Source organism: Phocoena sinus, chromosome X (genome assembly GCF_008692025.1).
Source record: "Phocoena sinus isolate mPhoSin1 chromosome X, mPhoSin1.pri, whole genome shotgun sequence".
Classification (NCBI taxonomy): domain Eukaryota; kingdom Metazoa; phylum Chordata; class Mammalia; order Artiodactyla; family Phocoenidae; genus Phocoena; species Phocoena sinus.
Window position 1 is genome coordinate 102,394,840 of NC_045784.1, and position 72,089 is coordinate 102,466,928.

Sequence of the window (72,089 nt, forward strand, 5' to 3'; positions counted from 1 at the left end):
GTCACAGTGTACCCAGATATTTGGTCAAACACTATTTCAGGTGTTGCCTCTGAGGGTGTTTTTGGATGAGATTAATATTTAAATTGGTAGACTGAGTAAAGCAGATTGCCCTTCCTAATGTGGGTGGGCCTCATCCAATCATAGGCTTGAATAGAACAAAAAGGCTGACCCTCCCATGAGTGAGTGGGAATTTCCTCCTGCCTGACTGCTGTGGTGAGACATCAGTCTTTTTCTGCCTTTGAACTCCAACTGAAACAGCTCTTGTTTCTCCAGTCTGTTGGTTTTTTGGACTGGAACTATACCATTGGCTCTACTGACTGCAGATCATGGGACTTCTCAATGTTCATTACTGTGTGAGCCAGTTCCTTATGATAAACCTCTCCCTCTCTCCACACACAGACACACACACACTCACTACTTGTTCTATGTCTCTGGAGAACCTTAATAGATTGGGTTAAATAAAATATATTAAAATTATTTTCACTTATTTTTGACTTTTTAAAAATGGCTACTAGAAAATTTAAAATTACACGTGGCTCACATTATATTTCTATTGGCCACTGATGATCTAACATATATAAGGAACTTCTGTAAAAAAAGAAACAAATTTATATCCCCCAAGTGCTTTAGATATTGGAATTACCTGATACAGGATACAAAGTTACTAGTGTAAGAAAAATATTTAATTAAAAGAAAGAACCACAAAAATGAGCAAGCAACAGCAGATTATCAAAATGACTAGGCAAATTTATATAAGAAGCAAATAAGACTTTTAGAAATAAAAATATAAACTGTTGAAGTTAAAAGTCTGGTGAATGAATTAAAGAGAAGATTGGACTCTGAAGACAATTAGTTTATTAGAAAACAGTTCTAAAGAAATTACCAAGAATGCAGCCTTAGGGATGGAAAATATGACAGAGATAGAGGATAAAATAAGAAACTCTACATGTCTGACTTAGTTCCAAGAGGAGAAAAGAGACAGAATGGAGGAGAGGCAATATTTGAAAAACAAAATAATGGTTGAGGGCTTCCCTGGTGGCGCAGTGGTTAAGAATCTGCCTGCCAATGCAGGGGACACGGGTTTGATCCTTGGTCTGGGAAGATTCCACATGCTGTGGAGCAACTAAGCCCACGTGCCACAACTACTGAGCCTGTGCTCTAGAGCCCGCAAGCCACAACTACTGAGCCCATGTGCCACAACTACTGAAGCCCAAGCACCTAGAGCCCATGCTGCACAACAAGAGAAGCCACCACAGTGAGAAGCCTGCACACTGCAACGAAGAGTAGCCCCGGCTACCCGCAACTAGAGGAAGCCCACGCACAGCAACGAAGACCCAACACAGCCAAAACTAAAATAAATAATAAAAATAAATACATTAAAAAAAAAAGATGTTATGGAACCAGCTTTTAACTTGGAGGAAGGGACAAGAAAACAAAAAAAGAAAAAGAAAATAAAGTGGAGGGAGGGGACATGAGCCAAGGAAATGTAGCTCTAGAGGGAGTGTGGCCCTGCGAACACCTTGACTTCAGCCCAGTAAAGCTGATTTCTGACTTCTGGCCTCTAGAAATGTGAGAGAATTAATTTCTGTTGTTTTAAGCCACTACATTTGTGGTAATTTGTTACAGCAGCCACAGGAACCTAATGCACCTACTATGGCTAGAAACTTCCCTAAGTGTTTGAGATACATCAATGAACAAAACAAAGGTCTCTGCCCTAATGGAGCTTAAACTCTACACTAGCGGAGTAAACAGACAATATGCCGTAAGTATTGTTAACAAGTAAATTGTATAGTATGTAAAAGGTAACAAATGATATGTAAAAAAGGAAAAAGAGCAGGGTGAGTGTGGAATCGGTAGTGTGTGGTGGCGTTGGTGGGCAAGTTGAAATTTTAAATAGAATGGCTATGGTAAGCTTCACTGAGAAGGTGGTGTTTGAGCAGAGACTAATGTTTTAATTTGTGGTGTTCATTTTTAAAAGAGGACAAAACTAAAACACTGGACAACAACACTGTGTTAAGTTGGGGGAGAGGTGATCAGTATTAAAGTGTTTTAACATCTTTATATTAATTGGGAGGAAAATTTAGATATTTTTGACTTTGTTAAGCATATATGCTAACATATCAAGGGTAATCAGTAAAAGAAAAGAAATAGAATATATAACTTCCAAATAAGTAGTGGGGAAAATGGAATAAAAAAATAAACAAAACTCAATATATATTTTTTAAAGCTGAGAAAGGAGAAAAAGCAAAGAAAATTAGAAGAGATAAAGAGCAACCAGTAAGATGTTAGAAACAAATGCAAATGGATATAATCTTCCAGTTAAAGGACAGAAATTGTCTTCAACTACACCTCAATAAAAAAATAAATGTATATTATGAAAAAAATGACAGAAACTGTCAGATTAGGGGAAAGATGAGAAAATCCATCTAATATGGAAGAGACACACCTAAAATATAAGAAAAGGCTGTTAAGCAACGAAGAGATATACCAAGCAAATAGTAGACAAAAGTCAGGGTAGTTATGTTAAGACAAAATACTAAAACTGACTCAAGAAATAGAAAATCTGAAAAAAACTATTAAGAGATTGAATCAATAATCAAAAAACTCCCCATAAAAGCAAGCCCAGGACCAGATAGCTTCATGAATTCTAGTAAGTATTTAAAGAATTAACACCAATCCTTCTCAACTTAAATCTAGACTAGTTTCATACTGACTTTATGAAACTACTTGACTCTGAGGATTTGGATGAAACAATGTTTCTACTTGTGCTTGATTTTTCTAAAATAGAACATTTAAGAATAAATACTCACCTTGAGGATTCCTGGGAATCATCCGTTACCAGTTACCATACCTTCCCCTCCACATTCCTACAGCATTACTATCAAACCACCACAAAAATTAAAAGGAAACTTAAAAAATAACAAAACTGACAACTGTGAATTCATTAAAGAAATCATTAGGAAGAAGATGTTAAGTTCTGTGGTTTTATAATATTCTTACAATATTTGAATTTTAAAGATCTTCTCCAGAAACTTTTTTTAAATAAAAGTTTTATTGGAGAAAAATAGAACCACCACGTACACAGGGAAAAGAGCACAAAAATTCAACTGATACAGAACTGAAAGTCACAATTATCCAATGTTGTTTGCGATTACTTTTCAATTTCTTAAACAGCTCCCCTCAATTTGTTTAATAGTCTCACCAATTTTTTCAGCTGAAAGAGCATCAAGTTTTCAAAAAATTAAGAGCCTCAGGGAAGGGACCAGCTTTCAAGATAACAAAGGTAACACCAAGAGTCTCCTAATGGTACCAATTCTACCTAAAAATTCCTTAAGAGTAATTATTGAGTCTGGTGGAACAGTCTACGTATCTCACAGACCATCAGGGATGAGTTAGAACACTGACTTAGATGGTCCAGTATGGAGAGAGGGCAAAAAAATAGCTGCATTTCCTTGTCAGATAAGCTCAGTTAAGGAAACCAGGGAGGCTCTAAGAAAATACAGGCAGGGCTTCCCTGGTGGCGCAGTGGTTGAGAGTCCGCCTGCCGATGCAGGGGACACGGGTTCGTGCCCCGGTCTGGGAAGATCCCACATGCCGCAGAGCGGCTGGGCCCGTGAGCCATGGCCGCTGAGCCTGCGCGTCCGGAGCCTGTGCTCCGCAACGGGAGAGGCCACAACAGTGAGAGGCCCACGTACCGATAAAAGAAAAAGAAAATACAGGCAATGGCTGCTCAAAAATAGTTAGGAAGGCATTCTAAATACCACATACAGTGGACAACAGTGTGTAAGTTTGATGTAGTTATAAAGAAAACAGGCAACTTTAAAAAGAATAGCTGGTCACAGGTCTTTGAGAACTCAAGAAAACAATCAATAGCAAATACAAGAGCCAAAAGTCTCAGTTGAGGGTTAGGACCTAGGTATTCTTCTTAATGGTTCCAAATAGTCAAGGAAATATACTGCTGCAAAAAAGCATTAAAGCAGGCTTCCCTGGTGGCGCAGTGGTTGAGAGTCCGCCTGCCGATGCAGGGGACGCAGGTTCGTGCCCCGGTCCGGGAGGGTCCCACATGCAGCAGAGCGGCTGGGCCCATGGGCCATGGCCGCTGAGCCTGCGCGTCCGGAGCCTGCGCGTCCGGAGCCTGTGCTCCGTGACGGGAGAGGCCACGGCGGTGAAAAAGCATTAAAGCAGTCCTGATTTTTTTAAAAATCAAAACAAAATTTCTGCTTTTCCTCCAAGATCAATTCCCTTCAAAGCTTCAAGGAAAAACAAACAAGGAAGCAAAACAGAACCCCAAACCCAAAAACAAAAAACCACTGATGGTAAAAGAGAAGACTTTTACTCACATTATCAATTTGAAAAACAATACTTCTGCTATTTTCTATGTATGAACAATCCTAGGACATTCCCCTGAAAGGTAGGTGTCCAGTGGCTATGAGAACTCTTTATCTTCAAGCAATTTTGAAAGGAATAAGATCAGCATAATACAGAATTTGAAATTCCCAACTAGGGGGTGTATGGGGGAAATGAGGAAGGATCTAGGGCTTTAGGAAGTGAAAATAAGGATGAAAGGAAATGCTTATATGCCATCAAAAAGGAGAGTTGAGGTGCTTCCAAAAAAAAAACTTTGGTAAAGAAAATAGGAATGCTAAATCCCAGGAAGCCTGTAACAATCTACAATTGGTCCAAGTTAAAGACAAAACTGTCCAAACAACATTAAAGTCTAAAGGAAGTTGAAAACTAGTTTATGAATTTTTGCTCTTGTAAAAAGTTACACAACACGTGGGTTTTGGTCTCTTTTGCGATGTTCATATTATATTCATTTTTAATATGAAGAAAGAGCTGGATTTTTCTCTCCTACCATGTTCTTCTAGTACAACTGACCAGCAATTTTCTATTTCAGCTATTTTTATAAGTACCTGTTAATCAGCACAGTAAACTCAGGGCTGAACCATATACACACATCCCATGGGAACATTTTAGGATGTGTGTATACAAGACTATGTAAGCAACTGTCCCTCTGCTTGAAAACTTGTTTCCAAATAAAATTTTTAAAAACATCCCTTTCAGTGTAACAGAACATTACTTAGTAAAATATCAATAGCTATGACAACTTATTTTTCTCTTCAAGGGAAATCACAAAACAGGTGAACAACCAAGTCCAGGGTGGTTTTTCTATTTGATAAATACATCCAGAACTCTGTACAGTAAATAAAGTTTGCATGCAGTTTAAGTATCTTTAAATGACATTTTAAGCAAATAAACCTTTTGCTTCATAATTAATGATGTATAAGAACCCCCCTCCTCTTTTTTTTAATAGCCATAGGGACCTCTTCCCCAGTTCCAAATAGGAATCATGAAGACCAGGTACTTTCTTAAGAGTTTTCTGCACATCATACTAAATAACATGCAAAGAGTTCAACAACATTCTTCTTAAAGGTAAGTATTACTCTTTAAATGGGCATGTTAACCACTGAAAAGTCACTCAACTATTTCCATTACACTGCTTCATTTGGTCATTGGTAGTATAAAAGAAGTCAAATAATAACAGGTTAGTTTATCCACTGGTTACTGTTTATGACACCAAATGCTCCAAGGCCAACATTTTATGCAATATAATTGTACTGGTTTGGATTTTCTTTATCTCTTTCCATGTAGTCCCGGTCAATTAAGGATTCTATTCTCTTCTTAAGATCAGCAGGCTGTAAGAGAAGGCAAATTTTCAGTGCAAAGCTCATAATCACTAGCTCAAGCCCATTTACCAATACCCCATGAAAAAAAAAAAAGAACAGTTTTGGCTCATTGAGTTAATGTATTTAATCTCCTTAATATTTTTTAATTTTAATTTTTAAAATCTTAATATTTTTTAATTAAAAATTTTTAAATCTCCTTGATTTTTTAAAGAGGAAAGTATAATGAAAATAAACCAGGTTAAAAGATGTTTTTACACTATACATACATTGTCACATCTTATATTATTTATTTATCTGTTTATCTATTTATCTACCTATGTATCTATCTATATCTATCTATCTATCTGGCTGTGCTGGGTCTTAGTTGCGGCAGCATGAGGAGTCTTTGTTGCTGCGTGCAGGATCTTTAGTTGTGGCATGTGGAATCTAGTTCCGTCACCAGGGATCGAACCCAGGCCCCCTGCACTGGGAGTGCGGAGTCTTAGCCACTGGACCACCAAGGAAGTCCCCTGTCAAACTGTTATACAATACTTTACTTTTCTATTTTAAAGAGGTCTTCTAAGAACCAGCTATTCTCTGCACGAATACAAAAGACTACCATAACTTCACAAAAGGAACACAGTATAGTTTAAGGAAACAGAATGCTATTTAGTTTTGCCAAGATAGTTTGAGAAAATAAGTAGACCCTAAATTTGGACAAAAGCTGGTTCTGAAAGTCAGGCTGCATATTTATAAATTAAATTAAAAATGTACTATGGAAATCACTATTTACAAGAATACTACAACAAATGGTTTGATAAGTGAAGTATCATCTAATTCAGATCTTCGTATTTCAGGTTTAAGGTTTAACTGTTACCTGCTATAAATGATTTGAATTTTTGAATCCTGTTTGTTGAAAAATCATTGAGAAAGATTATAGCTTGTTCTCATGATTGCATTCTTAGCTCTTGGGTAACAAAATTCCACTGTCTTTTGTATCTAGCCTATAACGACAATATAATCTTGCTTGCTAACAGTTTTTCAGATTGTGTAAAATGGGTACTTGATCAAGAAAGGTAAAAAGGGAAAGTAGTTTGATGGGGCAGCCAAAATTTCACCAAAGTTTGAATTCCAAGATTTGAAAATCAAAATGACTTTCTCTTAATTATGGTGAAAGACCTAGAATATCAGCACAATATTTATTACAGTGATCCTCTACCTTCCCTAGCTAGCTAGCATCAGTGATCTCTCCGGCTAGAGGTGAAATGATTGTTAAGGCAGAACATGAGGGTGAGAGTGTGGTAATGAGGAGGCAGTATTAGGTTTGGAGGAGAGAGAAAGCCTACCTTATTAGCAGTGACAGCTAATGAGCACTTATGTGCCAGGCCCAGTGCTAAGTTTTACATATATTATCTCATTTAAGCTTCACAATAATCCTACGAGATAAGTACTATTATCATCTCCATTTTACAAAAGAGGAAACAAGCTCAAGAGGTGAAATGACTTACCTAGGGCCAAAGCTCATGAGAACCCTAACAGCCAAGAGTCTATCCAAACTTTACGAAGTATTTATCATCATAAGAGTTTGGGAATCTTCTAAAACATGAGATACAGTCCAGTACAACACGACATTGTCTAAGGCGCTTTATTACTGGGCATTTATAATGGAACATGTCCATTTGTTTGCCAGAACTACCCCTAAGCTTTAAAAAAGATGCCTAATGATTACTAGTTATCTGTATAGTTTTTAATGGACACTTACACAAACTAAATAGATTTAACTTAATTAAAATAACCAAATCTGTCAAATAGCTAGGTATTTCAAGGAGAAAAGGGAAACAAAACTAACAAAGAGGGCTTCCCTGGTGGCGCAGTGGTTGGGAGTCTGCCTGCCGATGCAGGGGACGCGGGTTCGTGCCCTGGTCCGGGAAGGTCCCACATGCCGCGGAGCGGCTAGGCCCGTGAGCCACGGCCGCTGAGCCTGTGCTCCGCAACGGGAGAGGCCACGACAGTGAGAGGCCCGCGTACCGCATTAAAAAAAAAAAAAAAAAAAAATTAAAAAAAAAAAAAAAAAAAAAAACTAACAAAGAAGCTCAAAAAATAAAGTGAATAAACTTGAAAATTTCAAAGACTCACTTAGCAGCTAAACTTTCAGGTATAGGAGCTTTTATAAATTGTTTTCCCCTTTTGTCACAGATGCCCACATATGCCAACAAAGGTTTTTCTGGAATCATATATATGAGCATAAGAAATGAAAACTTTTGTCCCTCCAAATGGTCTTGAGGTTTTATTCTATGTTTGTAAGACTTGTGTCTGAAAAATCTAATTTTTATATATAATAAACTCAATATTTTGTATATATAAGCAGCTCAATAATAAAATACAGAAGTACCTACCTTTACTGGAAATTTCAACTGGTTGTACACTTCTGAAACAAGGAGATTGTGGCTAAGTGTCTTTCTCATCTTCATAATTCGAACAATTGCAGCATCAATTTGATACTGTCTGTCTTGAAATACTCTTTCTGTGGTGCTTGCTTGTTCCTCAACCTAACAAAAAAGTTTTAAACTTAGGAACTGTACCTGAAGTGAAACTTGATTACTTATACAAATTGTACATTTTAGGGACATGACACAGTTAATGCTTTAAATATGCTGAACTATCAAAAGAAACCTTATAAATACTGACAAGGACAGAAAAAACCCTACAAACATAACTCCTATCTGGCCTAATGTCCTGTATCAATGAAGTAACACCAATATTAGTTAATAGAAAAATACCATCTTTGAGCTGCTTTTCTAGAAAGAGACAGCTGATGCAGAATTTATCATTTTCTTTTACTCTCTTCTCAAAATCTTAATGTGTCACAAGAGGTTATTGACCAGATTTCTGTACGACATTAGCTTATCTGTAAAAGTGACTGATTCTGACATCTGACTCAAAGTATGATACTAACCAGCTAAGCTAACCAGTCGTCAAACTTTTTTTTTAACATTTTATTTTATTGTATTTTATTTTTTGGCTGCCTTGGATTTTCGTTGCTGTGCAGGCTTTCTGTAGTTGTGGCGAGCGGGGGCTGCTCTTCGTTGTGGTGTGTGGGCTTCTCATTGCAGTGGCTTCTCTTGCTGCAGAGCATGGGCTCTAGGAGCGCAGGCTTCAGTAGTTGCGGCTCGCGGGCTCTAGAGCACAGGCTCAGTAGTTATGGTGCGCAGGCTTAGTTGCTCCGCGGCATGTGGGATCTTCCCGGACCAGGAATCGAACCCATGTCCCCTGCATTGGCAAGCGGATTCTTAACCACTGTGCCACCAGGGAAGTCCCAAATTATTTTTCATTAATTTTTATTTTGTAATATATAACTCAGAAATGCACAGTTAAAAAAAAGTCAGTTAACCAATTTTAATGCTAAAGCAAGAATGTTCCTCTTTAGCACCTAAATTAAGAGTAGTTTGGGCTTTTCTTTTTTGTTGCCTCATCACTCAGCATGCGGGATCTTTATTCCCCGATCGAACCTGTGCCCTCTGCAGTGGAAGTGCAGAGTCTTAACCACTGAATTGCCAGGGAAGTCCCTAGTTTGGGCTTTTTGCAGTTAGTTTCTTTCTGATACAGCACACTTTTTAAAATAACACAGTAATCTAAGGGAATATCACGCCTTTGATGTGAATGTTAACGAGACAGGAACTTGTTTGCGACCTTGACTTCTATCCTTATTATAAGACTTTTTCTCAAGTACTGCATTAAACCTTGTTGGAATTGAAACCAACTGGTTTCAGGAAAGGCTGCAGTTGTTGGTTTCCTTAATAAAAATCTCTTACAAATTCAAATGGTAAAAACAAACAAAATATTCACTGTTGATCAAAGAAACACTAACTAAACCTTCCAATTTTTCACCAAGCAAGCTGGAAAAGATTAAAAAAAGAAAATATAATCTTTAGTGCTGGCAAGGGCACAGTAAGACAGGCACTCACATTAGACAGTGTAAATTGGTCCAATCTTTCTAGAACACAAAATGGCAAAACGTATTCAGACTCTTAAAATGTTCACACTCCTTAACCCAAAAAATCTACTTCCATGGTAAATTCGTAAGGAAAGGATCAGAGAGATTAAGATTTAGGTACAGAGATGTATCTTGCTGTTTTATTTATAATACTAAGAAGTTATGAATTTAAGTGCCCAACAATGGACATTGGTTGAATAAATTATTATAGCTGTGTAAAAGAATATTGTGTGGCCATCTGCCATTTTATAAAGATGCTTAATGGCATGGAAAAATTCTAAAGACCTGGGGCTTCCCTGGTAGCACAGTGGTTAAGAATCTGCCTGCCGGGGGGGGGGAAAAAAAAAAAAAAAAAAAAAAAAAGAATCTGCCTGCCAATGCAGGGGACACAGGTTCGAGCCCTGGTCCGGGAAGATCCCATATGCCGTGGAGCAACTAAGCCCACGCGCCACAACTACTGAAGCTCGCGTGCCTAGAGCCTGTGCTCCGCAACAAGAGAAACCACCGCAATGAGAAGTCTGCACACCGCAACGAAGAGTAGCCCCCATTCACTGCAACTAGAGAATGCCTGCGAGCAGCAATGAAGATCCAATGCAGCCTAAAATAAATAAATACATTTTTAAAAATTCTGAAGTCTTAATTTAAACACACAAAAAGCAGGATATAAAACTATCAGGCCCAATTGTGTACACCCCCGCCCCCTCAAAACCTGCAAAATCAAATACTGAAGTACACTGAGCTAGATATAGGCATACATAATGTTAATGTTAGTGGTAGTATTCTAGGCTAAAACCTTCTTTATAAATCTTTATTATGAACATATATAATTCCAGTACATTAGAATGAGGAGAATGCAAAAGAAATACCGTTTCTTTCATCTGAATTTGATTGATCTTTATCCTGAAAAGTTTGTGCTTGAAATCATCATTACAAATGAACTTGTCACCATCTTCAATATCTTTACCCTTTGGATTTTTCGCCAGAACTCTAGCTTTGCCACAAGCCAATGACTGCAGTGTTCTTCTTAACTCCCCATCCTCTGAAGAAGAAAGAGTGGCTTAGTTATTTGTTACTAACTCATCAACACGCACGGTTACATTCAACCTCAATCTAGCTTCTACCCCACCCATCTATTAAAACTGTTTCCTTTTTTCCCCAAGATCATGAACAACTCCCTCTTTGTCCTATCCAATGGCTTTTTTCCTGGTCGTCCTCTAAAGGCTTCAGTTATCATTCCGAGTGAATAACCACCACATCTTCAGAAATGACATCTCATTTTCCCCAGTCCTACATTTAAAGGATACCTCCAGCTGGCTCTTTTACTATCATCAATTTTAGTATGTCCAACGTTTTATTCATCATCTTCCCCATAAAACTGTTTTCTTTCCAATTGTTAGTTATGAAGCTACCAACCTCCTCTGGTGAGAAACCCTGGAATCATCTTTTAACTCTTCCCTCTCCTGCATCCTCCACATATCTAGTAGTTGCTTCCTTAGAGATGCTTCGTCTCTCTTCTCATTGGCCTCATTCTAGTCTAAGCTCATTATCACTTTACGCCTGAATTACCCCATTAGCTTTTGGACTGGAATCTCTTCATCCTTCAAGCTGCCCTACTATCTACTGATTATAGGCAAGCTGCCCAAATAAGTCACTTCCAATATGTCACACACTTGAGATCCTACAATGTATGTTTCACTTGCTAGATCTGTAAGGCTCTCCATATCTTACCTATCTAACTTTGTATCTCACTACTCTATGCTGCAGTTAAACTTTTTATGACTCCTGTCCACACTGTGCTGATTCCTTCCTCCACGCCTTTTCTCATAGTATTTCCTCTTGCAAAATATGCCTTCTCCCTAACTTAAATCTGAAGGCCCAGCCCAAGTCCTACCTCCTTCATGAAGGCTTTCCCAACTGTGCCAGTCCACAGTTATCTCTTGCTTCACTGAACTCCTAACACACTCTATCAGCACCACAGATTGGTACTTATTTGTTGTGAAATTAAGTGTCATTTCTCCCTTTCCCCATGGTTGTAAGTGCTGAGGAGGGGGATTATCCCTTTATAGTCCCCCAGAGCTCTTAACCAAGTGGAGTGCGCATAGTGGACACCGAAAAATGCATGCTAATCAAACGATTCAACACAAACCTATTCCGGTAGCCTGCTTGATCTCTTCCAAACTGAACTCTTCTCCCTCATTAAACATTAGCAGCACCAGTGTTTGAAAAAGAGAGACCTGGAGTTCCTTTTTACCCTGTTGGAGAAACAACAGTGTTTAGCCATCATTTTTTTAAAAGCTGCATGAAAATTAATCAAATAACTAATCTCTTACTGGAAAAGCATTTTTCAATTAGTGGATTTAGAAACTCGGATTAACATTATCCAGAAAGGCCAGTATGTTCAGTGTAGGGTTTAGGTGTGATCCTACCTAAAACAGGAGGAAGGATTGGGTGACCTTTCTACAGGTCTTTTTTTAAGTCTTATAATTAAAACAACAAAGTAATGAAAATTAATAACTCGGTTTTATGTGTCATTACAGATATTTATCATGAGCAACAAGAAATCACTATTTCAATGCATTTTCAACTCTTCTGATTCAGATTAGTCATGAAAAGCTGTAGGATTTTTTGAAATTGATATAAGAACTGTTCCCCTTAACGCCCACTCTATTCTCTAGCTCCCAGCAACAAGAAAAGAAGTTTCCTGTCAAGAAGTGGCAGCGTGTGGGCTTCCCTGGTGGCGCAGTGGTTGAGAATCCGCCTGCCAATGCAGGAGACACGGGTTCGAGCCCTGATATGGGAAGATCCCACATGCCGTGGAGCAACTGGCCCCGTGTGCCACAACTACTGAGCCTGCGCTCTAGAGCCTGTGCTCCGCCACAAGAGAGGCCACGACAGTGAGAGGCCCGCGCACCGCGATGAAGAGTGGCCCCCGCTCGCCGCAACTATAGAGAGCCCTCGCACAGAAACGAAGAGCCAACACAGCCATAGATAAATAAATTAATAAATAAAATTTAAAAAAAGAAGTGGCAGTGTGAATTTTGCATCCACAGGTGGGGAAAGGGTGTGGGAGAAAAGGGTTATTGGTTTTGGTTTTGCAGCAGGGCCCAATCAACAGTGGAAAAGACCACATTCTTATAATATACACAGGGCTGTGACAAGCTATCACTATCTCATGCAGATATTCAGGACAAATTTATAAAACACCTTAAACCTTCAAATTAAGAGGGATGACCTCAATATCAAAGATGAAGGTGAAAACTAAGTTTGGGGAACATCCACTTACCTCTTTAAATTCTGCCTTTAGCACACAGTGTCCTAGGGTTGACTGCCACTGAAGTTTCCTGCCACTATGTTTGCCTAGGTAAAAGGTCTTGAAAATCTCCTGAAGTTTTACCATCTACAATAAATAAAACAAAACTTTATTTAAGCTCTGTATCCAATATCACGTTCACCACTTTTTATATTTATCTGGTGTAAAAATTTCTGGAAGTTTTAAAGACTATACAGAGCAGGTCCACTGATCACTTTGATGTAAGGTAATAACCACCAAATCTAATGGCATTAATCAGTCTTTACACTCTCTGATCTGTCTGCAACATTTTATCATCCCCTCTTTTGAAACATTCATCTCCAATGTCTTCTGTGTCTCTGCAACATGCTGGTTCCTTTATCTCACTATTGCTTCTTCATTGGATCCCCTCACAGGTACCTCTTCCTACCACCTACCAAATGTGAGCCTTTTTCAAAGTTCTGCCTTAGGCCTGTTCTTCCTGTTTCCACATTCTCCCTCTTAATGAGGGAGATCTGCTCCCTGGGCTTCCATGATTATCTCCATGGAGGACTCTCAGTATCTATCTCTCTAGCCTTAACCCTTTTCTAAGCTTCAGTCCTGGGTTAAGACATTTCCCCAGGAGTTAGGTGGGATTTACTCAAGCATCCATCACTCAGCAGTCCAACCCCCAGGTGATATACGGACAAGAGTTTTTGAGAGCTGGGCAGAGTGATGGGTACAATCTGGGGAACTGAAAGAAGAGTCAAGCAAATTGGCCCTGAACTCAGAAACTTGGCATCTTTAGCTATGCTCTAATGATATAAGTACAAGAGTAATATAAATAAAAGAGTAAAGTATTAAAAACAGTTGACATTTGGTGGTGGCGTGCTTACTGACAACAAACTTTTTAAAAAGTACATATTTTTCAATGATAAGCAAAATAGAAATGTCATGTATTTCTAAGCTTATAACTCAAGTCCTAAACAGCAACTCTTACCTCTGGTGGTAAATGAACTTCCATAGGCACATATGTTGGCCAATAACCCATCGTCAGGATATTCACAGTTAATTCAATATTCCCAGGTACATTCTGGTTCTGCATATACTACAATAAGATCAACACACACACTGAGATCTTAAAAAATAAAAGTGCATACATTTCATGCCGTAATAATGACCCATTTAAGAAGTTCCCCATTACAAAACTACATGTGAATACTGACGATCTTTAAAATAAAAGGCAACTACTAAAAGGACTATAAATGAAGCCTATATTAAGTGCACTAGAAAAGTACACTGGGTAACATTTTGCTACAATGGCACACAAAGATCACGTGACTCTGTTAGAGGCATTAACGACTTAAATAAATAATTTCTCACATATGACTGGGCTGTTATAGGATTTCTTCTCCATTCCTTTCCCCATACCACCTGCAGTCCCCATCTCTGGAGACCCCTATATGGCTTGGAAAACCCGGCAGCAACCCCCATTCCTCACCCCACCCGCCAGCCCAAGTCTCTGGTTTTTCACCTGCTCCACTGCCTGTTTGCAGGGGGTGACCTGAAATGGGGAAGGAAGAAGGGGAAAGGGCAAAGCAAATAAACCCTATTCTGTAGCTACTACAGGACCCATGATCCTACTGACCCTGATCTTTCTCGAGTCTTCCACTCTCATTTCCCACAGTAGCAATATAGTGGTAAAGAAGTCATTGTTAAAACCCTAGGAGAAAAAAAAAAAAAAAAAAAAAAAAAAAAAAAAACCCTAGGAGAGGAAAATCTACTTTGCTATCACTATTACCTATAATCTCAAAAATTTAAAACCAGCTTCTACCAACATCTGCAAAACTATGGATCTAGCTTTTCTTTCCCAATGTCCCTAAAGGCCTTATACAACCACTCTATCACTTCTCCTCCCTCCCCATCACCAGCTTTGAATATGCAACTCACCAACAGCGATTAGATGCTAGAAGCCCTGTTCTCACTAGCTACAGCTTCTCTTGCCCTTACTTCTGTTCAATACATTTTATTTCTATTTTTGTGTTATCTTGGGTGTATACTGAGAATAAATTTTGAAGTAGGTCAAATATACTTACATTTCATTCGTGATTTTTCTCCTCTACTGTGACTATCATCTAAGTTGCTATGAAGTATTTATAACAAATACATGTTTCTAGTTATCCTCTTCAGTACAAACCAAAGTAAGGAGATAACGAAATACATTTAAGTTGGAGGAATTAAGTAAGAGTTTAACTCACTTTTACCTGTTTGAACTGAATCATGATGTCTTTAGAAAGTTCCATGTCTTTAAACATTCCTTCAAGTTTGCTGGTGAAAGCAGCTCCACATTCTATTAAAGATGTTTGTACATTTACAGTATTTTAAAGTGGTAAAAACACAGAATTTAGAATTGAAAACATGAAATATAAAACTTACTTTAGCATGAAATACGATCTGTAACTATTCAAAAGAACAAAAAAATCCTTACCCCAAAGTGTATGCCCCACTAATTCAGAGTCAAATCTTTAATCCTGTAGTAACCTTATATACTACTTAGGCATAAGATAAATGGGAAACTTTTATACAAATAATAAAAGAACAGTGCTTTATTTTAAAAAAATCACAACAGCTCTGGATATGTAAATAGGTTGGAAACCTAATGAGCTTACTCAATTTACGTTTTTATCACACGAACATACAATGATTGACAAAAGAGGCAACTGACTGAAAGAGTAAAAACTAAGCTAACATTTTCTCTCAGAAATCAAAGAAGAAAAGGAACAGAAAGAATGACAAACATACCATGTTTAAGTTTGGACAGCATTGATTTTTCAGCATCCACAGATGCGCTCTTCCCAACTAACAGGCGCTTGGCTAAATCTTTCTTATAGAAGGCCTCAAAAACATCCTTGCCTATGTTAAATAATAAAACATAACTCTCATAATACTCCAATACAAGGTTTTGACAAAATTGACTCAAAGTGCTTAATAAATCGCACCATTACTCCAAGTTACTTAAATTTATAGATTTTATCCAAGTTTGCTAAATGCAAGAAACATTAGAAGTAGATTTTTGTGCCAAACCTTTCAAAAGTTCTTTGCTGTAAAGAATTAAGACTGAATTAACTTTTCTTTAGAAAAGCTTTAGTCAACTAGTAGCTTTAGCATCAATACTCTAGAGATTAAAATAAACAGCAAAATTCAAGGCTCTTAATAGTGGAAAAGTTAAAGCACAAGGCAATTAAGTAACATTCCTCAAGTACCCCAATAAATTAAATGCAAGGAATGTAACAGAATTTTAAATAGCTAACCCCCAAATAAATATACCTTCTAGGTTGGTTATACTCGCTAGTTTCTCTGTTGAGTGCTTTGTTTTAAAAGAAAAATATTAAAACAAAAATACATACCATAGATAAATCTAAATATAATCATAATCTTATCCAACATTTTCTCAAGTTCTTCATCTGTAGCTTCTTTGTTGCCTGCGCGAAGCTTTGAATCTACATACTTAGCTAAAATGGGGGGAAAGTTTGTTGTTTAGTGATCATGTATCCATGAGGTACTGGTCACTATAAATACCAAATAGGAGTATGATATACTGACTTTTTCAATGTTTCACATGTGTACATGCATTTTTAAAACAGTCTCCAAAGTCAGGGAGACCAAGTGACTTGTTCAATGTCACAGAGCTAAAAAATACAAGAGTCTCAACTCAAACCCAAGTCTTCTGGCTCCACATCTAATGTACTTTCTACCATACTGATGCTTACTAAAAATGGGATATGCAGGATATGGGTACCCCGGGGGCAGGGGGTGTATACAGCCCTGTGATGGGGTCATCAAAGCCATTGAAAGACATGGCACATCTTCTGGAGTATTCATTTTACACTGATGGTAGGCAATCTTAAACCCTTTTCTATTAAAACAAACCAGATACATTACAGAGTAGGAGGCAAATTTTGCAAAACTTTTAAGGGTAAGTAGTAAACCAACAAAATTTCATCCTTTTGGGACTTCCCTGGTGGGGCAGTGTTAAGAATACACCTGCCAATGCAGGGAACACGGGTTCGATCCCTGGTCCGGGAAGATCCCACACGCCACGGAGCCACTAAGCCCGTGTGCCACAACTACTGAGCCTGCACTCTAGAGCCCGTGAGCCACAACTACTGAGCCAACGTGCCACAACTACTGAAGCCCACGCGCCTAGAGCCCATGCTCCACGACAAGAGAAGCCACCACAATGAGAAGCCCGCGCACAACAACAAAGAGTAACCCCCGCTCGCCACAACTAGAGAAAGTCCACGCGCAGCAACGAAGACCCAACGTAGTCAAAAATTAAAAAAAAAAAAAAATTTCACCCTTTTGGTGAAGGACCTTCTCAGCTACCACCTCCTCGACATTAAGGGGTACCCAGGTGGGAAAAACTGAGAACTGAAGTATACCACACCTTTTACTCTAAATGGGCCCAGATTATTAGGTTTATTTTCATCCTGGACATTCTACCTTTCTCACTGGCAACTGTAATTTTGTGCTACCCTTTCCTGTAGCCCTATGTGTGGGCCTCAAGAAATGGCACCCTGCCTCGCCTCTAAATTGCAGGAGGCTTGTAAAACAGCTATCAAGCTTTTTATAAATAAAAGTAAGTAGGGTCTTGCAAAGAAAGACCATGTTTGACATGTGGGTTTTGAGATATTCTTTAGCATGAAGGACTTATTCCTTGCATCCAGCTTCTTAGAAACCACCAAGTATGCAACTCCAAATAAATTAGGTGTTAATATACAAAACCTTGTCAAAATTTCAGGTTAACTGGAATTTTATGAGTAAAAGAAGAACATTAAAGAACCGGGAAAAGGGACTAGAGAAATACCTATAAGTTCAGCAGGTTTGTTTGGTCTTTTGTTAATGAATGTTTCAAATGCTTCTTTCATGGCGTTGATAAATTTTTCATTCTTCAGGAAACAGATATCAATTATATGGTCAACCTTATCTTTAAAATCCAGCAATTCTTGAACCATGGTCTTATCCTTTTCGGGATTAATTACAATAGTGCTACCAAATGCCTAAAGAAACAAAAATGACTTTCTATTAGAATTTAATTATCTGCAATGAAAACAATCCCCAAATCATATTTTAAGTAGATACACATACTTTAAAATCTCAAAAAATTAAGATAAAGCTGGCTTTGAAGTCAAGAAAATAAAAAAAAATAAAGTTATAAAACATCCAGACTGATGCCATTCATCTATACTCATAAAATAAGTAATGGCCACTGGCTATATAATATCATAATGGGGCATTATTGTAGAAGTCTCTAGGGTCTTTTTCCTACTTTTAAAAAAGTCCGGTTGAATTTTTAAAAAACAGCAATCTGCCTTCAGTGTAAGGTCAAAGAAAGGAAAGAAATTTGGATCCAAAAAAAGCCCTCTTCCTTTTTCCACATTCACTGCTATAATTATTGGAGCTAGAAATCACATCAGACATCAAGAAGAGAACTGTTTTATTGCTAATTTGCCACACAGCTATCATTCTCAGGTTGACTGTTCCCAAAATGCCCATTACTTAAAAAAAAAAAAAAGGATCTAACAAATAAGAAATTCTTGCTGATATGTACTCTAGATGTATAGATTAAAAGCCATGAGAGAAAAAAAACAGGTTAATGTTAATACCTTAATGTATTCAATCCATTGCTGCAAGAGAACCTGAACGCCACCTCGAACTCTACTGAAGAGCTGATACAGGAGAGATAAATCTTGAATTCGGTTTTCATCAAGGAGGCTATTTAAACCTGAATTTTGAAACATTTGGTATTAAAAAAGTGAACCAAAAAGATATTTTAATGAAAAATAAGTTATTGTGATACTGGTCTGAACTATGACTAGTCTGTGATTTTAATACAGAGATGTGCTTTGAATTAAACTCAAAGAAACAATCACCTTTCCAAGTGAAAATTAACTATAGGGAACTTTATATAAAAACAAAAATTGTGTAATGGTTTGTACCATTTAGCATAGTAGATGAGATGTATAAACCAACTTATAAAAATTGGTTTACATAAATACACATTATAAATACCTCATATGTGCAACAGCCACATTATATTTGCATTAGTATACACATATATATATTTCAGAGTATTGGATATGGCCTGTGGTATATCAAAAACCATGCATCAATAGGCCAAGTTTAAATGAAGTTCTAAAGTATTTGATTTTCAGAATGAAATAAAAGTGTAACTGCATTAATGTACTAAAATACCTTAAACAAAAGAAAAGATGGCTGGAGAGAAAGGTAAGACTTTTTTGCCTATTTGTAGCATTGTCAAAGTAAAATTCAGGGTATACTCATAGATCACTTAGGATTAATAGAAATGCTTGGTTTTATATGCTAGAAACAAAAACATTTCAGTGCAAAAAGGAATGCATTTCCTTATTACTTCAGTCTTAAAAATTAAATCAAGAGTTCCCCAATTCCCACTGTTTCTTTACTGGAGTTGGTAGTCTCCTCTCATCTCACTCCCTGTATCTTTAAGTTAAGGAAACAGGCACCTCCTGAAAGTTTACTGTGATGAATAGGGAAAAGGGGTTGTGTCCCTCCTCAGAAATGCAGCCACACGCTACCAAACTTTTAAAAGGGCAATCTTTAAAAATTTTTCTACTTGTTTGCTGCTACCATTTTAAAAGTAATCTCTTATTTGTAAATTACCAATTACCTTTCTGAAGAATTGCTGTTAAGTGTTCACCTAGAAGTTGTTTTTCCACAGTAGCAATTAATGACTTTCTACAAGGAAAAAAAAAAGTTTAGAACTATTGACTTTGACTTTCCTGAAAATTTATAGTCTCTCCTGGGGGGAAAAAATCAAATAGCTCATTATATGTTAATTTCAATATTCCTATTCCTATGTATAAATTTATTGTGCTCAGAGTTACTCTACTTTATGACTAGAAGGAAAACATTGCATATTTCAGAATTTGTTACATCACGAAACAAATATTTTAAGGGTCTTGCTATGGCTGGCTTTTCCCAAATTTCTCTGCTTTCACTAGGAAAGTAAGGAATTTATCTGTGCTGCTTACAGGAACTCCTTGCTTGGTAATATTTAGGAAAGCACAGAAATACTTTCTCCTATGAACACCCACTGAATTTTAATCGGCCTGAAGATTTCAAAGATCACATCAGCTTGTAATGCTATTTTTTAATTACATCCTAAACACATACAACCAATTATAAAATCCTTGATTAAATCTAATTAAGTAGGGGAAATAACAACTCGAAGGTTGCATTATGAAAGCGACTGTTAAAGACTCAAGATACCTGAAAACAGTTACTAACATGTTTGGGGATGCCCAAAGTGCCTTAAGTGATTCAACAACACAGGTTAAGGCTATTAGGCTGAGCATGTAATACTTACTGGGTGGTCTGATCTAAGTAAGTAATAAGTCTGTCTGCTTCTTCTTCTAGACGTTTGTTAACATGATGAAGATATTCAGGAACCTACAAAGATAGTTTTTTATATTATTGTTTTCCTCCCCATAAATCATTCAGAAAATGTCAACTCCAAAAGATCCTGGGAGCAGCCCTGTCAAATGTGACAGGGTTGAATCATATGTAAAATTATAGGTAGAGTTTATGATCCAGAATTCTGGCCTTTAAGAAGAGAGAAAAGAAAGGAGCACCTAAGTGAGAGAAAAGCAGCATAATGTTGGGAAGATAAATGCAAAGGGCAGCTTATGTTCAATAAAGTAGGGTCTATTGTGAGACACAGTGGATTTATTAATCATGATTTTTAAATACCTCTCTTTCCTGCATTAATTTTTGGCCTTCGGCTGCGTAAAGTCGGTTAGTTTCTTCCAAAAATCGTTGTTCAAAAGAATCCTGATAAATCTGGGAAGGGATAACAAAATAAAGGAGTTCAATTATCCAATAAATGTTTATTGAATGCCCTTAATGGGAACAGCACTATGAGTTTGGTTTTTATTTTTTGGCCATGCCTCGCGGCTTGTGGGATCTTAGTTCCCCAACCAGGGATCGAGCCTGGGCCCTCGGCAGTGAGAGCGTGGAGTCCTAACCACTGGACCGCCAGGGAATTTCCCTGAGCTTGCTTTTTAAACATCAAATTAGGGATAGCAATCAGCTCTGTAAGTAAGTGAAGTAGTTGACTTACTTGCAAATCAGAGAGCATGCTTAAAAGGCTTCTCAGTAAACTTCTGTCAATTGCTTCACCATTCCTTTCCCTCTCAATCAAAAGAAGAATGCCATCAATTGTCTTATTCTGGACTTTTTGATCACTTATAATATGAGCCCTAAATAACTCCAGTCCCATATCCCTAAAATAAAAAATATATATAATTTAAATTAATTGATGACAATACCACTTCTGGAGAGGCTTAACTTCTCACCACATGTTAGGGTTCCAGGCTTTGAAGCAGCAATTGTAAAAGTATAAAATCCACACATTTAATTTTAAATAACATTATTAGATTAAAGCATACAGGAAACTCATTTTGTCTTTAATGAAAACTGAAGCTAAATTCCCATCTTCCTCCATAACTAAGTTTTACTGTATTATTTTCTTTGGTGGATTTCTTCCTTGGTCAAATCAAGAGGCAAAATTAGTTCAAAGCTATAAAATGGTCTTCACTGTACTGGTAATGAAGGCTTAATTGCTCATTTGTCATCTGGCTTCAGTACTCAAAAATCAGTAAACTCTGATAATTGCTGTAGGTAGATGCTAGGCACATGATGGGGGGAAGAGCTCATTATACTCTTCTGCTTTTGTGTATACATGGAATTTTCCACAATAATGTTAAAAGATAATGAGTGAAATCTTGATCAGCAACAAAATGATGCACACTCAGACAATCCAGAGCAAACTTTAATCCCCTTGGCTAACAAAGAAACTTCTTCATAAGTTATTATATGCCCAGGGAATGTTAGCTATCTCCAATATTAGCAGAGGCAAAACATAATTAACGAGGTAAAACTGCTATAAACAGAAGTCTAGAAGCCAAATATGAGTTTTTAGGAGAATATTCACAGTATCACTCTCTTCTATCAGTGTAATTAAGATTTGACTATGATTTGTTACAAATCTTTTCATAATTTTTTTCTGGTATCCTTACCAAATGGAGGGTAGCATTGAATTTTGAAGAACGTAAGTCCTATCCAGAAACAAAAAAATGCTCCTGATCATGATCTGCCAATGAAAAAAAGAAATCAAACAACTTTTTATATTTTGTGAAGCTGAAATATTTTATAAAACAACATTGCAGGGTTTACTTGTATATATACCAGACTACTAGGATCAAACATACAGATAAACACATCTACCTGAGAATATGCCCACACCATTTTTATTAAACCATTAATAAACGTTAATTCTTGCTGTAGTTTCCAGAAAAAAAAAAAGACACTTAAAATGGTCTATGACTTCTCTGCAATCTGAGAAGCAACTAAAAATAAAAACAGAATAAAGGGGCATACAATTTTTCCTCAGCAACAGTCCTCACAGTGAAACTGCCTTAAATTGTATACATGGAATTTTGGGTGGGTGGGATGGATTTTAAGATTTTTAATTTGCAGAATATAAGGTTTAAAATAATACCAGATTAGGGAAAAAGGAAAAGGTTGTGATCTGAATAATCTAAAATGCAGAACCAATCAGGCACCTTCACAAGTAACCAAATAGCGAGTGGGATAGCCATCAAGACTGACAGGCAAAATGTAACTTTTTTAATGAGATAAATACTTTTTTTTTTTTTTTGAGATAAACACTTTTTGCTTAAGTGTTACAAAAATAAAAATGATCGTAAGGTGCAAGTCATTCTAAAATACTGGTTTACCTGTAACTTGCAGTTTCAAAATAGAAAACTCAACCAAAATTAGTTTCAGTCCCCCCATTGCAAAGCTTATAAAACTAGCATTCCTGTATTTGAAGAAACTTATTTTAACTACAATATTTAGCTGAAATGTAATGCTTTTTCCATCTTACCATCTGTCTGCAATGGTTCTGCCAACATCTATCGATCTTCTTTAGAAAAAGAACACTATCCAATGAATCCGTGAGATATACGTTAAGGATATTTTAAAAGCGCTTAGTACAAGTAATATATGCAACGTAAGAGCACATTTGTCTTAAATACGGAATGCCCTAGGTACTAAATGAAACTAAACAGCACTTAATTATGAAACAAAATGCTACTTCTTAAACTGTAAAAACATGTTAGATCCCACTAAAAAAAAATACCTCCAAAAACAAGTCTTAGTGGGACTTCCCTGGTGGCATAATGGTTAAGAGTGAAGTAAGTCAGAAAGAGAAAGACAAATACCGTATGCTAACACTTACATATGGAATTTAAGAAAAAAAAATGTCATGAAGAACCTAGGGGTAAGACGGGAATAAAGACACAGACCTACTAGAGAATGGACTTGAGGATATGGGGAGGGGGAAGGGTAAGCTGTGACAAAGCGAAAGAGAGGCATGGACAAATATACACGACCAAACTAAGGTAGATAGCTAGTGGGAAGCAGCCGCCTAGCACAGGAAGATCAGCTCGGTGCTTTGTGACCGCCTGGAGAGGTGGGATAGGGAGGGTGGGAGGGAGACACAAGAGGGAAGAGATATGGGAACATATGCATATGTATAACTGATTCACTTTGTTACAAAGCAGAAACTAACACACCACTGCAAAGCAATTATACTCCAATAAAGATGTAAAAAAAAAGAATCCACCTGCCAATGCAGGGGACACGGGTTCGATCCCTGCTCCACTCCGGCAAGATCCCACATGCCATGGAGCAACTAAGCCCATGCACAACTACTGAGCCTGTGCTCTAGAGCCTGCGTGCCACAACTACTGAAGTGTGCACGCCTAGAGTCCATGCTCCGCAACAAGAGAAGCCACCGCAATGAGAAGCCCGAGCACAATGAAGAGTAGCCCCCGCTCACCACAACTAGAGAAAGCCCGCACGCAGCAACGAAGACCCAAAGCAGCAAAAAAAAAAAAAAAAAAAAAAAAAAAAAAAAAAAACCAAACCAAAAAACTGTCTTTGAAAAAAACGAAACAAACAACAAAAAAAAAACAACAAGTCTTAGGGACTTCCCCAGAGGTCCAGTGGTTAAGACTCTGCACTTCCACTGCAGGGGGCACGGGTTCAATCCCTCGTCAGGGAACTAAGATCCTGAAAGCCACTAGGCCAAAACAACAAAAAACAAGTCTTAGATAACTGAGCATTGTGTTTTCAGTTTATTATTTCCCAATTATCTTTCCTCAAAAAGAGTAAAGACATAAAGACATTTTATATATTTACATTAACAGTACAATGTAGATTTGGACCCTAATTAGAGATAAAAAGTCAAATTTTGCATCTTCTTACTCTAGAGGCAAGATGAACAAAAAATAAATCTACAAAACACAGGCATTCCATTTCAAGCTGGGTTTAAAAGTGAGGGACAGAGAGGGAGGGATAGATGAAAATACAAGGTTTTTTGTTTTTAAAAGGATATTCTCTGAACTGATGAATTTGTGCTTTGATGTGATCTTCACAAATCTGTCTCAGCTGTTTGTACAAGTTTGCAGAAATCTTGTAAGAACAGAGATTTTCCACAGCCTGCAAAATTAAACACATACTTTCTTACGGAGTGAATGGGGAGGGGAGGGGGGATTTCTTGATTATTTACATCAAGTTCCTATTATTTGTTATTTCTACCATGTCGGCTTATTAAAAAGGATTATTCGTCCATTTAAAACACAAGGTAAGGGCTTCCCTGGTGGCACAGTGGTTGAGAGTCTGCCTGCCGATGCAGGGGACACGGGTTCATGCCCCAGTCTGGGAAGATCCCACATGCCGCAGAGCGGCTGGGCCCGTGAGCCACGGCCACTGAGCCTGCGCGTCCAGAGCCTGTGCTCTGCAACGGGAGAGGCCACAACAGTGAGAGGCCCGCGTACCGTAAATAAATAAATAAATAAATAAATAAAAAACACAAGGTAAAATAGCAAAATATCAACATGGGTAGTGAACATTTTTCATAACCAGTGTACTATACCAACCCCACACACACACACAAATTAATACATTTATTGTGGCAGTACAGGTTAAGGATGGAGGGAATCAAGCCAAATTCTCACCTTGTGAAGACCAATTTGTAACAACTGCTACATATAAATTCTGTCTTGTTCTTAAAAATGTTAATTGTTTTCATAAGCAGAATTCCATTTTGAGTTTGAAAATAATTTCACCAATTGTTTATTAGATGGGCTGGGTGGTCCAACCACCACTGAAATAAAATTTATTTATACTTTCTTTGGTTTTCCTGAACAGAGCAATGCAGAATTTATTGCAAGCAGTATTATAATGAGTATGATATAATTATACACAGGGATTTTTCTCCAACATTGCAGCTTAAGAATATTTAAATAAATAGAGGTTTTAAAATTTGCACAATGGGATAAACATTAATTACTAAAGAAATACTGAATTTTTACTTCATTCTAATAGTTGAATTGGTCTTTTCTACTCAGATCCCAAAAGGACAAACTTGAGATTTCAGTGAGTTTCTTCTTATGTGCATCAAAAGACTTTCAAATTTAATACAACAGGCATGGTAAAACTCTTTGGATGAACTCTGATATAATCTACAATTTCAACTATTAATGACTTAAGTATAACACCAGGATTTTTTTCTCACCACAACACAAGGCAAAAATTCCATTAAAATTGACTCTAAGGGACCATCCAAGTCCTCTTGGTTGGAGTGGAATTTTATAAATATGTAGCTGGAAGTCATATTCCCAGCATGCACGTCCAGCAAATAAACTAGCAAATGAAAAGAAAGCTTAAAGGAAACCACTTATACCAAAGGAGGAAAGGCACTACACCTTACCAGGAAACAGCACTTAGATATAGCAGCTAAGGAGGAATAAGAAGGCTAAGTCTCTGCTGGCCACCCCTTTCCATGGGGCCTTGGGTCAGGCCACAAATGCCTAAGTGTGTGTTTATGTTTATTTCATGTGCCTGACTGGTTCACATTAGTCCTCTATGGACTCTCTTCCTTCCTCCTTTAGTAGTCTTCTCATTGTATCTTGGTGTTCCTTTTGAGTGACTAATTTTCTCAGCATTTCTCGTTTTCCTGCTTAGATTCTGTCTTTGTATTTCACCTTCTCCACATTTCCCACCTGCAGTACTTTTCCGAGTCCTCCTTCACCATTCCCTTCTGCTGTGTTACTCTTTCTTCCATATATTAGTTCTCATCGCATCTATTTATTTTCTTACACAAGATACCATATTCCCTTACTACTCAGCTAGGTTCCACTTCTTCAAATAAGCTTTCCTTATTTGCCTTGGCTACCAGTGACTCATTTGGCACTATCACCGATCATACCACACTGACTTGTCCCTGAGTCAATATTGTATCTCTTAATGTGTATATCCTGTCCCCCAACTCTCCTTAATGACAGAAAGAGACCATGTGCTCATGTACCTATATGTTCTTTAATACTTTTTGGGCCTTGAACCAGGTGAATATAGTAAATATTCAAAAAACTAATGTAGGGCTTCCCTGGTGGCGCAGTGGTTGAGAGTCCGCCTGCCGATGCAGGGGACATGGGTTCATGCCCTGGTCCAGGAAGATCCCACATGCCGCGGAGCAGCTGGGCCCGTGAGCCATGGCCGCTGAGCCGGTGCATCCAGAGCCTGTGCTCCGCAACGGGAGAGGCCACAGCAGTGAGAGGCCCACGTACTGCAAAAAAAACCCAAAAACCAAAAAACAAACAAACAAAAACCCCTAATGTACCTATAACTAGCAATGTGTCCTGCACACAGAAGGGGCTTACAGCGTAAGGAGAAAACTGGTTGGAAAACATATAATTACAAGATACTGTGTTGGGTGCTATGATGGGGATAAGATAGAGGTGAGGTCCCTAACCCAATCTTTAGGGCAGAGGCAAGTCAGGAAAGGCTTCCGGAGCACAAGTAAAGAGGTGGAGTCCCAAAGACCCAGTGGGAAATAGATAAAGAGCTTATGGGAATAGTGAGAAATTAGAGAATTAAGCTGGTCTTCATATGCATACAGCTTCAGCTATGTTTAGCTGGAGAATGGTTTAAGATATGAGAAGCAACAACAGAAGGAAAGGGAAAGGCAGGAGGATCTAAGGTGAGTTTTGAAGGTCAAGATGGAAGAGAACATCCTGCTTCTCTAATTTAGCCTTGACTGCTTAACATATAGACCAGATCTAGTAATTTCCGTTCCTTAAGAACTTTTCCATCAAGCTCTTCAGGTACCATTTATGGAGAAATCCCATAAGTGGTATAAAAAAATACAAAGGACTGAATGGTATGGTGCATGGTCTACTATCATTTATGTAAATTAAAAAAAAGAAAGAAAATTAATTAAAAAAACCTCCACACAGGGCTTCCCTGGTGGCGCAGTGGTTGAGAGTCCGCCTGCCAATGCAGGGGACGCGGGTTCGTGCCCTGGTCTGGGGGGATCCCGTGTGCCGCAAAGCGGCTGGGCCCGTGGGCCGTGGCCACTGGGCCTGTGCATCCGGGGCCTGTGCTCTGCAATGGGAGAGGCCACAATGGTGAGAGGCCCGCGTACCGCAAAATAAAAACCTCCACACAGTTGTTTTTACACACATGAACCATTTCTGGAATAATACACCCAATTATGTTTGTCAAGAGGGTTATTAGCTGGGGGAGCAGGGTTGGAAGATGGAGTGGAAGTGAAACTTTATTACATGCTCTGTAATACTTTTGGGGCTTTGAACCAGATGAATATTCTAACTATTAAAAAAACTTAAGTACTTGCCTCCCCCAATAAAACCCTATCTTCCCCACCACCATACTTTTTAGCACGGCATTCAAGGCTCAATAGTACCATTATTTTACTCTCATGTCTGTCTATAATCTTCCGTACACCTCGTGATCTAAATACTCTGCTTTGCTCACTTTCAAGCAAGGTTTGTTTGGAGCAATCATGTGTGCCTAAAACAGTGGCTTCCAAAAGTTTTTGACAAGCCACAGTAAGAAATACATTTTATGTCACAATTCATTATACATAAAATTTATGTAATTGAAACAAAATCTTCATGAAACTGTACTTACCATTACTATGTGTGATGTACTCCGATATTTTCTATTTTACCTTTTTTTAAAAATGCTGGTCACAAACTACTAATTTCATGAGCCTACTAGAATATAAGCACCTTAGGGGCAAGGACTAGGTGATCTCTATATGCGCATGGCATTTGTCCAGCTTTGCACACAGTAAGCAGTCACACAGTCACTGATTCAACACAAGAATGGGGTGTTTACTAAGTACTCTGTCCTGTTAGGTGCTGGGATAGAAACATGAATAAGTGTTAAATCACTACTGAGGAGCTTGAGGTAAACTCTATTTTATTCCAGACCTTTGAAAAGCACTTTTAGACATGTATCATTTTACATTTCAGTAAACACTCTGGAAATCCCTAGAAGTTTGATCTGGTATAATTATTACTAATATAACCTTGTTTCACAGATAACTATTTGTATTAAACATTCTGGATAATTCTATAAGTCTCTTAAATAAAACTATCTTTTTACTTAAGCTCCCAATCACTACTGGTTAAATATGCTGCCTTAAATCTTTTTTGCAGGTAGTTGGATATAAGATAAAAACATTCTAATAAGGTTTTAACTTTTAGTCCTCTAAATCCCAGCCCCTTCCCTCCAAAATTCATACATTGCATCAAACACATGTTTGTCTGAAGAAAAAAAAAACTCCTAAGAAAATATAAACGTGTAGCAAATGAAATGCAAAACTATACTTCCTGAAATTTGCAGAATATAAGATTTAGAAACAGCAAAGGCACATAAGCTTGCATTTGGGACGAGGAAAAGAGTGGAAATGAGGGTAAGAAGACTAGAATAAAAAAAATGAAGAGGATTAAAATAAGGATAAAAATACAAAGATGCAAAAATAAATGGTAAGGGAGGAAATCTGGAAAATTTTCTGATTTAGCAACAACAGACACTGAAGAAATTAAATTCCCACCAGGGTGCTGAACTTTGGTCACTGGCCTAACAGGTTGGGGCTTATTTTTCAAACCATAATGTTTAAAGAGAGAAAGAAAAGCATACCACAAAACTTTTCAACAACTGATACAACAATAAAACTCAAAATCATGTCTTTTTACATCTAGTAAAAATGCCTAAAATAAGATAATCAAAATACATCAAAAGCTAAGAATTTGCAGAAAGGAAGCCGAACAATGAAACCTAAATTATTTCTCTTTTTACATCTAGTAAAAATGCCTAAAATAAGATAATCAAAATATATCAAAAACTAAGAATTTGCAGAAAGGAAGCCGAACAATGAAACCTAAATTATTTCTCTTTTTACATCTAGTAAAAAGAGTTTAAATAAGACAAATTATCAAGGACTAAGAATTTGTAGTTGGGATAAATAGCAGGGATAGTATTAACAATTCAGTAAAAACAGGAGTAATAGTAACGTGACAGACTTAGCTTAAACACATCAAAGGTTAAACTTACAGAACATAATACCTAGTCATCAACACAGAATATAATAGCTTGTCACCTCTGCTAAGAATCTACTACCTGCTCTCCACTGACTGCTTAAGAAACCTGATTTTACAATGGAAAATAACCTATACTCAGATGGATGCACTATTTGCTTCCAGTCTTGCGGTCATGTACTTGATGAATGAATCATTAATTGAAAGGCTCCATTATTTAAAATTTATTTCACAAAAAGCTAACCAAACAAGAGTTCTCATTATTAATGATGAAATTATTTTCATCAGAATTGAAGTATGGACTAAGCTTAGCTTCAAAGATAATAGCTAAAAATTTATGCTAAGAATAAATGTAACACTCATACAGAAACCAGCCAGCTCCAAAAAAGGTAGCTGATTTAAAAACACTACACAGCTATTCACACAAGGCTGAGAACATGAGGAAAATAATCCCATTACTTAAAATATCACTTAGTAAAAAAGTCACACACCAAAACCAAGATGCCAACTATTAAGATACTACATATAAAAACAAGACACATTCTTGAGCAGTGCAGAGGGACACTGTTCCTAGAGAGTTCTCTTTTTCTATTATTTTTTCACTTTGGCTAATGATGTTTTCTGATGCATATTTGGGATGTAATCTATTTATCAGCCAGCTGTTCTGGCCCAGTGTGGATTTAGAATTTAAAAACGTGTGGCTTTAGAGATGTATAATAAAACATAATCTTAAAGATACCTTTTTTAAAGACTCAAATACTATTTATCATCATCATCACTGATGACACGGACATACAGCAGGCAGTGTAGTAAGTACTTTTTTGCAGTATTTTATTTACAACTGAACAACCCTGCCATATAGGTAGTCTCCCCATTTTGCAAATGAGGAAACCAAGGCTTAGAGAAGTAACTCACCCAAAGTTATCATGAGTGGCAGATCTCAAATCAAAGGCAGGCTGAACAACTCAAAAGTCAGTGCATTTAACCATACTATCTGTAGTCAATCAAAAACAAACAAGCAAACAAACAAAAAAACCCAAACCAAAACAACATGAACCACTGCCTCACTCTTAACAGGATTTCAAGGTTGTGGAGCAAAGATAATTTTTTTTTTTTTTTGTGGTACCGGGCCCCTCACCGCCATGGCCCCTCCCGCCGCGGAGCACAGGCTCTGGACGCGCAGGCCCAGCGGCCATGGCCCACGGGCCCAGCCGCAACGCGGGATCCTCCAGGACCGGGGCACGAACCAGCGCCCCCCGCAGTGGCAGGCAGACTCCCAACCACTGCACCACCAGGGAAGCCCGGAAAGATAATTTTTAAACTCAGGTACAAGTCACACTTTTTTTTTTTTTTTTTTTTTTTTTTTTTTTGCGCTATGCAGGCCTCTCACTGCTGTGGCCTCTCCCGCTGCGGAGCACAGGCTCCGGACGCGCAGGCTCAGCAGCCATGGGTCACGGGCCAGCCACTCCGCGGCATGTGGGATCCTCCCGGACCGGGGCACGAACCCGCGTCCCCTGCATCGGCAGGCGGACTCCCAACCACTGCGCCACCAGGGAAGCCCCAAGTCACACTTTAAATCACTTTTAAAAGACAACGTTTACTTATTGCAAATATACTCAGAACAGCACATTCTTTTCTAGAAATTAAAAACTTACGAGGTAGTATATGCAATCCACACTAGGGAAGACTTCCATGCTTAAGCCTTAAAGCAAAATGGTTTTTCATTCATAGAAAAAAGTTCTGCATAGACATATGCCAAGTAAGTATTTACTTCAGGGACGGGGGCGTGGGGTGTGTGCTGAGGAGTTTGGAGAACTTTTGTTTGGTACACTACATACTTCTATATTGCTTCAATTTTAGAAGAGTACTTTTAAATTACATTTCAACCTGTTAAAAATCCAACAAGCACCTGAAATCCAGATGGTATGAAATAATTTTACTCCCTTTATCCTTTTATCCTCTTTTTTGAACTTGAACACCTCAAAATAATCTTTCTGAGAACAATCCCAAGGAGCATTTATAAAATTAAGGTCAAAAACAGCAAAAGAGCTAGAAACAAATGCTTTTGAATTTATTATTACAGAAGTAGGAAAGTATTATGAAAAATGCAAAGAGTGAAAAGTTGTAACACTGACTTTAGGCTAAAGAAATGCAACTGAACAACAGCAGGTAAAGAATTCTGAAGTACAATAAAGGAAAAACAAAAAATGTGAGCTATGAGCTCTTGAAACACAAAGGGATTTAACAGAATCAACTTACCAGGAAAAATATTTTTTTAACCCAAAAGCTCTAGAAAAATATTCAAGGTAAAGTAAATAGGGTTCGTTAGCAACTACAATCAATATGTTATAAATATGGGGACTTCCCTGTTGGTGCAGCAGTTAAGACTGAGTTCCCAATGCAGGGAGCCCAGGTTTGATCCCTGGTCAGGGAACTAGATCCCACACGCATGCTGAAACTAAGAGTTAGCATGCCACAACTAAAGAGCCCGTGAGCCGCAACTAGGGAGCTTGCCTGCCGCAACTAAGACCTGGAGCAACCAAATAAATAAGTAAATAAATAAATAATTTTTTTTTAAATGTCAGAAATATGTAAAGTAACACATTACTGAAATTAAAGATGCTGTATGCCAGCAAATCCAAAGAAACACCATATACAAGCACGAATGAAAAAAATTACCTTCTTTTTTTAAAATTTATTTATTTATTTTTGGCTGCGTTGGGTCTTCATTGCTGCGTGCAGGCTTCTTCCTAGTTTCAGCGAGTGGGGACTACTCTTCGCTGCAGTGCGTGGGCCTCTCATTGCTGTGGCCTCTTCCGTTGCATAGCATGGGATCAAGCACACGGGCTTCAGTAGTTGTGGCATGGGGTCTCAGTAGTTGTGGCGCACGGGCTTAGCCGCTCTGCGGCATGTGGGATCTTCCTGGACCAGGGCTCAAACCCGTGTCCCCCGGGTTTCCCTGGTGGGGCAGTGGTTGAGAATCTGCCTGCCAATGCAGGGGACACGGGTTCGAGCCCTGGTTTGGGAAGATCCCACATGCCGCGGAGCAACTAGGCCCGTGAGCCACAACTACTGAGCCTGCGCTCCGCAACAAGAGAGGCCACGATAGTGAGAGGCCCGCGCACCACGATGAAGAGTGGCCCCCGCTTGCCACAACTATAGAAAGCCCTTGCACAGAAACAAAGACCCAACACAGCCAAAAATAAATAAATAAATAAATAATTTTTTTTAAAAAAAGTAAGAAGACCCAACTGTCTTTAAAAAAAAAAAAACTCATGTCCCCTGCGCTGGCAGGTGGATTCTTAACCACTGCGCCACCAGGGAAGCCCCCCAAAATTACCTTCTTTGATGACAAAGTTTCTTTTCCTAAAGTAAGACTATTTGCTTCAAACACTGCACTACAGAGGTATGTGAAGTGCTGTGGTATATTAGTGAAAGTGCACTGGACTAAAAACTTGGGCATCTCGGTTTACGTCCCCTGCTCTGCCAATACATGACTCTAGACTTTGGAGTCCCTGAGACTCCATTTCCTCATCAATAGAATAGGGATGATAACTACTACCTTATCTACTTCACAAAGGGTTTCTATAATGCTTAAATGAGATAATCCTACTTTGTAGGCTGTCACATACACTATACAAAGAAAAGATACTGGACCACATAATCGCTTAAGGCCTTTCCAACTGTCATTCAACTTTTATTACTGTACAACTCAGGAGCCACATGTGCAATATACCAACATAGCCAAATGAGGTGGGCTTATCCTTAATACCTTAGTACTACTACTGACTACTACCTGACACTTACATAGCATTATAATGCTTATAATATTACACAGCATCATTACTATGTATTCGGCACCGTTCTGTTTGGCATGCATTGACGCATTAAATTTAAACAGCAACAGAAACTGGTGATCTCAATTGACCTATTACAAGTGAAAAAGTCATACTGTGCCTTATGAAAAAGTTTAACTAGTGATAACATCAACTTATATTTCTATCGTAGTGCTTCAAGGTGTTTTTCACAAGCATCTTATTTGAGTCTTATAAGCAACGCTGTGAGGTAGATAGAGCAGGAGTTCTTCCCCCATTTACAAAGGAGGAAACAGAAGCTGAGAGAGGTTTAGTACCTTGCCCAAGACCACAAGGGTAATAGAGCCAAAACTAGATCCCTTTGTCTTTTGACTCCTAATCCACTGTTTGTCCATCACCAAACTATCTCTACAACTAAAATGAATAGATGAAAACTACAAATTCTGATAAACTGAACCAACATAATTTCTTACAAAGTACTCATCAATACAAAAACTCAAGCCATTGGATTTTTTTTTTAATATGAAACTGCTGACTCTATAATGGAAAGTAACTTCTTGAATTGGTTGTGGCAAAAATACAGTAGGTCAAAGTATCTTGGTAGCAAGAAGTCTAAATCAGGAATTGCCCTTAATTGTATATTTACGTTCAACACTTCAAATACAGATCCATTTGTTAAGCAAAAGAAACAAACCTGAACCTCAGACCAAGTTGCTGAACTACAACCTGCTGATCATTTTTGGGCTAAGGTATGTCTTGTAGACCAGGAGAAAAGACAAACATAAAGAACAAGAGAAAGAAATGGCAAAAGTATGCTAACAGCAAAGACGGAGAATAAAGTATATGGAGAATATCTGCATTTCTTGAGGGCTTTCCTATATATGTAACACCACTTAGCAAGAAGTATCACAACAGAACAACATGTCACCAGAAATCATCTTTGGGATCCAGGCTATAGGATTCTATTATAGGTCAAACTTATTACAGCTAGGTACTCCTAACTGTAAATCCTAATTAGAAGGGTCCAAGATAAGCCCAATTTATACCAATAAGACTGTACCCATAGTTTATGTCAGAACATATGGTCTGATTATAAAACAGAGCGCATATATTAATCAAGAAATTGTAATTAGAAGGGAACCAAAAATCTACATAAGCACCCATTTCAGAAAGTAAAATCCATATACATTTCACCTCAATTTACGCTAACCAAATCTGGTAATCCAAGTTAATACATACCTGATAGAGTTCTTCTAAATTGTACTTAATCGAAGTACTATTCTGGATAGCTTCCACTGCTTCTTTCAGTTTCTGCCATGTTTCATCTGTGTAGTTTTCTGGTAATTTAGGCTTATCTAGATGATATGTAAAAGGTTGATAATCAGAATAATATGTAGGATATAGTAATGAAAAGATCCACAAAATACTAGTATTACTGCTCTTTAAGGGTAAATTGTTATAAGTATTATATCTAACTATTAAAGTAACCATTATATTTAGGCTTAGTATAAAGAATAAAATTTGAAATGCCAGAATACTGTGTAAGTCATTTTGACTCACCTATTAAAACTGAAGGTGAGGGTTTTTTCCTGCTATTGACTGAATTGCTTCAAAAAATAAAAATTCAAGAATGACAAACAAAAAATGAACAATCCTGATCCTATTCCATCATGTGCAAACCAAAGTCAACATGAATTTTGTACCTGAAATGTAAAATACTGAGTGCCTACTATGTACAAGGTACTTTATAAACATCTTAATTTTCCTAATAATGTCCTAAGGAAAGTATTATTATCCTTATTTGGCAAATGAGGCTGGAAGACTCATTTAGTAAGGCTTGCCCAAGGTCACCATAGCTAGTCAATGGTAAAACTGGGATTCTAACTCAGGTCTGTTTGACCCCCTTATTTATGTAGCATCTACAGGAATGGAGAGAAACATCTTAATTCATGTTTTGATTTAAACTGCATTTATGAGCAGAGTAAAATATTAAAAAATTAAAACATCCAAACAACTCCAGAACCTATGTAGCACTTTCAGAATGGAAAGGTACATCTTAATCCAGGCTTTAAACTTCACTGACCAGCAATGAGGCTTTTTTAAATTAAAACATCCAGATACCTTAATAATGTGTTTTTATTTTGGGAGGGGGAGAAAAAAACCCAAACAAAATCTCTGAAACCGGTATACAAATGCAATTAGGGTCATAGCTCATCTCTTTAAAAAATCCTTGGGTATTAAATTGATATATTTTAAATAAAACAGTGAACAAATTAGTCAATTACAATTCATATTTACTTTAGAAAACTCTACTATTAAATCAAAAAGATTACAACCCTTGAGAGCCTGGAGGTGGGAGAGGAGTGATAGAAAAAAGAAAAGGTTAAAAATAAACAACACTATACTCTGCTTAGAACAAAATAGAGCATATTACTGATTTCCACACTAATGTTGAAAATACAAGCATGGATAATCTAATTTTCTCAATACTAATATTTAGCCACAAGGCACTGTTCTGGTAAATATTACTTTAGTTCATTCATTTTACTTGCCCATTTAATAAACATTCTAGCATCCACTACTTGCCAGTTCAGAGTGTCGAAAAAGTCAGAGAAACAGAAACACACTCAAGAGATTAAAAAGTAATTCAGCTCAATTACATTTAAAAAAATTGACTTTACATTTGCATCAATGCATTCACAGTACTCTCAAGCACATATCTCAAAAACTTGAAATGAACAGATTTTCGTAAAAGTTGCAGGTCAGTACTTTAAGACCCATTTCAGTGATTTAAAAAAAGATGTAGTAATTGTTCCTATCTTTAGACTAGTGGTACACAGAGTTACTACTGTGTATACACAGTATTTTCACTTCCAAACCCTACCTTTGGAAAGAAATGAAGAGATCATAAATACTTTTCTCCAACTATTGCTTCCACAATGAGTTTCAAGAGTGTAGTATCAACATTATAAATCTAACTATAAGTCTTCTTTGAACATGAAAAAAATCACTAGTCCTACCTGCATTTCTAGGGACTAGATAACGTGGCCTACTGAAGGATAAAAATAAAAATCCCAGCAGTGCCAAGGTTCACTATGCACCTGAAATAAATAAACCTTTTTAGAATACAAATTTCTCACCTGTAAAATCCGGATCAATCATATCGACTGTCAGTGTTATAAGGCATAACAGATTAGATACAATAGGCTGAGACAGACCTCAAAATACTGCACAGAAACACCTGGTGTCTGCTTCAGCACAAGGATACTAACCACCCCCGGAAAATGAACCCTCCACCCAAAAGGGACCTCCCTCCACCTCATTGATTATGCATAAAACATTAGGCCACCTCTATACTGTTTAATATATTAACAGAAATAGAACACGTGACCACTCAAGTGTCAAATCCTTAGGTGATTATGGATTTTGGCCTTGGTTACCTTTAAAATTCTTGATCACTAACTTCTTAGCAGAGCCAGGCTTGCTGTTAGCAAAGCTAGAGACGGTGGTAGAAGATTTGGCTAGGCCGTTTGCGTGATGCACCGAAGCCACAGAAGAGATTAATATACTCTTATTTTTAAGTTGCTGCTGCTGAGATGTTGCAGCAGTTGGTGAAGATGAGGAGGAGGAGGAGGAGGATTCCTCAGCCATCTTCGCATCAAACCCTACAAACTCCAGGGTGTCTTCAAAACGCAGCTTCTTCTGTATCGGTACGTGGCTGGGAGCAGCCACTGAAACCCCCAGGCAGGAGAAGGACGAGGTTGAAGGGGATGCCGAATCCCTGGGTTGTAAAGGAGTGGAAGAGGAGGGAGAGGTGGAATCAAAGTCTTCTCTCTCGTTACTACTGTTACTGCCGCTGCTGCTGCTGCTGCTGTTTAACTTTCTCTTCTTGGCAGAGGTGGGCGGAGTGGTGCTGGTATTACCATCAGTGGCAGATCTGACCTCCTGAGCAGCAGCAGCAGCAGCTGAGGGATTGGGGGAAGAAAAACCTGTTGGAAACATGAAAATAGCGGGGTCAACAGGCAGACGAGCATCAAAAACCTACGTTTATATGCCTGAGTGCGTGTAGGAGAAAAGGTGGCAATGCTAGAGGGGGAAGGGAAGAAAGAGAGGAGAAACACAGAGGACGAGAAGGAAAGTGAAGGGGGGGCTCCACCGGGGGAATGGGAGGGTTTGGGAAGGAGGATAGGCTGACACCAGGAGTGAGCAGAACAAGGGGGGAGAGCGAATGAGGAGGCAGACAGGTAAACGGCCGTGCCGTCCCCCTCCCCTGCTTTTCGGTCTCTCTCCCCCCTTTCTGCAGGAGCGACTCAGTAAGTCTGTGAGGCTGCAGCTCCTCCTCCTTTTCTCCCTCTCTCTGGGAGGGGAGATGCCGTGGTTGGGGGGAGGGGGGAGGGGGAGAGAACCGGAGCTTGTTATTGTCAATAGCACAAGAAGCTAAAGATGGCGCCACTTCCGGTCACGCGGCGGCGAGGGAGGGGCGGTGTTAGTCCGCGAGAGTGGGGGGTGGAGAGCAGCACTGCAGGCGGCCGGGGGGCGGGGGAGCTGGCTTGTAGGGAGGCGGCGGGAAAGGGGCCGCTGAGGCGCCCGAGACGCTCGCGATTGCTCTCCCTCCGCCTCCCTCTCCCGCTCCCCTTCCCAGGCAGCACTCTCCTCCCCCGGCCCACCGATTACCTCCACCCCCTCCTAAATGGTCCCGCGGGAAGCTTCGCGCCGCAACGCCCTTACCGGAAGTGACTGAGCAGACACTTTTCATAGCGCCCAGATCCCGAAGCCCCCAGGTCCGCAGGACTTGAGTGGGGGTGGGGTGGGGGAGGGAGAAGGGGGGGCAGAGAAGTGGAAAGGGAGGAGGGGGCGGGCCTTCGAGACACCTTCGGAGCTCCTGATTGGAGCTTCCTGAACGCGAGGCGGGCAGGGAGGGGTGGTGGCGGGAGAAGGAGCGGGAAGGAGCCTGAAGGGGAGGGAAGGTGGTGACGGTGAGGGGCGGGGTGAGCTAGCTGGGAAAAAAGAGGGAGGGAGTAAAAGTAAGGGAACGGAGAATGGAAACTTTGAAAGCGATAAAGGAATAAGGAGGGGTTGCAAGGCGAGAGGAGTAACCCGAAATGGAGGAAAATAGAATCATGCCATTATGCCTAATGCTAGGGAGGAATGTCATGATGTTAAGATAGGAAAGGAAAAGAAAAAGAACTTATAAATGAGTTTTTCATTCGGTTGAGCTATAAATTGTTTCTATTTTATGTCAAGGACACAGCTGACCCAATACTGAGTGTTTTGATACCTTTCTCAGTAATGTAGTTGCAAATCCTCCTTCTTACCAGGAGCATTTTCTAAGATGGCTGGCTAGAGTTAAGGGTGCATTCTTTTTTTTTTTTAATTAATTTATTTTTTGGCTGCGTTGGGTCTTGATGGTGGCTTCTCTTGTTGCGGAGCACGGGCTCTAGGCACGCGGGCTTCAGTAGTTGTGGCTCACGGGCTCTAGAGCACAGGCTCAGTAGTTGTGGTGCACGGGCTTAGTTGCTCCATGGCACGGGCTTAATTACTCCATGGCATGTGGGATCTTCCCAGACCAGGGCTCATTACTCCATGGCATGTGGGATCTTCCCAGACCAGGGCTCGAACCAGTGTCCCCTATATTGGCAGGCGGATTCTTAACCACTGTCCCACCAGGGAAGCCCGATTTAAGGGTGCATTCTAAGGCCAAGAAACAGGAAGGTAACTAACACTTCTCCCTAACACAATTCCCAGGACCAACCCCAAGCCCCATCAATCATTAACTCAGTAATTTACAGACTAAACAGAGCCACTTGTTTTACCAAATCCTGGTTCATACGTTTTGTCTCAAGACGTTTTAGGACAACAATATTGGCAAAAGTCAATCTTTTCTACCAATATAGTACATGAGTGCAAATTTTAAAACGAAGTAATCCTAAGAACAAACCTCTAAATTTGGTTAAATTAGCAACAATAAACCGTGTAAATCCCCTGTTGGGAGTTTTTATTTAACCTGAGGGTATTGGGGGGGAGGGGATGTAGGCGAACACAATGTCAAATAAAACTAAATTTGCCAACCTGTTGATCTTTCTAACTGCGGAAACATTCAAGGAGCATGTACTGAAAGACTCTGTATGCCAGACACTATACCAGGTCCTGCCATCAAGAAGCCAGAGGGAGAAGAGTCTCAAAACTAATTTCTATAACAGTACTATAACCAACGTACAAAGTGCTGCGGCAACAGGTGAAACAAGACATTTGAGAGAATTCTGGAATAGTCAGGAAGAGCTTCACAGAGGAATTGAGGTTTATGCTGGGTCTCAAAGAGGAAGTTTCCAAAAAGACAAGAGGAGAGAGGGTGAAAGGCATCCTGGGCAGTGGAAACGGGCAAAGCAGGGAGTTGTGAAAGGGCCTGTCCTGTTTATGGAAAAATGGAAAGTGCAGTGAGGCTGGAAAGTAGTATGTCTGGTTGAAAGTAAGAAAAATGAGGCTCAAGGATGCCTGGAACATAAAGCCAAAAATTTTGGAGTCTACCCTGTAGGGTAGGGTAGATGGTATGGAGACCAAACTGGGCTTTTAAAAGCAGGGTAGTGACAGGATTATGGATGGAGTAAAAGCAGTTTGTATTGTATAGTTTGAGATAGACAAATCAGAACCCTAAGAATAAATCAGTTTTCTTAATTTTGTTTACACAGGTCCACTTTTTATTTTCTTGAAAAGTCCTTGGTTAAAAGCAAATCCTCCTAGAAAAGGCACCAACTTGGGCCACTATGAGCTTTGTGCTGTTTGATGACAACAGGCTGAAAGCAAGGCTCTAATGGAACTAAGGCCCCAGGGCCACAGAGAAGAGAGATAAGAGGCCTCAAAGGGGGAAGATGGACTCCTACCTGTTTCGAATGAACCATGTTGTTGTTCCTGTCCAAAATGAGACTGTAAACTCTTAAGGCCAGGGAAGATATCCGAAAATATTAAACCCTCTTTTATTCTGTCTCACATTTCACACGGTGCTGAACAACTGTGTAAATTCAGAGTAAATACTTACTGAATTGAGTATTTCATTGAATGAGAATAAAATAATGCCATGTCTTCATAAGGGAGGATTAACTGGCTACTTTTCAGGACAATGATAAAGGTTGTTCTAATTCATGTACTTATATTCCTTAGAAGGGTGTATGGATGGGCCAGCTGATAATGGCCCAAAGTGGTACCCTTTCTAGGAGGATTTGTATTTTAACCAGGGACTTTTCAAGACCAAAAAAAAGAAAAAAAAAAGTAGGCCTTGTTCTAATTCATGTAATTATATTCCTCAGAAGGGTGTATGGAAGTGCTAGCTATTTTAAAAATTACAAAAATTAGTGCCATACAAAGATAAACTTTTATACTAACATACAGGATAGCTGAATCCTGTTAATATTCAACTACGTGGTAGTAATCATAGCTCCCAATCTGACACGGTTATCTAAGCCCTTCAGTCTTCCACATTACATGTTAGCTCTAAAAGCACAGAGCTGACTCTTGAGCTCTAGCTCACTTTGAATGACCCAGTAGTCTAACCTTCTAGTTAAGTTTTCCATGAAATATCCTTAAGTGAGTTTCATGGGAAAATATTTTTTCTTTTTTTTCTTAGTGGTTAATAAAAATCTTCCTTTTGAGGACTTCCCTGGTGATGCAGTGGTTAAGAATCCGCCTGCCGATGCAGGGGACACGGGTTCGAGCCCTGGTCCGGGAAGATGCCATATGCCACAGAGCAACTAAGCTGTGCGCCACAACGACTGAAGCCCGCACGCCCTAGATCCCATGCTCCACAACAAGAGAAGCCACCACATTGAGAAGGCTGCACCGCAACGAAGAGTAACCCCTGCTCGCCACAACTAGAGAAAGCCCGTGCACAGCAATAAAGACCCAACTCAGCCAAAAATAAAATAACTAAATAAATTTATATAAATAAATTAATTAATTTAAAAAATCTTCCTTTTAACATTTTACAGTCTTAATTTATTTTGTGCCAGGTCAATTCTCACATATTTAGCACATCTTAATATGGATACGTAATTTATGTAATTTTTTAAATTTAACATTTACATTTTGTGGCACAAACCAACTTAGATATTACTATGTGATGTATGAAGACCAGGACTTTGTGTCTTTTTGGAACTTCGGACCAATTTAAAAGGAAGAAATACCCACATTGCTTTGTAAAACATCTTTTACATCAAGAATCGACTAATTGGGGCTAACTAAAACATAAGCTTATATTCTATATACCCAAATGTTTGCCAACCAACATTAAAGACATTCTCAGCATTAAAATACACTTTTCAAGGTTAACTCAATGAAACCACAATAATCAAGTCGTGCAATGTAGGACACCATACAATTATGGCCATTATCAGACTAAACCCGATTGGGCACTTAACATATTCCATATACAGAATCTTTCATCTGGTGAGTTCAACTCATATCTTAGAAACATTAATAAAACTTTACAATGCTGCCAGATGAGGTTATTATTGGCCTTCTTTTAATCAAGTAAATAAATAAATCTGTAGCTATTTATAAAGGTAAGTATATGCATAAAGAAAGAGATACAAATAAACACAGAGGACTATCTAATGTCCATTCCCCTATTTTTATAGGCATCTCTCTAAAAAGGCAGAGTGTAACCAGTTTCCCTTTTTTGATCATGGAGATTCCCCTGGGTGCGTGGTTTGGGGTCTTCTCCAGACATCTCTGAGGAGGGGTTTGTCAGTGAATACTCACTCCTTGAAGCCTTGTTATCCATGGGTGGGATCTTCCTTAAAAATAGGAGATAACTGCTTGCTCAGAAAGATGTTCCCGCAGCAAGCATTAAGAACGCGTCCAGAAAACACAACTGCTGGGTAAAAGCAGTTCTCTACCCACTTTTCAGAAGGACCATCTCTGAAGGAGGGAAATACAGAGGAGTCAGACCTAGCAGTGGTGACATAGTAAACATATCATAATAAGGGTTTTGTTATGCTATCAGTAGCAAAGGACTGATAGGGGATGACCAAGGCCAAAGCTTAAGCAATGATGATCCAGCTACACAATGTGAATTCACCCTTTGTCCATCCTAGAGTTGCTTTAGAAAGCAAGGAATTTAATAACAAATGCTGAACCTATGGTGTTCAGTAAAATGTAAATAAATGACACAGATCTCATGTTTTTAACAAAATCATTTCTATGTAAAGTTATCTCATAACTGAATATTTACTGACTTGGGTACATCAACCATTAGAGTACTTATCTCCTTATCTCAAGAGATATTATCTACTGTTATAACCTGTGAACCATCTGGAAAGTAGATTTTTAAGGAGCAACAGTTTAGGGGCAGGCAGTTTCCCCTGGGGGTTTGGGAGTGGGGGACAGATCAGTCACAGATTACTTCTTCCTTTGGTGCTGCCAAGCACTTGCTTATTATGGAGTTGCTGGGCCTATTTTTAACCTTCTGCTCACTTTATCAATGACTCTCACAGCCCTTCCACCCCCACCCTGCTTTAAGGTTTGATCTTCCAATGGCTTCAGCTTTTCTTAAGAGCAGGGACAATTTAGGTTTAAATCAGAGGTTCCCAACTCTAACTGCACAACAGAATTGCCTGGGGAGTTTTTAAAAAAACACCTTTGCCCAGGTCTGCACCTAGTCCAACGGAATTAGAATCTCAGTAAGTAGGGCCTCAATTATCAGTTTTTTTAAGAAGCTCCCTGGGTGATTCTACATAACTCCAGGGTTGAGGCCACAACTGTAGGTGAAATAAGTACCACTGTGATTTGAATGAGGCTGATAAGCCTTTGTATTCCTTTTAATGCCTGAAATTTCACAATTATTTATTCATTCCTTTTGATAAAAATAGCCGCCTTCTCTAGGAATCCTTTTTTCAAATGCAAATTAGCCAGGAAGACTTAGTTCCTGACCCTTTTAGGTGAATACTTCTTGGGAACAAAGGATAATACAAAAGTCCTAAGTGCCTGGAGGTAAACAGAACTATGTGTAGGCACTGCAATGTGGGTAGGGGAGGACAGTTACCATCAAGGGAGGAAAGATTTCTGAGAGTACATTTTGCTGACCTCACAGTATTGCCTGGGGCCAACCCTGCTTTGAGAGGACTGCATATTTAGCATCAAGTCAAATTTGACAGCTTATCTCAGCTGCCAAAATCATGTTAAAAGAAAATTTAAATTTTTTAAATAAGCAAAACAAAGAGCAGACATTGGAAATGTAGGTTTGGAGCTATCCATAAATGCCCAACTTTTGAATTATCACTCACCATATGGATGTTTCTATTGCCAAATGATCTGTTTTTCCTGATTCTATTAAATATTCTTTATTCCCACAGATAGCATTATCTCTCTTGCCAATTCATTTGGTCATTCAGCAAAAATGTATTGAGCAAACTACTCTGGGCAAGGCATGGTGCTAGATGTCATAAGGGACTACAGATGTCATAAGGGAATACAGAACTAATACAAAATTCCATTTGCAGTTGATTTTACAGTTTTTCAAAGAACTTTCACACACAATCTTATTTTATCTTCATAACCACACTGTGAAATAGGTCAAGTGCCACCCCCATTTTACAGATGAGAAACATGCTCAGGGCAGGAGGTTAAAATGACTTGCCAAAGTCACAAAGCACAGACTTAAACCAAACCCAGCTTTTCTCTAACTCCAAATACAGTACTTCCCATAGTTTATAGTTTAGTAAGGAGACATGCCATAAAAATGTTTCAAGTAATAGACAAGTTAGGAAAAAACGTTCAGAGCCCCACTCACCAGGAGGAAAAAATGAGGAATAATGAAACAACTCCTTTATGGAGATGAGCCAAATCACAGTGCCCAAAAGGAGCCCAAGCTTGGATTTAGTTCAGGCCATCATCAAGCACACAGCACACAGCACCAAGCAATGTACCTTCAAAGAGAGAGTGGCAGTTTGGTTATAGAAAATCAGTCCATTCCCTGGCTGGACCCTCAGCCAGTGGCTGATCTTCACCAAAGGTTGAATCCAGCTCCTCCTAGCCAAATCCAGGCAAACACTGAACAAACCTTGCCCGAGGACCCATTATGATCCAGTCACTGAGTATACAAAGACAATCCTTGCCCTCAAACAGTTCTCAACTGGCCTAGTGGGCGAGGCATACAACTACAGGGCACAGCAGATAAAGGCTGGTAATAGGAACACAGAGGAGAGACACCTGCACAGCCTAGGAAGGTAGGGTGTGGTAGGGTGGAGAAAGGGTAGGGGTGGGGAGTTAAGAATAGCTTCCAGAGAAAGTAAATTTAAATCCCAGAGGGTAAGTGGGAATTAGCCAGGAAAGGGGAGTGGGAAGGATGGGGGGGCACAAAAAAGGAAAATGGGGAGCACAGTTAAATCCTGAAGGTGAGAGAGAATAAGGCATATTCAGGAAATTGCAAGGAGACTAGTTCTCAGGAGTAGTTTCAGTCTTAACCAGAAACCCTGGAGTGCTCAGGACAGAAATCAAGGCAGCATCCCAGTCTCAAATCTGGTACAGCAATTCCTAGGCCTCTTAGCACTAAGCCTTACTTCTATACCCTACTTGCTGTTGGAGCTGTGGCTATTGATAATAATTCTTGCTTTGAGCCACACTGGTTCAGGAATTGGACAAGTTGGGCTCATCATTAGATACAGGAACTCAGAATCACAAAGGGCAGGAGGAGGGGGTGATGAGGCATGGGAAATAAGATAATGAGAAAAATGAGATGATACAGATGCACGTATGACCACAATATTGGACAATGCTACAGGAATTCAGACGAACTAGAGCAGGGTTTGGGAAATAATGGCCAGTGGACCAAACTCAGCCAGCTGCCTATCTTTATAAAGAACGTTTTATTGGAACACTGCCATACTCATTCATCTACATATTTTCTGTGGCTGCTTTTGTGCTAAAACAACAGAGTTCAGTAGCTGCAACAGACCATATGGCCCGCAGAGCATAAAATATTTCCTACCTAGTCGTTTACAGAAAAAAAATTGCTGACCCTTGCTCTTAAATATGCTAAGTGCTAAAAAAAGATACATGGAGAATGTTTAGCGGTGGCACAAAGGACGAAATGATTCAAAACACACTAAGGATTTTCTGTTCCTAGTCTGCATCACCTTTGACACAGACTTCAAAGAATGGCAAGAGAATATTCTTCGACAGAATGACTAAATGTGGTATATTCACACAAGAAAATACTACACAGCATTGAAAAATAAATTGCAGTTACATGCATAAATCACAGAAATAATGTTACATGAGAAAAGCAAATCACAGAATACATACATACAATTTGGTAATTTTTTGTAAAGCTCAAAGATAAGAAAACTCATGGATATATAATGTGATAAAACTTAAAATATAGAAGTGAAATAATAAACACAAAATCCATGATAGGTGACTGCTTTAGGGGAAGCAAAGGGGGAGAATTTAGATAGATTCAAAAGCATTGGTAGTGTTCTAGTTCTTAAGCTGATGATGGGTTCTTGGATTTTTGTTTTATTATTATGCTCCATAAATTACATGTCACACATATTCTTATGTATATATTAAAATTATATAATAAAAAAAAGTTTAAGTATAAAGACAGCAAGTGGTGATCAGTTGAACGCTAGAGAATAGCAGTTTGGAGAATGAATACCTGGAAGAGATGGAAAATGACAGCTAGGACTGATTTTTGGAACATTTAAGCATTTCTCCTGGATTCCCTGAAATTACTCAGGAGCTGGAGGAATCGCCCTCCAACCTGGTGGAAGAATAGACTTCCCATGGTCCACAAGATGGGGGCTTGGAATTGTTATTTGTATACTAATTATACAAATCTGAACTTAATTTGTAATATCAGGATGGTGAGATCTGGAAATCTACAGGTCACCTGAAAAAGGGAACAATGTGTACAAAGACATGGAAGTATGAGGAAAATCATGGCCCATTTAAGCAAATGCAAGCATGACTATGCTGTGTGACTGATGTGCAACAGGCCTACAGGGAGGATGGCAGGAGACGAAGACAGGCAGGGTTCAGATCATGACGAACTTTGTACGGCATGCTCCAGAGTTTGGATTCACTCCATTAGGTCATGGGTAACCCACTGAAGGGCTTCAAGCAGTGAAGGGAGTAATATGATCAGCTGTACATTTAGAGATGTCCAGGTCTCAACAACCTTTGACTATAAAATGAGGTGACAGCTCCCCCCAATCCCCAAAGGTAACCTCAGTTAACAGTTTGCTAATTAAAGATCTTTTTCTATATAGTTAGCTATATACAGAGTTTTTGCTTTTTTAAAAAAATAGTTCACACTGTGTGAATTGTTCTGTGACTTTTATTTCGCTTAATATTATATCATGGACATCTTTCCGTGTCAGTATTCATAGATTTACCTCACCATTTTTATGGGCAGCATAGTACATTTAGCCTTCTGTATCCACCAGTTCTGCATCAGTGGATCCGGACGGTGGAATGTACTATACCATTTCAGGTAAGGGACTTGAACATCAGGTATTTTGTTATTCCTGCAGGGGGTGGGGGGGACGTGAGGGCAAGGGGGAGGGGGGAAGGGGGGAGGTGGTGGGAGGGGGGAGGGGGGAGGGAGAGGGAGGGGGAGGGGTGGGGCGAGGGGGTCCTGGAACCAATCCACTGTGGATACCAAGGGACAACTGTATATGGATGTACATATTCCTGTCATTTTAAAAAAATTCTAATTATCGCACTTTCCTGTTGTTTCTTTTCCCCCTTCCTTACTTTTGCTGGACTGACTGAATTTCCTTTTTGTTTTAACTATTAGTGGCTGGGAAGTTCTATGAACTATTTATATTCTATTAATGGTTACCTTTCGGTTTTGTTTACTTATACAAATGACACACAAACACATTTTTGTAAAAAAAAATACAAAAACAATATAGAAGAACATAGGATAAAAAGTGGAAGTGTCCCTTCACTGTTAAGTTTGGTGCACAGCTTCCTCAGCATTTATGTACATATATATTTATATTTATACAAATAAGCTTTACTGTCTTTTTAAAAAATGGTATCATTACTGTACATGAAGTTCTACAATTTCCTTTTTCAACCTAATATACAGTGGAGATCTTTTCATGATAGTACATGGAGATCTATCTAATTCTTTTTTTTGTTTTTTTTTTTTTTTGCGGTACGCGGGCCTCTCACCGTTGTGGCCTCTCCTGTTGCGGAGCACAGGCTCCGGATGCACAGGCTCAGCGGCCATGGCTCATGGGCCCAGCCACTCCGCGGCATTTGGGATCCTCCCGGACCGGGGCACGAACCCGTGTCCCCTGTATCAGCAGGCGGACCTCAACCACTGCGCCACCAGGGAAGCCCTATCTAATTCTTTATAAAGACTGTGTACTATTTGCTAATAAAAACATACCACATTTTATGTAACCATTCCCCTATTTTGGGACGTTTGGTACTTCCAATTTTTTGCTACTACAAACATGCAGCAATGAACATCCTGTAACATATATCTTTGTGCATGTGTAAAAGTATTTCTGAGAAACCATATGATCATCTCAATAGATGCAGAGAAAGGTTTCAACAAAATTCAACACCAATTTATGATTAAAAAAACCTCCAGAAAGTAGGCATAGAGGGAACTTTCCTCAACATAATAAAGGCCATATATGACAAACCTACAGGCAACATCGTACTCAATGGTGAAAAACTGAAACCATTTCCACTAAGATCAGGAACAAGACAAGGTTGCCCACTCTCACCACTCTTATTCAACATAGTTTTGGAAGTTTTAGCCACAGCAATCAGAAGAAAAAGAAATAAAAGGAATCCAAATTGGAAAAGAAGAAGTAAAGCTGTCACTGTTTGCAGATGATATGGTACTATACATAGAGAATCCTAAAGATGCCACCAGAAAACTACTAGAGCTAATTGATGAATTTGGTAAAGTAGCAGGATACAAAATTAATGCACAGAAATCTCCTGCATTCCTATACACGAATGATGAAAAATCTGGAAGAGAAATTAAGAAAACACTCCCAATTACCACTGCAACAAAAAGAAAAAAGAAAAAAAAAAAAATAAAAAAAAATAAAAAAAAAAAAAAAAAAAAAAAAAAAAAAGAAAAAAATATCTAGGAATAAACCTACCTAAGGAGACAAAAGACCTGTATGCAGAAAATTATAAGACACTGATGAAAGAAATTAAAGATGATACAAATAGATGGAGAGATATACCATGTTCTTGGATTGGAAGAATCAACATTGTGAAAATGACTCTACTACCCAAAGCAATCTACAGATTCAGTGCAATCCCTATCAAACTACCACTGGCATTTTTCACAGAACTAGAACAAAATACTTCACAATTTGTATGGAAACACAAAAGACCCCAAATAGCCAAAGCAATCTTGAAAAAGAAAAACGGAGCTGGAGGAATAAGGCTCCCTGGCTTCAGACTATACTACAAAGTTACAGTAATCAAGACAGTATGGTACTGGCACAAAACCAGAAATACAGATCAATGGAACAGCATAGAAAGCCCAGAGATAAACCCACGCAATATGGTCACCTTATCTTTGATAAAGGAGGCAAGAATATACAATGGATAAAAGACAGCCTCTTCAATAAGTGGTGCTGGGAAAACTGGACAGCCACATGTAAAAGAATGAAATTAGAACACTCCCTAACACCATACACAAAAATAAACTCAAAATGGATTAAAGACCTAAATGTAAGGCCAGACACTATCAAACTCTTAGAAGAAAACACAGGCAGAACACTCAATGACATAAATCACAGCAAGATCCTTTTTGACCCACCTCCTAGAGAAATGGAAATAAAAACAAAAATAAACAAATGGGACCTAATGAAACTTCAAAGCTTTGGCACAGCAAAGGAAACCATAAACAAGACGAAAAGACAACCCTCAGAATGGGAGAAAACATTTGCAAATGAGGCAACTGACAAAGGATTAATCTCCAAAATTTACAAGCAGCTCATGCAGCTCAATAACAAAAAAACAAACAACCCAATCCAAAAATGGGCAGAAGACCTAAATAGACATTTCTCCAAAGAAGATATACAGCCTGCCAACAGACACATGAAAGAATGCTCAACATCATTAATCATTAGAGAAATGCAAATCAAAACTACAATGAGATATCATCTCACACCGGTCAGAATGGCCATCATCAAAAAATCTACAAACAATAAATGCTGGAGAGGGTGTGGAGAAAAGGGAACCCTCTTGCACTGTTGGTGGGAATGTACACTGATACAGCCACTATGGAGAACAGTATGGAGGTTCCGTAAAAGACAAAAATAGAACTACCATACAACCCGGCAATCCCACTACTGGGTATACACCCTGAGCAAACCATAATTCAAAGAGTCATGTACCGAAATGTTCATTGCAGCTCTATTTACAATAGCGAGGATGTGGAAGCAACCTAAATGTCCATCAACAGATGAATGGATAAAGAAGATGTGTCACATATATACAGTGGAATATTACTCAGCCATAAAAAGAAACGAAATTGAGTTATTTGTAGTGAGGTGGATGGACCTAGAGTCTGTCATACAGAGTGAAGTAAGTCAGAAAGAGAAAAACAAATACCGTATGCTGACACATATATATGGAATCTAAAAAAAAATGGTCATGAAGAACCTAGGGGCAAGACGGGAGTAAAGATGCAGACCTACTAGAGAATGGACTTGAGGTTACGGGGAGGGGGAAGGGTAAGCTGGGACAAAGTGAGAGAGTGGCATGGACATATATACACTACCAAATGTAAAATAGATAGCTAGTGGGAAGCAGCCACATAGCACAGGGAGATCAGCTCGGTGCTTTGTGACCAGCTAGAAGTGTGGGATAGGGAGGGTGGGAGGGAGGGAGACGCAAGAGGGAAGAGATATGGGGATATGTGTATATGTATAACTGATTCACTTTGTTATAAATCAGAAACTAACACACCATTGTAAAGCAATTATATGCCAATAAAGATGTTAAAAAAAAAAAAAGAAGGAGGCTTCCCTGGTGGCGCAGTGGTTGAGAGTCCGTCTACCGATGCAGGGGACATGGGTTTGTGCCCCAGTCCAGGAGGATCCCACATGCCACAGAGCAGCTGGGCCTGTGAGCCATGGCCGCTGAGCCTGTGCATCCGGAGCCTGTGCTCTGCAACAGGAGAGCCCACAACAGTGAGAGGCCCGCGTACCACAAAAAAAAAAAAAAGAAGGTATATTTAAATTTCGATAGACTGCCATATTACCCTTAAGGAATGTTGCACATACACACCCACCTTCAGAATGACCACTGATTGCCCACACCATTAGCAACGCTAAATATGATCAAACTTTAAAAAGTTTTTGTCAAAATACTACGAGTTCATTCTCACTATAAAACAACCACAGCAAAGCAAAAGCAGAAGTGCCCACTTGACCACCATCCCCTGATCCCTCTCAGGAAACTGATTTCCACCTTGCTATTAATTTTTTTAATGGTTTCATTCTGCTTGATCTTCTTAGTAATAACTTAATAATTTACTCAAGCTTCTTAGACATATTCTTTCTTTTCTTTCTTTCTTTCTTTTTGGCTGCGTTGGGTATTCATTGCTGTGCGCAGGCTTTCTCTAGTTGTGGTGAGTGGGGGCTACTCTTCGTTGTGGTGCGCTGGCTTCTCATTGTGGTGGGTTCTTTTGTTGTGGAGCACGGGTTCTAGGCGCGTGGGCTCAGTAGTTGTGGCTTGTGGGCTCTAGAGCACAGGCTCAGTAGTTGTAGCGCACGGGCTTAGTTGCTCCGTGGCATGTGGGATCTTCCCAGACCAGGGTTCGAACCCGTGTCCCCTGCATTGGCAGGCAGATTCTTAACCACTGTGCCACCAGGGAAGCCCGAAATATTCTTAAAAATTATTTGAACTTTAAGTTTTATTAGTTTATTTACCACCAGTACCTTCTGAGACGGCTCCATTGGCACTCCCATCCCAAGCAGATGACTGTGACATCATCTATCGTTGGGGTCTATGTGAGAAAACAGAGAATTCACTTTTACAGCTGCCCTCTCCCATATCTGGATGGTATTATGGATTCATTGACTGGTTTCCCAACTAATTTTATCCTATTTGTTTCATACCTTCAAGAAAATCCTCACAGGGCCTCCTTATTAGCACAGTGGTTAAGAATCCACCTGCCAATGCAGGGGACACGGGTTCGAGCCCTGGTCCGGGAAGATCCCACATGCCACGGAGCATCTAAGCCCGTGCGCCACAACTGAGCCTGCGCTCTAGAGCCTGCGAGCCACAACTACTGAGCCCGCGCACCACAACTACTGAAGCCCACACGCCTAGAGCCCAAGCCCCGCCACCGCAGTGAGAAGCCTGCGCACCGCAATGAAAAGTAGCCCCTGCTCACCGCAACTTGAGAAAGCCGCACGCAGCAACAAAGACCCAATGTAGCCCAAAATAAATAATAAATAAATTTATTAAAAGAAAAAAAGAGGACTTCCCTGGTGGCACAGTGGTTGAGAGTCCGCCTGCCGATGCAGGGGACACGGGTTCATGCCCCGGTCCAGGAAGATCCCACATGCCGTGGAGCGGCTAGGCCCGTGAGCCATGGCCGCTGAGCCTGCACGTCCGGAGCCTGTGCTCCGCAACGGGAGAGGCCACAACAGTGAGAGGCCCGCGTACCGCAAAAAAAAAAAAAAAAAAAAAAAAAAAAAAAAAAAAAAAGAAAAAAAGAAAAAAGAAAATCCTCACAATTTCGGCCTACTAATCATACCGTTCCCTGTTATCCCTTACGGCTATGGCTCTAATATTTATTTTTCGTCTTTCATTTAAAGCTAACTTGGGGGGAGAAAAAACACATTTGTTCAGACTAACATCTTAAACTGGAAGTCTGACATAGCCCATCAAATCCTATTTTGAATTTCGATGGCTTGAGCCCCTGCTGGCTGGAATGCCAAGAACTAGACTCCCCTCCAACTGTCTTGCAGCTATCTTGAGGGTTCTCCAAAGTACGAGTTCACTTGTGATCTGAACCAGGTCTCTAATTATCTTCTATTGTGGTCTCTTCAGCAAGCTACAGACTTGTGGTTGTTGAGGGTCCTCCCGTGGTCACCGCTTTGCCAGAGGCAGTTTTCTGGACAGATAAATTGAGCTCTCACATACTTTCCCCTAAATTCTCCACACCTCAGGTGAATAAAGGCTGTAACTTCTAATATACCTCTTCTAAACGTTTGAGAATAACAAAAGGAAGTACAACATAAAGAATAACTTAAAAACTGTCTAAAGATGTGGCATCTCTTACCGTCTCTCGACCCTAAAGCAGGTCGACGTTCAATAAGTTCCTAAAGGAAATCCTCCCCGTGTTACACAATCTCAGAGAAGCCGCTTAACTCACCGTCCCACGAGGATCAACAGGATGGGTTGTTGTTTGTTGTTCTAGCTAGTTCAATCTCAGAACCTCAGGGCTCGGGCTTCCCTGGTGGCGCAGTGGTTGAGAGTTCGCCTGCCGATAGAGGGGACACGGGTTTGTGCCCTGGTCCGGGAGGATCCCACATGCCGCGGAGCGGCTGGGCCCGTGAGCCATGGCCGCTGAGCCTGCGTGTCCGGAGCCTGTGTTCCGCAACGGGAGAGGCCACAACGGTGAGAGGCCCAGGGCTCGGAAGACAATCGTTCGGTAAACACGCTAGCGACAAGGGCCAGACCGCTGAGCTAAGTCCTGCCCACTGAGGTTGGATTCCTGTGGATTTAACGGTTTTCAACAATGATTGACAGCAGATCTGACCAATCCCTTCAGGGGAAACCCCACTCACCTAATGGAGGCCTAGTTGGCGCCAAAAGCGAAAAAACGAACACGCAAAAAGATCTTCTATCGATGGATACATTATCCAAAGTCTGGGTTATTCTCTCTTGAATAATACTACCTATGGGACATCAGCAGGTCAGCAAAAGTTGCTCTATTTCAAGACTGGTGCAATTCCTGCACTAACAGTGGTAGTGAAAGTTCTGACTCTCCTCGGGGTCTCCTCGGACACAATCCCAGCGTGGAGAGGGAGAGGCGCCAGGCTCCCCACGTGGTCTCCACTCAGCGGGCCAGGGTAGGAGAAGTGGGATGGCCGCCTCGAGGTAGCCTGCCCAGGGTGGCATGGGTGAGGGGCGGGGCACAGTTTTTCTGTGGCGTTTGGCTAGAGTACATCAGTTGTCTAAAATTTTCTGTCTTGCTAGGTTGGTCCTTTCCTCATCCTTTGTCTAGAGAGAGCAGAATTTGGGGGCCCTTATTTGTCTGTGCCGGTTGACGTTTCACACATACCTTTTTCCACTACTGTGAATGGGATACTTCTTTTTCCTCTTTCTATTTCTAGTATTGCTAGAATAAAAGAAAGCTATTGGAATATAATAATAGAATGTTAATTGTAAAATCTATGTGGTGGGTATATTGGTGTTCATTGTGAAATTCTTTAAACTTTTCTGTATTTTCAAAAAATTTTATATTAAATGTTGGAAAATAAAACAAAATGGAACCACGTTATAATGCTTCAAAAACTGGAAAAATGAAACCTATGGGATTCTGTACATTTATCTTACATCCAGCTTGTATTATTAGTTAGGACTCTTGTTTCCAAGTGGCAGAAACCCAGCTTGAATAAGCTGAGGAGGAAAATGGAGTTTATTGGTTTATATAACTGGGAAGGACAGGGCAGACACACCTGGATCCAGAGACTCAAGTCTAGCCAGTACCTAGGCACTCATTTCTTCATCTGTCTTCTCAGCCTCTCTCTTCTCTGTATTGCCTCATTCTCTAAGACTCTTCCACATGGTAGAGACACAGCTATCAACTACTCTGGGGTCTACTTATGGTTTAAGATCTGAAGAAAAGAGAAGGCTACTTCTTTACCTCTGATTTGGAATATTCCAAGGAAGGTATTAGATCTCTGGTCTGGGTCATATGCCTACCTCTTGGAGCTGCCACAGTGTCCAGCAGGGTTTGATATTATGATTAGTCCATCCTGGGTTAGGTGCCCAGCTGTGTGTGCAAAGGGGGAATGGGGCAAATTACTAACATTGCTCGTCCCACCAGGACTATGAAAGGACAGTGAAGGAGTAACAGATCTCCAAAGGAAGAGAAGTGCTATTACCAGAAGCAGGGAGGAAGGAATGCTGGGCAGACCAAAACAACAGATGTCCACTACATAGACTCCTCAGTTTTAATAGTTTTTAAATTGCATTTCTTGGATTCCCAATGCCTATAATCATATCATCTGCAAATAATTATACTTTTTTCTCTTTCCCCCTTTTTAGTTTTATACAGCTTATTTTATTTTCTTGGTTTATTACTTTTCCAGAACCTTCAAAATGCTGTAGTGGGGCTTCTCTGGTGGCGCAGTGGTTAAGAATCCGCCTGCCAATGCAGGGGACATGGGTTCGAGCCGCGGCCTGGGAAGATCCCACATGCTGCGTAGCAACTAAGCCCCTGTGCCACAACTACTGAGCCCACGTGCCACAACTACTGAAACCCGCATGCCTAGAGCCCGTGCTCCGCAACAAGAGAAGCCACGACAATGAGAAGCCCGTGCACCGCAACGAAGAGTAGACCCTACTCACCGTAACTAGAGAAAGCCTGCGCACAGCAATGAAGACACAGCCAAAAATAAAAACAAAATAAATAAATAAATAAAAAACAAAAACAAAAAACGCTGTAGTGGACATCCATGCCTTATTCCTGCAGGGTTGCCATGATAATTACTTCTGGTAGATAAGCGGATGGCCCAGGTCGGGTGAGTGGGGTAGGATGTGGGAGGAGGCACTGTAGCCTGGTTAGTACAGGCCTTGTCCCTATTTCCTGAGGACAGTTCTTGGAGTGGCCTAGTGGTGGTTGATGGTCTCTGAGAGTTGTTGCTGGCATTTGCATTAAAGACCTTGCTCTTGGTGCTGAGGGTGGCTCTGTCTCCAGTGAGAAGGGCCTAGTCTCTAAAACCAGAGCTCCGCAATTGTTGGAGGCAGGATCTCTGAGCTGCAATTCAATGTTGGCTCTGCAAGAGCTCAGGGAGGTCAGAGGGCTGTCTCTTGGGACAGTGGCTAGTGGGGAGCAAAGGTTGCTGCCATAGGAGGCCCACTTGAGCAAAGTCTCTGAGCTTGAACCTGACCTCTCAGCCCTGTGCATGGAATTGGGAGAAGCCCCAGATGGCAGAGGCCTTGTCTCTGGGCATTGTACGTAGCATTGGCAGAGACTACTATTTGCCTATATATGGTTCTGCAGGATATGCCCTACACAAAGGTGTACCACTGAGGGGGTATGTGTGTTGGGGGTGGGAGAGGATGAAATCTAGCCCATACTCTGCTAGTCCACAAGCCTTGGGCCCTAATGCAGGGATGCCACTGTCAGCAGAGAAAGGCAAGCAATTTTCTAATTGGCCTACCCAAAGGAGTGCCTTTTTCTAATCAACTCACCCAATGGGGGCACTTTTTTGCGTACAATTTTTCTGCTCTGAGTGTCATGCCTGCTAGTTGTCACCTTGTCTCTCTCAGAAGCACTGATATTCAGACACTAGATTTCTCAATTCTAATGGACCTTTATTAGAAGTCCTGACTAATCAGAAGCCAGCACTGGAAGATGCCCTTTCCCCTGGCCTCTCAGAGTGAGCGCTGGCCACTCTCCTTGCCTCAGTCAAATTGACATAAGAAAATGACTTTGGTCAGATTAGATCAAGATGGCAGCCTAAGTGCTCTGTCCCCATCCTCCCCTCCCCAAACGTCTTAAAACATCAGAATAGCAAAAGGACCAAGAGTGGTATAATTAAAGGAAAGTGTATCATCAGCAGTTCAGAAATTGTGAAGAATCCATTGAGGATAGAAATCAGATATGATCATATTGATAAGAAAGTAGGAGGAGCCCAGTCCAAAAAGTGCAAGAGAAATTTACTGGATTAAATCCAGAGTAAATAAAATCTCAGAATGAATAAATGCAAAGAGCAGGGGAGGCTCTCTGGTCAATTAAAGAATTGTATTCAGAAAAGAAGGATCAGTTGGGCCCCTTTGTGATCAGTCCTACGTCTCCTTCCCCCAACCCATTCCAAGGTTAAAGCCTAAAATTTCACACTAAAGAAAGTGAGCTATTTGCTTCCAAAAGTTTGCTATTGTGAGTGTAGGATCCTAGAAGAAAACAGAGCAGACCGTGGTGTAATCTGGACTTCCACAAAATATATGGAAAAACAAAAAAAGAGAAGGAACTTTGAACAGGAGAGAAATACACTAAAGTTCTCCACTGCCAGAGTAAAATTGTTTTGGCAATTTGCGGGGAGTAGGGAGAATGGCCTTTCTGTCTCATTCATAGTTACTTACCTTAAAGGGAAGCCTGACAGGTCAGCACACACAACCCACTTACACAAAGTCCTTCTGCTCAGGAGACCGGGCAGTCTGACACACAACTGCAGAGGGAACCCAGGCAAGCTATCTTTGCTAATCAGTGTGTCCCTTATTCACTAATATGCATAGACAACAAAGGATTACCAGAAATAGTTGGAGAAAATCTACAACATGAAAGAGAAGAACCGGGCTTCCCTGGTGGCGCAGTGGTTGAGAGTCCGCCTGCCGATGCAAGGGACACGGGTTCGTGCCCCAGTCCGGGAGGATCCCACATACCGCGGAGCGGCTGGGCCCGTGAGCCATGGCCGCTGATCCTGCGCGTCCGGAGCCTGTGCTCCACGATGGGAGAGGCCACAACGGTGAGAGGCCCGCGTACCGCAGGAAAAAAAAAAAAAGAGAAGAACGAGGGTTGCAATTCAACCAACCAAAGATCAAAAATATTCTAAAATGTTCCAAAAAGCAAAAGTGAATTTGCAGAGCTGGCAACTATATACATAGCATTTACATTGTATTTACAATTATTTACAAAGCACTGACATGTATTAGGTATTATCAGTAATCTAGAGATGATTTCAAATATATGGGAGTTTTTATAATAACTATAAATGGAGTATAACCTTTAAAAAATGTGAATCACTATATTGTACAACTGTAACATATAATATTGTACAACCACCATACTTCAATTTGAGAAAAAGTATACAGGAGTTCATTTATTTTGTTTTGCTTTTTGTTTATTTGTTTTTTATATTCCACATATGATTAAAATCATACAGTTTTTGTATTTCTCGGTCTGACTTATTTCACTTAGCATAATACCCTCAGGGTCCATCCACGTTATTGCAAGTGGCAAGATTTCATCTTTTTATGGCTGAATAGTACTCCATTGTAACAAAATAAATGAACATACCAAACCAAACAAAAACATAGACACAGATACAGAGAATAAAGTAGTGGTTACCAGAGGAATGTGGAGAGGATGAAATGGGTGAAGGGGATCAACTGTAAGGTTATGGATGGAAACTGAATTTTTGGTGGTGAGCACGTTGTAGGGTATACAGAAGTAGAAATATAATGTTACACACATGAAACTTATATAATATAAACCAATATTACCTCAATAAAAATAAATAAATACACCTGAAAATAAAAAAATATAATAATAAACTATATGGGAGGATGTACATAGGTTATTTGCAAGTACTATGCCTTTTTTTTCGGTACGCGGGCCTCTCACTGCTGTGGCCTCTCCCGTTGCGGAGCACAGGCTCCGGACGCGCAGGCTCAGCGGCCATGGCTCACGGGCCCAGCTGCTCCGCGGCATGTGGGATCTTCCCGAACCGGGGCACGAACCCGTGTCCCCTGCATCGGCAGGCGGACTCAACCACTGCACCACCAGGGAAGCCTTACTACGCCATTTTATATGAGACTTGAGCATCTGAGGATTTTGGCATCCATGGGGGATCCTGGAACCAATCCTCAGTGGAGACTGAGGGACTACTGTAAATAGAACAATTGTCCCTGAGTGGGGAAAGGGAAGGAGTGAAGTAATACAAGGAACAAAACTCCAATTTTCAGATTCTAATTTTCTGACATATTCAGAACACATTGTAGGTATATTCAGAACCTTTGTGAATTACTCAGGTAGGTATTACAGCAAAATGAAAGAAATGAATCCAAAAAAGAGGACGATGTGGAATATAAGAAATAGTGGTAAGCAAAGAAACAGTAAAACTTTGAGTTGTCCAAATGCTAGCAAAAAACAAACAAAAAACCCCACTATTTGAATCAGACAAAAATAGAATTCAGAGCCAAAAATATTAAAAGAGACAAAAGGGTATTTAATATTGTTAAAAGGTACACTCTGGGCTTCCCTGGTGGCACAGTGGTTGAGGCAACGGGAGAGGCCACAACAGTGAGGGGCCTGCGTACCGCAAAAAAAAAAAAGGTACACTCCACTAAGAACGTGTGACAATCATGTACCTTTATGCACCTAACAACATGAATTAGTGACAAAGACTGTTAGGATACTAACAGAATACAAATTTACAAATAACCAATCATAGGTGGAGGATCCCCTTTCTTACTCTCCCTTTCCTCCTTTCCTTCTTCCCTCCTTATCCCCTTTCCTGCTTTCTCCCCTACTTTCCCCCCCAAATATATATTTAGCACCTAATATGTGGCAGGCATTGTATTGGGTACTTTGGGCATAGTAGCAAGCAAAACAGCCTTGGTGCCTGCCACATGAAGCTTTCAGTCTAGTCAGGGAGATAGACATTATTCAAATATTCATTCAAGTACATGTAAAATTACAACCGCGATGAGTGCTCTGTAGGAGAGGTACACAGAGGTGTGAGAGGTCAGGGAAGGTTCCCTGAGCAAGTGAAACCTCCCCAGAGATTTGAAGTTAACTGAGTGAAGAGGAAGAAAAAGTATTTCAAGCAGAGGGAAAAGTCTGTGCAAAGGCCCTGTGGTAGGAGGAAGCCCAGTGCATACAAGGGACAAAAGAGCTGGTTCGGCTGTAGACAATCAGCACGTGGGGAATTTTATAAGATGAGACTAAAGGAGTAAATATTCAGGGTCTCAGAGGCTATGTTAATTGTGTCCTTATTCTAAGCACAATAAGAATCATTGAAAAGATTAAAAGTGAAAAAGACAATTCTGACTGTAAAAGGTATTGACTGGATAAAAGTCAAAGCAAGGAGCTCAATTAGAAGGCTCTAACTGGGAATTCTCTGGCAGCCCAGTGGTTAGAACTCCAGGCTCTCAATGCCAAGGGCCGGGGTTCAATCCCTCGTTGGGGAAATAAGAACCCACAAGCCACATGGCGTGGCAAGAAGGCTCTAACTATATGCCGGAAGATATCTTAGAGGTGGTGCAAGTGGTTAACATTGAGAGAGAAGAAGAGAGTTTCAAGAGATTTAACAGGCAAAATTGATAGGGCTTCAGGGTGGGTTGCACATGAAGATGAGAGAGAGGACATAGCAAAGGTGACTCCTGGTTTCTGGCTTTGCAAAAGGCAAGTGATGGACGATGGTGCCATTCTTGGAGATGGGGAACACTGCAAGAAGACCAGGTTATTGGTTTTGGTTTATAGGGGGAGGTGGAAGAAAAGACTTTGGTTTTGAATATGTTGAATTGGAAGTGTTTTGAGACATGTAAGAGGAGATGTGTAGTGGGCATAAAAATCTTTGTAGTTCAGAGAAAAACTGGGGACTTCAATTTGTGAGATATATGAACAGGGGGTAATTGAAGCTCCAGATATGGATGTGATTACTTAAAGAGAGATTGTAAAGTGAGAAAAAGGGTTGTAACTGAGTTAAATGTTAAGATTCAGTGGTTGAGTAAAGGAAGGTAAAGAGGTAGAGGGTAGAGAGGTATAAGGAAAGCCAGGAGAGTGATGTGTCAGATAAACCAAAGGAAGGGAGTATTTCAAAAAGAGGCAATGGTTCCCTGAAAGAAGAGCTACTGACAGGTCAAATAAATGAGGATGAAAACATGTCAATTACATTTAGCGACACGAAGGTCATTTTTGATCGTTCTAATTATTCTTTTTTTTTAATTAATTATTTTTGGCTGCACTGGGTCTTCGGGCTTCCTCTAGTTGCGGCGAGTGGGGGCTACTCTTCGTTGCGGTGCGCAGGCTTCCTGTTGTGGTGGCTCCTCTTGTTGAGGAGCACAGGCTCTAGGCGTGTGGGCTCAGTAGTTGTGGCACACGGGCTTGTGGGCTTTAGAGTGCAGGTTCAGTAGTTGTGGTGCACGGGCTTAGTTGCTCTGCGGCATGTGGGATCTTCCTGGACCAGGGCTTGAACCCACATCTCCTGCATTGGTAGGCGGATTCTTAACCACTGTGCCACCAGGGAAGTCCCCATTCTAGTTATTCTTTTCTAGTTATTCTTAACACACAATCCCAAAATTTAGTGGCTTAAAACAAAAAGGTAATAATAATTATTATTATATCTGATAAGTATTTGTGTCAAGAATTTAGACAAGGCACATCAAGCTCATTTTGGCCTCATGATGTCTGGGGCCTCAGCTGGGATGACTTGAATAGCTGAGAACTAGAATATTTGGGGGCGGGCTGGACATCTTTTTCTCCAGACAGCCTCTCTGCGTGGCTAGCTTGGGTCTTCTCACAGAAGGACAGACTCAGGGTAGGCAGACACATTACATGGTGCTTCAAGAGTCCAAGAGTAAGTGTTCCAAGAAGCCTAAGTGGAAGCTGCAAGGCTTCTTTTGTCCTAGCCTTATACATTCCAGAATATCACTTCTGCTGCATTCTTTTGGTTAAAGAAGTCACTAAGACAAGCCCAGATTCAAGGAGAGAAGAATTAGACTCCAGAGAGAGAGGTGTTGAAGAATCAAGAGAGAAACAGGATAATTGATATGGCAAGGTTTCTGAGAAAATGGAAAGGAATGGAATGCCAAGGGCAGGTGGAGAAATGGGTCTCAGAAGGAGGGGTAGTTCTTCTATTGTTAGAAGAATGAGAAAAGTTAAATGGAACGGGATGAAGGTAGACAGTTGTAAGTTGTATGTTTGGTACCAGGCAGATGAAGTCAATCCCATCTTCCTTTCCATTTTTATGTATAAAGTAGGATGTGATGGTTAGGGGAGGGGTGGCAAAAATTTGAGAAAAGTGGAGAAGGTTTGAAATAGTTCAGAATAACTTAATAAGAGATAAGATTGGGGTTGCTGGCCAGACTTTCAGGCATATTTGAAGTAAAATATTTCTCTAAGAAATCATCAGATCATGTGAATAAGTAAGGATATACAGAAGATCATAACACTACTCAACAAGGTTGAATATATATATACATATATATATAATATATATGAGATTACCCTGTCCAAACATAGATTGTGTTTTCTTTGCAAATACCCATAGAACATTTTCCAAAATGACTCATTTATTAGTCTGCAAAAATGCAGAAATCATAGGAGTAACAGTCTCTGATCAGTGCAATAACATTACAAATTAGCAACAGAAAGAGCCCCCAAAATCAACACACTTAGAATTTTTTTCTGGTTAAAGTCCCTTAGATAACAGCTTTCTTGAGATAGAATTTATATGCCATAAAATTCACCCCTTTAAAGCATACAGTTCAATGATTTTAGTATATTCACAGAGTTGTGCAACAATTTCCACATTCTAATTTTAGAACATTGTCATCACCCCATAAAGAAATCCTGTCCCTTTCCTCAGCTGCCACTTAGGTGTCTAAGGCCGCGTTGGGGTGAGGCCCTCACATCATCGGGCGACTAGAACCACACCGGGCAGCCCCTGCCTAGCACTCCCCCGCACCATGGCCTCCGTCTTAGAGCTCGCCTGCATCTACTCCATCCTCATCCTGAACGACGATGAGGTGATGGTCATGGAGGATAAAATCAATGCCCTCATTAAAGCAACTGGTGTAAATGTTGAACCTTTCTGTTCAGGCTTGTTTGCAAAGGCTTTGGCCAGTGTCAACATTGGGAGCCTCATCTGCAATGTGGGGGCTGGTGGAGCTGCCCCAGCAGCTGGTGGACCTGCACCAGCAGGAAGTCCTGCCCCCTCCACCACTGCTGCCCCAGCTGAGGAAAGTAGAAGCAAAGAAAGAAGAATGTGAAGAGTCTGATGATGACATGGACTTTGGTCTTTTTGACTAAACCTCTTCAGTAACCCGTTCAATAAAGAGCAGAGCTCTTTGCTGACAAAAAAAAGAAAAGAAATCTTATATTCATTAGCTGACACATCCTATTCCCACCTTTCCCCATACCCTGGCAACCACTAATCTGCTTTCTGTCTCTATGTATTTGCCTATTCTGGACGTTTCATATAAATGGAACTATACAATGTGTGGTCTTTTGTGACTGGCTTCTTTTACTCAGCCTAATATTCTCAAGGCTCATCCATGTAGTAGCATGCATCAGAACTTCATTCCTTTTTATGGCTGAATCATATTCCATTGTATGGGTAAGCCATATTTGTTTATTTCACCAGTTGAAGGATATTTCTGTTGTTTCTGCTTTCTGGCTATTATGAATAATGCTGCTATGAACATTCATGTACAAGTTTTTGTGTGGGCATATGTTTTCATTTCTTGGGTAAATACCTAGGAGTGGAATTGCTGGACCATTTGGTAACTCCATATTTAACATTATATGGAATTGTCAAACTGTTTTCCAAAGAGGTTGTACTGTTTTATCTTCCCACAGCAATGTGTGAGGGTTCCAGTGTCTCCACATCCTTGCCAACACACGATATTATTTGTCTTTTTAATTATAGCCACCCTGATAGGGTATTTTTAAAACATTTAACAAACTCTTTTAGGATAGTTTTACATTTACTGAAAATATATAAGAATATTACAGAGAGCTCCTATATACCCTGTACCCAGTTTTTCCTATTGTTAGTATTACTATGGTACATTTATCACAACTAATGAACCAATATCGATACACTATTCATAACTAATGTCCATATTTTCTTCAGATTTCCTTAGTTTTTACCTAAATGCCCCTTTTTTTCTCCTCCAGGATCCCATCCAGGAGACCACATCATCTTTAGTCATATCTCTTTAGGCTCTTCTTGGCTGTGACCATTTCTTAGACCTCCCTTGTTTTTGACTACCTTGACAGTTCTAAGGAGTCCGGTCAGATATTTTGTAGAATATGCTTCAATTTGAGTTTGTCTGATGCATTTTCCATAGTTATACATCATACCAAGGGTACATGCTATCAACATGATTTATCATTGATGAGGTGAACCTTGACTGCCTGGCTGAGGCAGTGTTTGGCTTGTTTCTCTACTGCAACACTACTCTCTTTCTCTCTTTCCAAACTCCACTGTTTATAAGGAAGTCATTATGCACATCCTACACTTAAGGAGTGGGCAGTTATGCTCCACTGGCTTGAGAAAGTATCTACATAAATTATTTGGAATTCTTCTGTACAAGAGATTTGTGTACTCTCCTTTAATTTATTTATTCAATCATTTATTAATATCAGTATGGATTTGTTGATATTTATTTTATACTTTGAATTATAATCCAATGATAATTTTGTTGCTCATATTGTTTCAAATTTGGCCATTGGAAGCTCTTTCAGTTGGCTCCTATATCCCTTTGACATACTTCTGTAATTGCAGGCGGTTTTTGTTTTTATGTTTGTTCAGTTTTTTATAATTAAAAAAATTTTTATGGTGCTCCCGACTCATTTTATATTTTCCATGCTCCAGTCCTAGAGTCAGCCATTTCTCCATGGAGCCCTGATTCCTTCTATAGGAGAATGGAGGAAAATTTGGTGCTATCTACTAAATGAAATATCCACTTAACCCTCAACTCTGCAATTCTGTTAGGTATGTAGCTTAAAGAAATAATGGCATTTGTTTTGAAAGAGGTATGTGCAAGCAATTTTTTGTGTGTAAGCATTTAAAATGCAGTATTATATGTATTGATAATTCACTTAAATATTTATTGCATGCTTATTATGAGTTCAGCCTATTCTAGGCCTTGGGGATATAGCAGGGAGTCAGATAAAGTCCCTACCTTCTTCTTTTATTTTATTTTTTTTAATAAAATTATTTATTTATTTATTATTTATTTTTGGCTGTGTTGGGTCTTCATTGCTGCACGTGGGCTTTCTCTAGGTGTGGCGAGTGGGGGCTACTCTTTGTTGTGGTGTGTGAGCTTCTCATTGCGGTGGCTTCTCTTGTTGCGGAGCATGGGCTCTAGGCACACAGGCTTCAGTACTTGTGGCTCACAGGCTCTAGAGCACAGGCTCAGTAGTTATGGCGCACAGGCTTAATTGCTCCGTGGCATGTGGGATCTTCCCAGACCAGGGCTCGAACCCGTGTCCCCTGCATTGGCAAGCAGATTCTTAACCACTGCGCCACCAGGGAAGTCCCAAAGTCCCTACCTTCTTTTTTAAAAAATTTATTTTATTTTAATTTTTTAAATTTTTGGCTGCATTGGGTCTTTGTTGCCATGCGTGGGCTTTTCTCTAGTTGAGGCTAGTGGGAGCTACTCTTCATTGTGGTGTGCAGGCTTCTCATTGCGGTGGCTTCTCATGTTGCAGAGTGCGGGCTCTAGGCGTGCAGGCGTCAGTAGTTGTGGCACGTGGGCTCCAGTAGTTGTGGCATGCAGGCTCAATATTTGTGGCTCACGGGCTCTAGAGCGCAGGCTCAGTAGTTGTGTCCTACAGGCTTAGTTGCTCCGTGGCATGTGAGATCTTCCCGGGCCAGGGATCGAACCCGTGTCCCCTGCATTGGCAGGCGGATTCTTAACCACTGCACCACGAGGGAAGCCCCTACGTTCTTGAAGCTTACTATCTACTGGGGAAACAGACAATCAACAACAACAAAAATAAATAATTTTAACGTCAGGCAGTCCTGTCACTCAGGGTACTGGCAGAAAAGAGAGGTGCATTCAAACAGAAGGATTGATAAGCATTTAATGAAGGAGTATTTACGAAGTTGTAAACAATAGTAAGTGAAAGGACAAGAAATGATTCAACAGCCACAGGTGGGAGGGGAATGAGAAGACATTACCATAGCTTGGCCCTGAGTCAACCTGGAGAGAAGTATGGCAATAGGAGAGAGTCACTGGACAGGAGCGTCACAGCTGCTGGAAAATCACAGCAGGGAGGGAGCTGGGGAATAAATGCTACAACTCCAGTCTCTCCCACCCTCCTGTCTCTTGAGGGTATCTCTCACAGGCAAAACCAAAGGGGAAACCAGAAGGCAAGGAAGCCTATTATTGCAGATCATAAAGATCTGCTGCAGGGCACAGAGCAGGGTGGAAAGGGGTAGAGTGGATCCGGAGAGGCAAAGTGAGAATATTCAGAGCAGTAGTGATAAGTGCTATGGGGAAAAGTAAAGAAGAGTAAAAGAGAGAGTGTAAAATGGTGCACTATTTTAGATAGTGTTAAGATGAGGTGGCATTTGAATAATGGCGTGAGTGAAGTGAAGGAGGTAGTCATGTGGATATCTAAGAGAAGCACATTCTAGGCAGAGGGCAAAAGTGCCAAGGTCTTGAAGTGTTATTCATACAATGAAATATTATACAACAATCAAGATGAATGAACCACAGCAACATGCAAATATACATGGGTGAATCTTAGAAAAGTAAATATGGAGGGGGAAAAATTAGGTTCCCAAAGAGTACATACAGCATACAGCTGTATAAAGTTAAAATACATTATAATAAAAATTATACTTTTAAGAAAGATATATATATATCCATATATGTATGTAGATATGTACATATCTATATATGTGTGTGTGTATATATATATGTGTGTGTGCATATATATGTATGACATAAAATTGTATTAAATGGAGCACCACAAAACGATGAACACAGGATTCAGGATAATGATTCTTTGCCAGGGGGTGGGGGGAGGCAGGGGAATGAGATTAGGGCCATATGGTTAGATTTAGTTATTAGGTTCATGGATACTTATTATGTTATTTAAAAAATTAATTAAAAATGAACCATACTTGTATTAATAAAGAGAATGTGCCATGAATCAAAGATTATGATTAATTTAATTCTATTCATCCAAGAACCAATGAAAAAAAATAAGACTCTGAGAAGCAAGGGACCATGCTTGCCATGCTTGTGGAATAGCAGGAAAGCCAATGTGGCTGGAGCAGAGAAAGGAAGAGTAGTAGTAGATGAGGTGGAGGGGTGGATGGGGGCCAGATTGTGTAGAGCCTTCAGGGCAGGATGAGGACCTTGGATCTTATTATAACTGAGATGGGAAGCCACTGGGGGTTTTGCGCAAGGGAGTTACATGATCTGACTTATGTTTTAAAAGGTTCATCCTACCTGCTGTGTAAAAAATAGACTGTAAGGCAGCAGGCATAAGAGTGAAAGCAAGAAGCAAAATAAGTAAGAGACGAGTTTGGTAGTCAAGGTGACAGATGATAGTGAATTTGACTAGAGTCATAGTGTTGGAGGTATGTGAGAAGCGATCAGATTTTGGATATATTTTGAAAGTAAAGGTGATAGTATTTGATGATGGACTAAATGAAGGATGTAAGAGAAAGAGAGGGCTTCAGGGATTTTTGATCCAAGAAAATAGGTGGGTGGGACTCCCATTTATTGAGATGAAGAAGATTGCATGTTGGGGAAGGGGCTGAAATCAAGGATTCTATTTTGGACATGTTTCATTTGCAGTGTCTATTATTCAAGTGGAGATGTCAACTTTGGATAGTTTGAAGTGTAGAGGAGATATCCAGGCTGGAGATTTCAAATTGGAAGTCCATGGTATATAGATGGTATGGAAAGCTATGAACCTGGCTAAGGAGAATCAGGAGAGGGTGGTGTTAAGGAAGTCAAGGTACCAAAGTGTTTCCAGAAGGAGATCATGGTCAACTCAAATACTACTGAGAGTTTGAGTAAAATGAGAATTGAGTATGATTTTTGGTTTTGGCAAGGCGGAGGTCATTATTAACCGAACTGAGTAAAGGGACGGGGACGGGTGGTAGATGGCATTTTTAAATATTTATTTATTTTGGCCGCGCCGGGACTTAGTTGCAGCACGCTGGCTTTTCGTTGTGGCATGCGGGATCTTATAAATTTATTTATTTATTTATTTTTGGCTGTGTGGGGTCTTCGTTTCTGTGCGAGGGCTTTCTCTATTTGTGGCAAGCGGGGGCCACTCTTCATCGCGGTGCGCGGGCCTCTCACTGTCACGGCCTCTTTTGTTGCGGAGCACAGGCTCCAGACGCGCAGGCTCAGTAGTTGTGGCTCACAGGCCCAGTTGCTCCGTGGCATGTGGGATCTTCCCAGACCAGGGCTCGAACCTGTATCCCCTGCATTGGCAGGCAGACTCTCAACCACTGCGCCACCAGGGAAGCCCGTCATGTGGGATCTTTACATGCATGTGGGGATCTAGTTCCCAGACCAGGGATCAAACCCGGGCCCCCTGCATTGGGAGCATGGAGTCTTACCCACTGGACCACCAGGGAAGTCCCTAGATGGCATTTTTAAAAGGAGAGACTATGGCAATACCTTATTGAGAAGGTAACATTTGAGCAAAGGTCTGAAGGAGGTGAGGGAATTGGTCATGTGGAGATCTGGGGTAGAGCTTTCCAGGTAGAAGGACCAACCAGTGCAAAGACCCTAAGATGTGGTGTGTTGGAAAATAGCAAGGCAGTCAGTGTGACTGGAGAAGAGTAAGAAAAGGGAAGGAAGAGTAGAAAATTAAATTGAAGAGGTAACAGGAACCTAGACAATTAAAGACCTTGTAAGCTATTGTACAGATATCGGTTTTACTCTAGTTGAGATGGAGAGCTGTTGGAGAGGTTTGAGCAGAGAAAAGACTTTACTTTGAATTTCACTTTTAATAGGAAAATCTGGCTTGTGTTGAAAACAGATTGTGGTGCGAGACAGAGGTAAAAGACCAGTTTGGGGGTTATTGAAACAATCCAGGCAGTAGATAATGATGGCTTGAACTAGGATGGTAGCTGTGAAGGTCATGAGAAGTGGTTGAATTTTTGATATATTTTGAAGACTCAATAGGACTTACCAATGACTTGGGGGTGGAGTGTGAGAGGAAGAGGAGTGAAGGAAATTCCTAAGATTTCAGGTCTGAGCACATGAAAGGATGGAGTTGTCAATAACTGACGACTGTGGATAAAATAGGTTTGGGGACAGATGAGTGTATGAGGGGACGCAATGGAGAGAGTCTAGAAGTACAGTTTTAGACATGTGTTTGAGATGCTGGTAGAAGTGGGTAGATGGGGTGGTGGGAGTCTGTGAAAAGTGTTGGGAGTTGAAGGAGAGAAATAGTCATCTAGGGGAGACTGAATGGCTTATTCTGAGCTGTCCAATACTTAGCCACTAGCCACATGTGACTACTGAGTACTTGAAATGTGGTTAATATGGCTAAGGAACTGGTTTTTCAAAGTCTATCTAATTTAATTATTTAAATGTAAACATAAGTAGCCACATGTGCTAATGGCTACTGTTTTGGTGAGCACAGATTACAGAATATTTCCATCATTGCAGAGAGTTCTATTGGACAGCACTAGTCTAAGGATATATACTATAATTGCCAGGCAGCATTAAGGGCCCACTTGAGATTAGTGATCATGAATTTAAAATGAAGCTGGTTAGCATGGCTGTGTGTGTGTGTTTTTTGGTTTTTTGTTTTTTTGAATTTATTTATTTTTGGTTGCATTGGGTCTTTGTTGCTGCACGGTGTGTGGGCTTCTCACTGCGGTGGCTTCTAGTTGTGGCACGTGGGCTCAGTAGTTGTGGCACACAGGCTTAGTTGCTCTGGGGCATGTGGGATCTTCCCAGACCAGGGCTTGAACCCGTGTCCCCTGCATTGGCAGGTGGATTCTTAACCACTGTGCCACCAGGGAAGCCCTGTGTGTGTTTTTTAACAAAAATTTTAATTGAAGTATAGTTGATTTAGAATGTTGTGTTAGTTTCTGGTGTATAGCAAAGTGACTTTATATATATATATATTCCAGATCCTGGTACTTCATAGCTTGGTAATCTTGGGCAAGCTACTTTACCTCTTTTTTCCTCAGTTTTCTCATCTATAAAATGGAAATAATAATAGTATCTACTTCATAAAGTCACTCTGAGAATTAAATAAGTTAATACATGAAAGCACTCACAACAGTGCCTGACATAGCATAAGTAGTCAGTAGATGCTAGCTATGATTATGGTCATTATACTTCCATGTTGTTTGAATGTTATACGATGTGGGTGTATTCACGTATTTCCGTTGAAAGAGCTTAGAGGAAGGAGCCAGTAGAGAGGGAGAGGTTGAAGGTATAGGACAGAGGTAATGACAGCTTGAGTAAGGTTACTGAGGACCTGTACATGAAAGGGATCTGGAAGATGGAGGAATTAGACCTAGCTTGGAAGAGGGCTCTCTCTCATTTTAACAGTAGAAGGATGGCTCTGAATATATTCCTAGTTTAGTAGTAGTAGGTAGTAGGAAGTTGGTTTCCCATATGGAGACTTCTATCTTATCTTTTTTTTTTTTTATCTTTTTTTTTTTTATCTTATCTTTAAGAGGTGAGTTATTTGGTGGATTGAAGGGGCTGTTGAGGTGTTGGAGTTTCGAGGAAAATGGGCAAGCTTTGAAAGAATCACTGGGGAGAATGAGAGAGTGACCTGGAAACATGAAAGGATTTCCCCAGGAATATTGAAGGTCCATTTGAGACTGGTGACTATGAATTCAGGGTGGTACCTGTTTATTTAACTGTGATTTTTCTCTTGCAGTGCTTAACGACTCTAGGGTGGAGAGGAAAGGCTGTGAACCAGGATCTTCAATGAATGAGTAGAGGACAGCAAAGAGGAAGTCGAGGTGTAACCAGATAGTATGAAACTTGGAGGAAGAAGAATCAGGGTTTTTTTTTTTTTTTACCTGAGAGTGAAGGAGGAATTGTCTAGAAGTTGTAGTGTGGCTGGAAGAGGACATCACATCACCTCCTGACTCCCTAGTACATGCAGCGTCTTGGTGTAAATCACTTTCACTTGAAAGGGCTGTAAGGGAAGCTCCAATCTCATGGGAAAGCCAGGAATATCACTGGACATTCAGAGATAAGTTGGAGGATGGGTAGGAGAGTTTGTTAATCATGGAATTGTGTTCCAGGGAGGCATAGCAGAAGCACCTGGAAATTAAGGTAGAAATGAGAGGTCAGGTGGCAGGAGAAGAAGCACAGAGGAATATGGGAATGAGGTTAGAAGAGAGGAATAACAATGACAGCGATAGTAATTTAATAATAACAATACTAATAATTTAACAATGCGTTGCCTGTATTCTCTCATTTAATCCTCATAACAGCCTCATAAAGTAGAAGCTTTATTTTGCAGATGAGAAGACAGGCACACGAGTTTAAGTGACTTGCCCAAGGTCACATAATAATAGATTGAACTTGGTGCTTACATACTGGGTGATGACAAAAGAAAATAGGGATGTGAGTGAGGCACAGTGAGTTTGGCTTATCATAAATTTGTCAAGATGGTTACTTCTGACGGTCTTTTGATAAATAGAGGTCTCTCAGCTTTCTCCAAATTTAGCTGTATTTGGTACTAGAGGTTGATGATGCTGTTTGGTTGGTGTTCCTTATATTGCTCTGCATGGAAAGATCCAGGCCGTGGCCAATGCATTTTCTCACCTGTGCTCTGCACAATGATTGGTGGTGGGGGTAGTGGTGTGATTCTTAGGTGTGTCTTGACCCTGTGGGGGCTATAAAGTCAGGCTGCAGGTGGCTCTGAAGTATAAGGCTGCGGGGCGGTTTGTGGGAAAAGTGACCTTAATGGAAGACTTCACAGGCTGTAGATTCTGAGAGATGAGAGACCCAGTAGGGGTCTGGCAGTGGCCCAATTCTTTCTTGCAGTGAAAGCACCTCCTCCAGTGTTCAAAGCTATGGCCCACCTCCTAAAGAAACCATTTTTTACTGGACACTCTGAAGGGTTTTGGTACCATGCTTATTGCTCAAGGAAGCTTATGAAGAAGAAAAGGAGGCCTTACTGTAAACTTCCTTGGGCAGCATTTTAGAGTCTTATGTCAAGATGATCCTATAAAATTGTTTCAAAGTTCTAAGACAGCAAATACAATCATTAAATGTTTAATGCTTATTATAGCTAGGTTACTTATTTCAGTAAACTGTATGCTAGACTTGGGTTTTTTGTGTCCTGTGCTGCATGTACATTGATGTCCCTTGTAAAATAAATTGCACAGAACATCTATGCATGAATTCTAGTATAGACAGCATATATGTCTAAAACATAAAGGTCCTTTATAACTATTGCATGAATAAATGAAGTTCATTATTTCCATTTTGGAAGAGGTTTATTTTGAGGTATTTCTTCTTTTATGACATATTGTTTGTTGTAGCAGTGATTTATTTGAAGATGAGTTCTGTCAGGAGTAAACCCCCGATTATAACCTTGGAAAAATAATCCTGTTTACAACACAAAACCAGAAACACATTACAGTGAAAAGCGGGCCCTGCTTATGTATCTGTGTAGATGGGTTACGAATAAAGGTATTCATGTACACATACAGAACTAAATATCTCCCTCGTTAATACTAATGACCTAACTTGGCATTTGTCATAATTCAGATTCAGTTTCTGTGATTATCAGAGTATATGAAAGTGGATTAAAATATGTATGCACATGTAGCTATATATCTATTCCATGCATGTGGGATTTGTCATAATTTAGAGTATGTATAAATTTTATTTATTTATTTATTTATTTTTTTTGCGGTACGCGGGCCTCTCACTGTTGTGGCCTCTCCCGCTGTGGAGCACAGGTTCTGGACGCGCAGGCTCAGCAGCCATGGCTCACGGGCCCAGCCGCTCCGCGGCATGTGGGATCTTCCCGGACCGGGGCACGAACCCGTGTGCCCTGCATCGGCAGGCTGACTCTCAACCACTGCGCCACCAGGGAAGCCCTATTTTTATTTTTTAAAACCTTATTATTATTATTTTTGGCCGTCCCACGCAGCATGTGGGGTCTTAGTTCCCCCACCG

At 40.0% G+C, this 72,089-nt stretch overlaps 1 protein-coding gene and 1 pseudogene across 3 annotated transcripts; one reads left to right on the forward strand and one right to left on the reverse strand.

Moving 5' to 3' along the window:
* Nucleotides 1–3,032: 3,032 nt before the first annotated feature.
* On the reverse strand, nt 3,033–38,095 carry CUL4B (cullin 4B). 3 transcript variants are annotated; one of them, XM_032620429.1, is made up of 21 exons: nt 37,986–38,095; nt 36,698–37,246; nt 34,497–34,612; nt 24,432–24,535; nt 22,917–22,986; nt 22,048–22,121; nt 21,090–21,252; nt 20,720–20,809; nt 20,337–20,419; nt 19,638–19,705; nt 18,595–18,713; nt 17,796–17,988; nt 16,336–16,440; nt 15,731–15,841; nt 15,193–15,278; nt 13,929–14,036; nt 12,944–13,057; nt 11,807–11,912; nt 10,527–10,699; nt 8,063–8,215; nt 3,033–5,696 (listed from the first exon to the last, which is right to left on the reverse strand). In XM_032620429.1, the coding sequence occupies exons 1-21, from the start codon at nt 38,011–38,013 to the stop codon at nt 5,601–5,603; spliced, it is 2,709 nt and encodes a 902-aa protein (XP_032476320.1). In that variant the 5' UTR covers nt 38,014–38,095; the 3' UTR covers nt 3,033–5,600. The 3 variants fall into 3 exon arrangements, with proteins under 3 accessions (XP_032476320.1, XP_032476318.1, XP_032476319.1); XM_032620427.1 differs by having other exon boundaries at nt 15,187–15,278; nt 37,986–38,074; XM_032620428.1 differs by having other exon boundaries at nt 37,932–37,986.
* Nucleotides 38,096–61,898: 23,803 nt separating this feature from the next.
* On the forward strand, nt 61,899–62,241 carry LOC116747951 (annotated as a pseudogene).
* Nucleotides 62,242–72,089: the final 9,848 nt, after the last annotated feature.

Bases quoted from the DNA above. Each gene is read 5' to 3' on its own strand.
- CUL4B (XM_032620427.1), bottom strand. From the start codon at position 38,013: ATGAAAAGTGTCTGCTCAGTCACTTCCG. The intron at 34,613-36,697 runs GTAACCAAGGCC...CATATCATCTAG, and splicing joins AGTGATCAAGAATTTTAAAG to ATAAGCCTAAATTACCAGAA. The intron at 19,706-20,336 runs GTAAGTATTACA...TTTTCCTTGTAG, and splicing joins TACTTAGATCAGACCACCCA to AAAGTCATTAATTGCTACTG.